General features: G+C 37.3%; 1 long non-coding RNA gene across 1 annotated transcript; it reads left to right on the top strand.

Moving 5' to 3' along the window:
- The first annotated feature begins 27,459 nt into the window (after positions 1-27,459).
- LOC127488298 (uncharacterized) lies at positions 27,460-57,010 on the top strand. Its single transcript, XR_007915906.2, has 3 exons — positions 27,460-28,030; positions 51,325-51,457; positions 56,852-57,010. It is a non-coding gene; the product is annotated as an uncharacterized lncRNA (long non-coding RNA).
- The last annotated feature ends 15,079 nt before the right edge of the window (positions 57,011-72,089 follow it).

Raw genomic sequence — 72,089 nt, 5'->3', positions numbered from 1 at the left:
GCATTTTTAGTCCTAGTATGTCCCAAATATTACATACAATGTACATGAACTCCCAGATAAGATTCTTTCCCTGAAATTCAAATTTAACTGGTGTATTGTATTTTATCTAATTATTTTACACATATGCTATCCCTAAGTAAAGATTTGAATTTAGATTCTGGTCATGAGAATTTTCCTGAAGATTTGTCAATAAGTGGGACCAGCCTCTCAATAAGAAGCAAAGCATAGTTGATTTTTCCATTTATTTGATGGAGGCAGGGAGTGGGAGTTACATGAAGAATGCAAAACTCATATCATGATCTGAAGTTTCAACTTCTACTAATGACACATTTCTTTTTGTGTTTTAAAAATTATTATCTTAAATTTTTAATATTCAATTTCATGATAGTTTTTATATTTGAAATCTTTTTAAAAAGGAAAAAAGAAATGTACTATTAGTGTAACTTGAGACTTGAAAAGTATAATACTCATATTAATATCTCATGTTACTCCCTTCCCTATCTCCATCAAATGTTAATCACATGTACATATCAGTGCAATTCACAATAAGTAACATATGGAATCAACCCAGATGTCCATTAACTAGTTCGAGATAACCATATAGAGGAACTAGATAGAGATAACCAGATAGAGAGAATGAGAGAGAAAAAATGCAGTCTATATACATGATGGAACACTACTCAGCCATCAAAAGAATTAGGTCCTGTCTTTCACAACAAAATGGATGCAATTGAAGTCCATTATGCTTAGTGAAGTAAGCCACACTAAAAAACAACTTTCAGATGTTTTCTCTGATTCGTGGCAGCTAATATAGTGTACAAAAACATGTAATGTGTATGAGTGAAATCAACATTTTGAAATTTGATTGTTTATGGCCCTTATCACACTCTTGAGGAACAGTGGTCTTTGTACTTTCTAATTTAATTATTTAGTGGAAGTTGAAGCTTGTGATTATAAAGCTAATCAAAGGTATAAAACCAAAAATCAGAAGCAAGAAAGAACAAGGGAAGGTGTGAATTATTATGTCCTGGAAACTGTACATATGATACACATGAACTCTGTTCCTTTATTAGATCACTACATTTATTTAGGGATAGATTTATATTGTGTAAATTTCAATCAAATTCTTCAAATGTGAAAAAAACACTTACACATTTGTAAGGTTATAATCTTCTATTTAGGTCTTGTAAAGTAGTTAGACTAAAATTACTGCAGCAACAATTAACCTAATTCCTATTTCAGTTGTACAAGATTATTAAGCTGAGCAAAGCCGTTAGGGGAGTGCTAGAGTAGGGTGAGTTCTTAATGTGCAGCGAGCCCCTGCTCCCACAGAGAAGATGAGATTTGCTTTCTCTCACATCAATCTTTATAAGCAGAGATTCCAGGAAACTTTTTTAGAGAGCATAATGGGTTTTCTTGAAGAGGGCTGTTATGTGACTTGAGCATTAACAAAGAAAAGAAAAAATGCTCTAGAGTTATAAGGGTGGCTGAAGTGTCTGTGAAAGTAGGTTGTAAGATTATTCAGGGGGAAACAACAGCTTTGCTACCAAGGCAGGTTTCGGTTTTGTTTTGTTTTGCTTTGCTTTGCTTTGCTTTGAAAGGACCAGGTGTGGTGGTGTTATGAGCCCAAGGTATAGTTAAAGCAAGAGAGGGCTGCAGAAGCCACTTCAAGGCTGAGAGGCGATAGTGTGTGGACAACCACGATAGAAGATTTTGGCTGTTTCTAAGCAGCTCCAATTCGGGACACTCAGGAACAGATCTCCAGAACATTAGCTGAAGCACCAGGAGAGAGATGCCCACTTTAGGCAGTAGTCCAAATGGGAAGAAAGCCAGTTCAAGAAATGTCAGACAGCACCGAGTATGCTCCTGCACCTGAATTTTCCCCTTAAACCAGCAGAACCCAGAATAGCATTTAGTGGAAGAGGGTGAACAATGAAAGCAGAATGTCGTGGAAAAGGAAAATACAGCAGATTATAATCAAAGACACTCATCAAATGCCAGGTATCACTTTTTTTTTTTTTTGACAGGCAGAGTGGACAGTGAGAGAGAGAGACAGAGAGAAAGGTCTTCCTTTGCCGTTGGTTCACCCTCCAATGGCCACCGCGGCCGGCGCTCTGCGGCCAGCGCACCGCACTGATCTGAAGGCAGGAGCCAGGTGCTTCTCCTGGTTTCCCATTGGGTGCAGGGCCCAAGCACTTGGGCCATCCTCCACAGCACTCCTGGGCCATAGCAGAGAGCTGACCTGGAAGAGGGGCAACTGGGACAGAATCCGGCACCCCGACCGGGACTAGAACCCGGTGTGCCGGCGCCGCAAGGTGGAAGATTAGCCTAGTGAGCCGCGACGCCGGCCCAGGTATCACTTTTAATGCTGCTCTGGCTGGAGACAGGTCCAAGACACTTAAATGTTAAATGAAATTAAGTTTTCTAAATACTTATAAGGATATTCTGAGATCAAAGCAACCAAAGGAAATTTTGTTATCTGAACCACTGGAAGAATTCTGCAACCTGCCAAAGGTATATTATACAACATGGTAAAGACTAAAGAGCTAATATAGTTCATCTGTAATGTAGGCAGATTTACACTGGACCACTAGGTCAAGAGTCTATCAACTTTTCCTGTATAGGGCCAGGTAGTAAATATTTTAGACATTAGAGGCTAAAGAAAACTTAAGGCTATTTTATTTAAAGAAAACGTAAGGCTATTTTGTTTATATTAATAATTAGATTTTTTAATATAAGTCTAGAAGTGAGGAGAATTAAATATTTGGGTGGATAACATTTCATTTAATGAGCTTAAAATTTAGTATACCTTATCAAAATGATTCCAAGTGCTCATTTATAAAATCTATCTTTTGCTTATAAGCTCTATATAAACAGACAGTGGGCTAGAGTTGATGCAGAGGCCATTACTAATTTACCCTTGCTTTGAAGCCCTAATTATTTTATCACCATATTGACAAATATATATGTGCAGTTGCATGAGATTTCCCTGGGATGACTGAAGTACCACGCACCTGAGAGAGAGTAAGGCAGGGGAGAGCAGGAGTATGAAGAAGGGGGCCTCATGCTTTCTGTGTGTCTCCTGCAGTGAATACCCTCCACGGCAAACTTTATGCATGAGCACCTGCTGAAACTATCAATTGACATAAAAATTAACCTGGGGAAGTGAATTGTACAAGAGGCAAGGAAAGAATTTTCACAAAGATGCTCCTCTCATATAAGCAAGCAGCTTAACTGCTTGTTTTGTAGATTTTTGTCTGTCTCCTTTCTCCTTAAAAGAATTAGCCAAGTTAAACTGATGCTATTGTAAGGACATTGACATAAGTAAATGGAAAAACTTTGCAACTGATTTGATCAATAGCTGAAATTATGTTAATTTTTCTCTGAAATGGAGATGAAAATCCTTCAGAAAATACACTACTGCAAATAATGTATTTAGATCTTTGGCAGTTTAGCATTTTCAATATGTTCCTTTGGAGTCAGATACTTCACATTAAAAACTCTACAATTTAGTGATAGAATGATTCAGCGCTCAACCCAGGGAGGCAGTAGCTACTCCTTTGCATAGAAGAAACATTTTATTTTCTGAGGTAGAAAATGAGCAAAAAATATAGCATTACCTTAATTGGAGCTTGAGGAAATAATGTCATGTGAGAAATAAATGTATGTGAGAAATAAATCAAGGCAGAGCCATAAAATCTTCCCTCGATTCCTTCCTCTTTGGTTGAGATGCTATTTCCCTTGCTTTGATATATTCCTAATGTAGTGTGAAAAGGGATTTACTAGATACATAGAGAAGCATCTGGGTCCCTTTATAATAGGAGAAGATTCATTGGGCATCACTTTAAAGCCTCTGGGAAATATCCTTACAGAACCCCATAGATCACTTGAAGATGGTTAGGAAACAAATCCTCCAATATTGACAGTACTCATGTTCATGGTTTCCCGATTTCCTTAATTCTTCCACATAGGAAATGTCTCTTTTTTCTTTTTATTTAATAAATGTAAATTTACAAAGTACAACTTTTGCATTATTGTAGCTTCCCCCCCCATAACCTCCCTCCCACCCGCAGCCATCCCATCTCCCACTCCCTCTCCCATCCCACTCTTCATCAAGATTCATTTTCAATTATCTTTATATACAGAAGATCAACTTAGTATATACTAAGCAAAGATTTCAACAGACTGCACCCACACAACCGCACAAGATATAGAGTACTATTTGACTAGTAGTTTTACCATTAATTCTCATAGTACAAAACATTAAGGACAGAGATCCTACATGGCGGGGCAGATGCACAGTGATTCCTGTTGTTGATGTAACAATTGAAACTCTTGCTTATGATGTCAGTAATCACCCGAGGGTCTTGTCATGAGCTGTCAAGGCTATGGAAGCTTCTCGAGTTCACCAACTCTGAACTTATTTAGTCAAGGCCATATCACAGTGGAGGTTCCTTCCTCCCTTCAGAGAAAGGTGCCTCCTTCTTTGATGGCCTGTTCTTTCTGCTGGGATCTCACTCACAGAGATCTTTCATTCAGGTTGTTTTTGCCACTGTGTCTTGACTTTCCATGCCTGTGAGACTCTCAAGGGCCTTTTAGTCAGATAAGAATGCCCCAAGGATTGATTCTGAGGCCAGAGTGCTGTTTGGGGCGTTTGCCATTTTATGAGTCTGCTGTGTGTCCTGCTTCCCTCGCAGGACCATTCTCTCCCTTTTAATTCTATCAGTTAGTATTTGCAGACACTGGTCTTATTTGTGAAATGTCTTTGACACTTAACCTATCTTTTTGATCAATTATGTACTTAAACTGATCACTTTGACTAGTGAGATGGCATTGGTACCTGCCTCCTTGATGAGATTGCATTGGAATCCCCTGGCACATTTCTAGCTCTACCAGTGGAGGAAAGTCCGATTGACCATGTGCCGACATGTATATCTCCTCCATCTCTTATTCCCACTCTTACATTTAACAAAGATCACTTTTCAGTTAATTTTAAATGCCTAAGAATAATTGTGTATTAATTACAGAGTTCAACCAATGGTATTAAGTAGAACAAAAAACAAAATACTAAAAGGAATAAAATAGTAAGTTGTTTCTCAACAGTCAAGACAAGGGCTAGTCTGGTCATTGTTTCTCATAGTGTCCGTTTCACTTCAACAGGTTTCCTTTTAGGTGCTTGGTTAGTTGTCATTGATCAGACAGAACATATGATATGTATCTTTTGGACTGGTTTATTTCCTCAGCATGATATTTTCCAGATTCCTCCATTTTGTTGCAAATGACCGGATTTCATTGTTTTTGATTGCTGTATAGTATTCCATAGAGTACATATCCCATAATTTATCTAGTCATCTGTTGATGGGCATTTAGGTTGATTCTATGTCTTAGCTATTGAGAATTGAGCTGCAATAAACATTGAGGTACAGAAAGCACTTTTTTTTTCCAGTTAAATTCCCTTTGGGTAAATTCCAAGGAGTGGGATGGCTGGGTCATGTGGTAGGGCTATATTCAGGTTTCTGAGGACTCTCCAAACTGTCTTCCATAGTGGCTTTACCAGTTTGCATTCCCACCAACAGTGGATTAGTGTCCCTTTTTCCCCACATCTTCGCCAGCATCTGTTGTTAGTTGATTTCTGGATGTGAGCCATTCTAACTGGGGTGAGGTGAAACCATATTGTGGTTTTGATTTGCATTTCCCTGATGGCTAGAGATCCTGAACATTTTTTCATGTGTCTGTTGGCCATTTGGATTTCCTCTTTTGAAAAATGTCTATTGAGGTCCTTGGCCCATTTTTTTACTGGGTGGTTTTGTTGCTGTGGAGTTTCTTGATCATTTTATGGATTCTAGTTGTTAATCTTTTATCAATTGTGTAGTTTGCAAATAATTTCTCCCATTCTGTTGGTGACCTCTTCACTTTCCTGTTTCTTTTGCTGTAAAGAAACTTCTCAATTTGAGGTAATCCCATTTGTTTATTTTAGCTTTGATTACCCGTGCCTCTGGGGTCTTCTCCAGGAATTCTTTGCCTGTTCCAATGTTTTGAAGGGTTTCCCCATGCTCTCAATTAATTTCATGGTGTCACGGCGTATATCTAGTTCTTTGATCCATGTGGAGTGGATTTTTATATACAGTGTAAGGTGGAGGTCTTGCTTCATACTTTGACATATGGACATCTAGTTTTCCCAGCACCATTTGTTGAAGAGGCTGTCCTTGTTCCAGTGGTTGGTTTTAGGTTCTTTGTCAAATATGAGTTGGTTATAGATGCTTGGATTGATTTCTGGTGTTTCTATTCTGTTCCATTGGTCTATCCATCTGTTTTTGTACCAGTACCAGCCTTCTTTGATTATATCTGCCCTGTAGTATGTCTTGAAGTCTGGAATTGTGATGCCTCCGGCTTTGTTTTTATTGTAAAGGATTTCTTTAGCTATTCATGGTCTCCTATTTCTCTATATGAATTTCAGCATTTTTTCTTGGTCTGTGAAGAATGATTTTGGTATTTTTATTGGTATTGCATTGAGCCTATAAATTGCTTTTGGGAGAATCGACATTTTGATGATATTGATTCTTCCAATCCATGAACATGGCAGATTTTTCCATTTTGTGTGCCTTCTATTTCTTTAATATTTTGTAATTTTCATCATAGAGGTCTTTGACCTCCTTGGTTAAATTTATTCCAAGGTACTTGATTTTTTTTTGTGGCTATTGTGAATGGGATTGATCTTAGAAGTTCTTCCTCAGTCATGGCATTGTCTATGTATAAAAAAGCTATTGATTTCTGAGCATTGACTTTGTATCCTGCTACTTTACCAAACTCTTCTATGAGTTCCAATAGTCTCTCTTTTTTTATTTTTATTTTTTTGACAGGCAGAGTGGACAGTGAGAGAGAGAGACAGAGAGAAAGGTCTTCCTTTTGCCATTGGTTCACCCTCCAATGGCTTCCATGGCCGGCGCGCTGCGGCCGGCGCACTGCGCTGATCCGATGGCAGGAGCCAGGTACTTATCCTGGTTTCCCATGGGGTGCAGGGCCCAAGTACTTGGGCCATCCTCCACTGCACTCCCGGGCCACAGCAGAGAGCTGGCCTGGAAGAGGGCCAACCGGGACAGAATCCAGCACCCCGACCGGGACTAGAACCCCGTGTGCCGGCGCCACAAGGCGGAGGATTAGCCTAGTGAGCCGCGGCGCCGGCCCTCCAATAGTCTCTTAGAGGAATTTATTGGATCCCCTACATATAGGATGATGTCACCTGCAAATTGGGATAGTTTGACTTCCCCCTTTCCCATTTGTATCCATTTAATTTCTTTTTCTTGCCTAATGGCTCTGACTAAAACTTCTAGGACTATATTGAATAGCAATGGTGAGAGTGGGTATCCCTGTCTGGTGCCAGTTTTCAATGGAAATGAATCCAACTTTTCCCCATTCAATATGATGCTGGCCATTAGTTTATCATAAATTGCCTTAATTGTGTTGAGGAGTGTTCCTTCTAACCCCAGTTTGCTTAGGGTTTTCATCATGAAAGGGTGTTGTATTTTGTCAAGTGCTTTCTCTGCATCTATTGATATAATCATGATTTTTGTTTCTCAATTTGTTAATGTGTTGTATCACAATGATTGATTTTCAAATATTGAACCATACCTGCATACTAGGGATAAATCCCACTTGGTCCAGGTGAATGATCTTTCTGATGTGTAGTTGGATTCGGTTTGCCAGAATTTTGTTGAGTATTTTTGCATCTATGTTCATCAGGGAGATAGGTCTATAGTTTTCTTTCTCTGTTGTGTCTTTAGGAATTAAGGTGATATTGGCTTCGTAGAAAGAATTTGGGAGGATTCCCTCCCTTTAAATTTTTTTGAATAATTTGAGAAGAACTGGGGTTAGTTGTTCTTTAAATGTCTGGTAGAATTCAGTGGTAAAGCCATCCAGTCCTGGGCTCTTCTTTTTCAGTAGTGTGTTTATTACTGACTCAATTTATTTCATGGTTATGGGTCTGTTCAGGTTTTCTATATCTTCATGGCTCAGTTTAGGAAAGTTGTATGTGTCCAGGAATCTATCCATTACTTCCAGGTTCCCCAATTTGTTAGCATACATCTCTTTGTAGTGGTTTCTGATGATTCTTTTTATTTCTGTTGTGTCTGTTGTTACATTTCCATTACCATCTTTAATTTTACAGATTTGGGTCTTCTCTCTGCTTTTTTTGGTTAGTTGGGCCAACAGTGTGTCTATTTTGTTTATTTTTCCAAAGAACCAGCCCTTGGTTTTGTTGATCTTTTGTATTGTTTTTTTTTTTTTTTTTTTTTTGGTTTCAATTCTGTTTATTTCTTCTCTAATCTTTAGTATTTATTTTCTTTTGCTGGGCTTGGGTTTGATTTGCTACTGTTTTTCTAAATCCTTGTGGTGAATGGAGAGGTCATTTGTTTGGTTCCTTTCCAGCTCCTTGATATAGGTACCAATTGCTATAAACTTTCTTCTTAGCATTGCTTTTGCTGTATCCCACAGGTTTTGATAGGTTGTGCTGTCATTTTTGTTTCTAGAAATCTTTTGAATTCTTCTATGACCCACTGTTCATTCAGAATCATGTTGTCCATTCTCCATGTGTTTACATATGGTGTAGAGATTCTTGGGTTGTTGACTTCGAGTTTCACTGTGCTATGATCTGAGAAGATGCATGGTATAGTTTCAATTTTTTTGAATCTGTTGAGGCTCCCTATATGGCCTAGCATATGGTCAATCCTAGAGTATGTTCCATGTACTGGCGAGAAATATGTGAACTCTGTGGCTGTGGGGCAAAAGGTTCTAAAGATATCTACTAGGTCTATTTGGTCTATAGTGTCAATTAGCTTTCTTGTTTTCTTGTTGATTTTCTGTCTGGTTGATCTGTCCATTGGTGAGAGTGGGGTGTTGAAATCCCCTGTTACTATTGTATTTGAGTCTATATCTCCATTTAAGTCCTTTAGTAATTATTTCAAGTAGCCAGGCACCCTGTAATTAGGTGCTTATACATTTATTATAGTAATATCTTCATGCTGCATTGACCCTTTAACCATTATATAATGCCCTTCTTTGTCTCTTTTAATAGCTTTTGTGTTAAAGTCTATTTTGTCTGATATTAGGATGGCCACACTAGCTCTTTTTTGATTTCTGTTAGCTTGGAATATCTTTTTCCATCCTTTCACTTTCAGTCTGCATGCATCTTTGCTGATTAGGTGTGTTTCCTGAAGGCAGCATATAGATGGATTCCCTTTTTAGATCCAATCAGCTAGTCTGTGTCTTTTGGTAGTAGAGTTGAGGCCATTTACATTCAGTGTGACTATTGTTAAGTACTGTCTTTTTCCAGTCATGTTTCCTTAAACGAGGTGTTTATGTATTTTAAGATTTGTTCGTAGCTTAGTTGTGTCATTTTCTACATTCACCTTTTTTTACAGTGAAGTTCTTGTTTTTGTGTTTCTGTGTGCAGCACCTCTTTGAGTCAGTGTTGTAGGGTTGGATGAGAGGATACAAATTCTTTCAGTTTGTTTGTCTTGGAAGATCTTTATTTGCCTTTCATTCATAAATGACAGCTTTGCAGGGTATAGTATTGTAGGTTGTCATTGTTTGTCTTCTAAAACTTGTAATATATCATGCCATTGTCTCCTTGTTTGTACTGTTTGCAATGAGTAGTCTGGGGTGAGTCTGATTAAATTATCCCTAAATATGATTTGTCATTTCTCTCTGGCACATTTTAGGATTTGTTCTTTGTGTTTCACTGAGCTGAGTGTTGCGGTGAATTTCTCTTCTGGTCTAACTTGTTGAGCTCCTGAGTACTTGTTGAATTTGGTTGTTATCAATCTGCCACTGTTGGAAGTTTTCTGATATTATTTCATTGAAAACGCCTTCCAATCCATTCTCTTTCCACACCCTCAGGGACTCCTATTATCCTGACATTACAACATTTGATTGAATTTTGTAGGTATCAAACCGTATTTTTTAATTTTATAATTTCTTCCTGTGTTTTGATGTATTATTTTTGGAAGTTTGTTTTTGAGTTCTGATATTTGCTCTTCTATTTCATCTGTTCGATTTTTGAGGGATTCCATGGTGTTTTTTATATGGTCAATTGAGTTTTGCATTTCCAGTATTTCATTCTGGCTTTTCTTTAGGATCTCTAATCCTTGGGTGTGCTTCTTGTTCAGATTTTGAATCTGCTTCTCATTACTTCTAAGTAATCTGATTATTAATTTTCTGAATTCTTTTTCTGGCATGACGTCAAATTCTTCTTCAGCCTCTATTACGGATGGTTTAGACTGCTCTATTGGTGAGTTTATAGGTTCTTCTATACTCTTATTCTGGATTTTTCCTTAGTTCTTCAGCATTTCTGTTTGGATTAATTTGCAGGTTGATTTTCCTCTACTTTGGGCTGCTATGGGTCTGTACCGATAGCCAGTGTAAGCAGGCAGTTCTACCTTCTAGCATTTGTTTATTTCTTGTAACTTAAGTAGGCTGGTACAAGGGCTTTTAGGTGCCAACCTCCACCCCTTGGGGCCAGTTTCCCTGTTCCTTTGTTTGCCCTAAAGTGCTTGGGCCTCATTTTTCAGTCCCCTGTCACTGTACCCCATGCACAACGAGTGGGGAGTCACTCCCTACCACTGAAGTTCCCTCATTCAGAGGGCGAATGCAGAGCCCACCCTCTTTCATGCCCAAATGTAAACAAATAAGATGGCTGTTCTGTCTGCTGCAGCTCTGATTGAACACACCAGGATCCCTCAGTGTCTCCACCTCCCCCCAATCTCTCAGTTCCTCTCCCTGGATTGTGCCACTTTGCTCGGGAGCTATTCACTTTTTGATTTTCTTCATCACTCAACCATGTGTGTGTCTCACCTGTCTGTCCCAAGGTGGGTCAGAGGCAGGGGTGCCGGTGGTGGTGGCTACTGTAGTTCCCCCACTGGTTCTTTTTTTTCATTCTCTTTCTGCAGTTCTGGGCCCCTCTACCTGCCCTAGGGTGGACCCCTACACTCTGGCGTGTTCCCATGTCACTCTAGCCAACCTTTTGTAGTTTCGTCGCCTGACTGTCCCCTCTATTCATCAATTTCTGTGCGTGACACTGCACACCTTGCTGCTATACCACCATCTTCCCCACAGAGATGTCTCTTACCTATTTAATTTTTAAATTTTAACTAATTTTTAACAGATTCAATGTGCTTTATAGATACAGTTTTTTTTTTCATTTTTTTGACAGGTAGAGTTATGGACAGTGAGAGACAGAAAGGTCTTCCTTCCATTGGTTCAATCCCCAAATGGCTGCCATGACTGGTGCTGCACTGATTCGAAGCCAGGAGCCAGGTGTTTCTCCTGGTCTCCCATGCAGGTGCAGGGCCCAAGGACTTGGGCCATCCTCCACTGCCCTGCTGGGCCACAGAAGAGAGCTGGACTGGAAGAGGAGCAACTGGGACTAGAACCCGGCACCCTTACGGGATGCCAATGCTGCAGGTAGAGGATTAACTAAATGAGCCATGGAGTCGGCACCTGTAAATACAATTCTAAGAACATAATGATATTCCCTTCCTCCCACCTTCCCCCCCCTTTGTTTCCTGCCCTTCCTCATTGTCTTTTTGTAGTTTTTTGAGATAAGTTTAAATTTGCATTACCAAAAAAAGCCTTAATATTTCACTAAATAAGTTTAAACAAAAAGCAAAAACATGCATTTAGTGGGAATATGGACAATGGGTATAAACAATAATTGAATGAGAAATTGTATTTCACCTTCCTAGTTGGTCTCACTAAAACTTAAAGTGATATATTGAGAAAGAGCAGTGAAAGTGGACATCCTTGTCTTGTCCAGATCTCAGGGTAAATGCTTTAGCTTTTCCTCTTTGAGAATAATATTGGCTGTTGGCTTGTTATAGATAACCTTTATAATTTTGAGGAATGGTCTTTCAATATCAACTGTAGTTTTTATCATGAAACAGTGTTAAGTTATCTCAATAGATGTGGGAAAAATTTGATAATTTTTTGTTCTTTTTTTTGTTCTTCTTTATACTGATATTTATTTATTTGCAAATATTGAACCACCCTTGCATTTCTGAGATAAATCACACTTGATTGTGCTGTATGGTCATTTTTAAGGGGTTTAGATTAGATTTTCGAGTATTTTGTAGAGGTTCTTTGCATCTATGTTCATTAAGGATATAGGTCTGTACTTTTCATGTCATATTTTTCATTTTGGTATCAAATTAGTGCTGGCATCCTAGAAAGTTTGGCAGAGGTCCATCTAATATTGTGGATCTTTGAGACATTAAATCTTTGAGACATTTCTCATTTTTAATGTAAGCACTTAATACTAATCCTGCCTTTGCTGCATCGCACAGGTTTTGATGTGGTGTGCTGTAATTTTCATTTATTTAAAAATTTTATTTCCATTTTAACTTCTTCCATGACCCATTGATCATTTAGTAACAAGGTTTTTTTATTTCCAAGAATTTACGAGTATTCTATTTTTGTTAATTTCAAGTTTTATTCCTTTATGGTCTAAGAAAACACATGACATGGTTTCAGTCTTTTTAAATTTGCAAAGAATTGATTTGAGTCCTAATGTGTGGTCTATCCTACAAAATTTTGCATGCGCCGATGAAGAATGTGTATTCTGTAGCTGTTGTGTGAAATATCCTATAAATGTCTATTAGCTCCATTTCCTATATGTTTTGCCTGCAATGTATCTTTATTATTTCCTGTCCTGGTGACCTGCCCATTGATGAGACTGGGGTGGTAAAGTCAGCCAGCATTACTGTATTGGCATTTTGGTCTCCCATTAGGAATAATAATATTTTTATATACATTAGGGTAATTTTGTGTTGGGGGCATACATAGTTATGAGTACTATGTCTATTTCCTGAATATTACCTTCTATTAAAATATAATTTCCTTCTTGATCTTTTTACTTTTTTAAAGTTTGTGGTTTATAATCTGTTTTATCAGATATCAGAATAGATATACCTACTTGCTTTTGCTAGCCATTTGTCTGGTATACCTTTTTCCAACTCCTCACTTTCAGTCTGTATCTTACTAAAGTGATTTTCTTGTAGCCAATATATAGTGGGGTTGTATTTTTTTTTTTTTAATATTTAGCCAGCCTCTCTTGATTGATTTTAACCCACTTAAAGTCAGGGTTAGTATTGATACATAGGAACAAAAACCTGTCATTGTGTTAATTGGATGATTCTAATTCTACCTGCTGTTAGTGAATTTGTTGGTGACCTGTTTTTCATCTTTACTTCTAATGCAGTATACCCCTCAGAATTTCCTGTAATGCTGGTCTAGTGGTGGTGAATTCTCTCACTTTTTACTTACTTGGAAAATATTTCTCCTTCACTTTTAAAGGTTTGCTGTGCTGCACATACTATTCTTAATTGGAATGGGTTTTTTTTTTTTCCTCTCTCTCCCCATTAAAGGCCTTGAGTATACCATCCCACTCTCCAATGTCCTGTGAGGTTAACACTGAGAAATCTGATGTTAATCTAATTGGTTTTCCTTTATATGTAACTTGACATTTTGCTCCTACCATTTTTAGGATTCTTTGCTTGTCTTTCACTTTTGAAAATTTGACAATAATATGCCTTGCAGAAGACCTTTTCTGGTTGAGTTAGCTTTGGGTTCTTTGAGCTTTTTATGTCTGGATGTCAATATCATTTTCAATACCTGGGGCATTTTCAACTATTTTTTTCATTTAGCAGGTTCTCAATGCCCTTTTCTCCTCCTTCAGGAATACCTATAATAAGAACATTTGTTTGTTTAACAGTATCCCATATTTCACATAGAATTTTCTCATTCTTTTAAATTCCTTTCTCTTTGCTTTGTGTGATTGGGTTATTTAGGAAGTCTCATTGAAGTCAGAAATTCTTCCTTAAACTTGGTCTATCCTGATATCAAAGTTCTCTATTGTATTTTTCACTTCACTAATTGAAGATTTCATAATAAGAATTTCTATTTGGTTCTTTTCAATGAGTTATGTCTCATTAGTAATATTTTCAATAATGTCACTCATCTATTCCTCATTTCTTTAATGTATCTGTATTCCCTTGCATCTTGTTGAGTTTCCTTAAAATCATTATTTTGAATATGATTTCTGTCATTTCATAGATTTCCTTCAGTTCAGGATCTAATTCTGGAGGAGTATTGTGTTCTTTTGGAGGCATCACACTATCTTGCTTGATGTCTCCTGTGTCCCCACACTGAAGTCTACCCATCTGATGTGCTCATCCCATTTTCTTTTTGGAGTAGGTTTTAATGGAAAAGAGTGAATGTGTTAACTGGAATTTATGGTATCACTTGGCCTATTTTGGCTTGTGTTCAACATGGGCCCAGGAATGTAGTCTTAGTGATTGCTTGTCTTAGTCAATGTCAGCTGTGTCTACAGGAGACACGTTATTCTAGTCTTCTGCAGGTTGTAGGGATAGATGTGTGGCTTTGAGATAAATAAGGGTTTTCTTGGGTGTGTATCTTTGGCCCACACAGAATTTGGTGTCAGTCTCCTTGGTGAATGTGATAGCCATGGACTTGTTGCTGGTGCTGAGGGAAACAAGGGTGGCTGCCCATTGTCCTACTGGCATGCTTGCGTGATGCCAGGGCTTGTGGTACCAGCTGCTGTGGCTCTGGGACTGTGTGATACAGATGGACCTTTCCTCATATCCTGCTAGGAGAGTCCAGCTGGTGTTGTGGGTTATAATACCAACATCTCTTATCCTAGGGCTAGAGTATGTGAAGTCAAACCTGTTCCAATACTATGGAGTGACTTCAAGGTATACAGGAGATTTTAACTACAGAGGGAATGAGTCCAGAGAGTGGAATGCAGGTGTGTTCCTCCCTACACCCACCGGGTAGATTGAGTGGCTCTGAGAAATTAACAATGAATTGTTAACAGTCCTAATGTTGCAGGATGTAGTGGGATCATTACCCACATCTCCAAGGTAATGGTGAAATCAGGAATGACCCCCTAAAATCTATACAAGAATGTGGCCCATTAAAGTTCCCTAGAAGTGCCATCTGGGATGCCACATGATATCACCACATGCTTATTAATCCCCAATATTAATAACACTGAGAGGGTTCTTGCCTCATGTTTAGAGAAGAATTCTAAATACCGGCACAGATAAATGAAGCATCATGGTATATTTTAGGCTTTTATTTAGTGAAAGAAATCATAAGAGAGTGAGAGCATTATCTAAGAGAGAGGTAAATCTGGGTTCATACTGAGCACCAGGAACCAGCCACATGGAGGAGCATTTAGGCCAGGAAGCCTAGGCAGGTGGCCTGAAGGCCATGCGCCCTGGGGGCGCAGGGCTACAGCCAGCCCGCTCCTAGCAAGAGGCCAGACACACAGTGTCCCAGGCTTTTAACCCACTTCCAAAGGGGAGTGATTAATTAAGCTGATTGGCTGGTGGGCACCCAGGTGTGGCCCGGTAGGGGCATGAGGTCACACAGGGGCATGGTGAAGGCGTGGTCTTCCAGTTCACAAACCTGATTTTAACCTGTATGCCTGCCTACAGGGAGTGGCTTTTTTTATGCACTGTTGCTGGTGTTAGCCCCCAGAGGCTTAAGCAAATCCGCCTGCCTCACCTACAGTGTGTAAGCATAGCTCTGGGGCTAACGTCTGACAACTCCCACAGCTGCAGGATGCAGGGGATCTGTCCTTTGCCCTGCATGTTGCCCTGACTCCAACTGTGATGCTTGTAGGAGCTGAATGGAGGCACATTGTGTGATGTTTCACTGTCTATTTTGGCACTACATGTGGGGTGGGGGAGGGGAGGAAGGAAAGCAATGCAGCTTCTCTGCTCCAAGCCTCCCAGTTACTCAGACCCCAATTGGCTCTCCAGCTCAAGTAAAAGTCAGTGAGTGACTGTGGAATCCCCTCTCGGGTAACAGTGCTGACAGCAGGGCACATGGCATCTTCTTCCTACCTTGAGTTGGTAAGATGGTAGCCCACAGTTGTGTTTTGAAGCTCCTATGATGAACATTTCCGTCAGACCTGTGGAAACATAATCCTTCATTTTTACCATATCCCGGAGCAACTGAAGGTAGCACAGCTACCCCCCTTCCAGCCCTCATCCCATTAGATGTTAACAGCACTTTGATCATGGAGAACTTACCACAGCTTCTACAGCTTTCACATCATCTGTCTAATCTGCTTATAGGCAGCTGTCATTTGTAAACCTTGTGTCAACTTCTAGAAGATTTGAGGAAGCTCCTAAAGTCTGGCTTTATAAGCCCCCTTTCTCAACTGTGACATATAGGTTAAAAGGAAAAATAAAGATAAAACAAAAATTTGACTAGGGCAAAAGATAAGAGTGGAGTCTCTCTGCTTACAGTTTCTAGAATTCTTATTTGTTATGCATTGAAAGATTCTAAAAATGAGTTTCTTTGAAAATAATGTTTGCATTTAAACCTTTTGTACTCCTGTCACATGCTTGATTACTATGGTTTTCCTGGAGGAAAAATGAATACAAGTCTCTCAAACTTCAATAGGGCTCCATTCCTTAGATTTTCCTCTTGATAGTTCCATTCTTGGCGTCTTCCATATTGTAGTATCCATTGTTATTCCTTGGCTTCTGTCTACAATGTAGTCACATATTCAAATCTCATTCTCACACTCTTTCCTTCCTTTTACATAGTAGTGACTATTGTATTGCACTGGGCCCACTGAAATATTCCAGGACAATCTCCTTATCTCCAAATCCTTAATAAAACCATGTCTACAAATTCCCTTTTGTCATAGGAATCAGCATATGTACAGGTTCCAGAGATTGAGTCCATTATGTCCATTATTCTGCTTAGCAAACTTTCTCTATCCTGTATCAGGAAATGTTTTGAGATGGTCTGTTATTTTCCAGTTATGGCCTAAATCCCTTCCCACCAAAATATCTTCGTTCATTTTGATATCTCCAATTTAGAACCACAGGCATCACATTCTAGATACTCAGGAGACAATAAGTAGAGAATTTCTTAGAAAAAGTAAATCAAAGCAAAAATGTTACCATTTTCAACTCTCAAATTAGCATGGATTTTAAGAGGCCAATAATAAATGCTAACAGCCTATACTGAGTCATTGACTTAATCTTAATTGAAAAAAACTTTTTGGGATTGGTTTGATAATATTTTTCAGAATCATTTAAAATGCCCATAAATCTTCTACTTCACAATGATACTTCATAAAGTCCCCATGCCAAAATCATAATTATTAATAATTAGAAAATGCCTAATAGTCCAAGAATACAGAATGAATTAAAATTATAGTGTAGATAAATGAAAGTGATATTATATACTCAAAATAATTGTGTAAGTATTGTATATGACAAGAATACTTAGGATGTTTTTTATTTCCTAATTTTTTATAAACATATTTTTGAAAGATTTTTTATTTGAAAGACAGACATCTTCCATCTTCTAATTCACTCACCAGATCTGGGCCATGCTAAAGCCAGGAGGCTGGAGCTTCTTCCTAGTCTCTCACATGGAAGCAGGGCCCCAAGAACTTAAGCAACCTTCCATTGTTTTTCCCAGGCTTTTAGCAAGGAGCTGGATAAACCAGTACTCGAACCCATGACCATGAGGGAAACTGGGGTCTTGGGTAGAGGCTTAGCCTATGTATTCTCTAGGTAAAGTTTCAAGAAGACAACCAAACTTCTCTCACTCCACTGATTCTATTAAATACCACACCTTCCCTCCCCTCTCTTAATCAGTTTTTGAAAGGATATAATTTTAATTTAGTCTATATTTACAGATTTTATTCACCACTAATATTCAACAAAAAACTAGGAAGACCACAGTTCCACAATAGTATAAACACGAGCTAAAAATGACAATCACATCCTAAAATGATCATTTAACTCCTATACATTATTCTGTATTCTATATTAGCTGCCACATATCAGAAAATGATATTTGTCTTTTTGACACTAGTTTTGCTAAGGATAGTGATTTCCAGTTGTCTCCATTTTGTTACAAAAGATAGGATTTAATTATTTTTTATGGCTGAGTAGTATTCCACAGTATGTACTATACCACATTTTCTTTAGCCAGTCCTCCTTTGTTAGACATGTGTTGATTCCACATCTAAGCTATGGTAAACTGAGGTGAGGGTACAAATAACTCTTCCATATGCTGATTTCATTTCCTTTGAGTAAATCCCCAAAAATAGAATGGTTGGATTACATGATAGATCTTTCTTTGGATCTCTGAGGAATTTTTATACTGTATGCCATAATGGCTGTACTAGTTTGCATTCCCACCAACAGTGGATAAGGGTAACTTTTTCCTCATATTCTTGCCAGCATTTATAGCTATTTGTATATTTTTGTTTGTACCACAGCCACTCTAACTGGGTTAAGTGAAAATACACTGTGGTTTTGATTTGCATTTCCATGATTGCTAGTGTCCTGAGCATTTTTTCATGGGTCTGTTGGCCACTTGAGTTTCATCCACTGAAAAATGCCAGTTCATATCCTTTGCTCATTTCTTCACTGGATTGTTTTGTTGTTGCTGAGCTTCTTGAGCTCTTTATAAATTCAGGATGTTACTCCTTTATTGGTTGCATAGTTCAAAAATATTTTCTCCAATTCTGTCAGTCACATCTTCACTTTAATGTTTCCTTTGCAGTGCAGAATCTTCTTAGCTTTATGCATTCCCATTTGTGTATTTTTTGCTGATTGCCTGTGCTTCTGGGATATCTTATAAGTAATCTTTGCATACACTAATGTCTTACAGAGTTTCCTTGAAGTTTTCCCCTTCTAATCTGCTATCAGATCATAGCTTCAGATCTTTTATCTATCAGGAGTTGATTTTTGTGTAAGGTGTAAAGTAGGAATTTTATTTCATATTCTATACACATAGATCCAATTTTCCCAGCATCATTTGTTGAAGACACTGTCCTTTCTCCAGCAATTGATTTTAGCTAGTTTCTCAAAGATCACTTGGTTATAGGTGTGTGTATTAATTACTGGGGTTCCTATTTTGTTACATTGGTCTACATGTATATTTTTGTTTGAGTACCAGGCTGTTTTTATTCTAACTTGTCATATAGTATGTCTTGAAATCTGGTATTTTGATGTCTCCTGCTTAGTTTTTGTTGCTTAAGACAGCTTTAGCTAGTCAGGGGCTCTTATATTTCTATATGAATTTTAGCATTTTTTTTTCCAGATTGGAGAAGAATGTTAGTATTTTGATTGGGAGTCAATTGAATCTATAAATTGCTCTGATAATGGACATTTTGATGTTATTAAATCTTCCAATCAATGAATATCAATATGAAAGATTTTATTCTCTATTTTTTGAGTCTTCTATTTAATGTTTTGTAATTTTCATTGTAGAGATATGTTTTACATCCTTGGTTAAATTTATGCCAAGGTATTTGTATTTTTGAAGCTACTGTGAGTGAACTGGTCTTACAAGTTCTTTCATAGCCATAGCACTGTCTGTGTATTTAAAGGCCATTGATTTTTGTGCATTGCTTTTATATTCTGCAACTTAGCCAAATTACTATGAATTTTAATAATTTCTTAGGGAGTCTTTTGATTACTCTACATAGCATCATGCCATCTGCAAACAGGGATAGTGTGATTGTTTCCTTTCCAATTTGTATCCCTTATTTTTTTCTTTCCTAATAGCTCTGGTTAAAATTTCCAAAACTATATTGAATAGCAATGGGAAAAATATTTTCTGAACTTCCTTTAGTTGTTGATTTCTAACTTTATTCCATTGTGGTTAGAGAAGATATATGGTTTGAGTTCAGTTATCTGTATTTTAAGATTTATTTATTTGAGAGGTAGAGTTACAGACATTGAGAGGGAGAGACAACGAAAAAGGTCTTCTGTCTGCTGGCTCACTTTCCAAATGGCTGCAACAGCCAGAGCTGCGCCAATCCAAAGCCAGGAGCTTCTTCTGGGTCTCCCACATGGGTGCAGGGGCCCAAGGGCTTGGGCTATCTTCCACTGCCCTCCCAGGCCACAGAAGAAAGCCGAATGGGAAGAGGAGCAGCAGGGACTATTACTGGTGCTGCAGGCTGAGGATTAACCTACAACACCACAGAGCTGGGCCCCCAGTTTTGTTTTTTTTTTTTTTTTTAATTTGCTGAAACTTGCTTTATGACCTAACATATGACCTATCTTAGAGAAAGTTCCATACACTGACAAAAAGAATGTGTATTGTACAACTGGGGATGCAAAGTTCTGTAGGTATCAGGTCCACTTGGTTCATAGCACACATTAGCTCTTTATTTTGTTGCTGTTGATTTTCTGTATTGTTGATTTTTCCATTGATGAAAATGGCATATTGAAGTCCCACATTGCTATTGTATTGAGGTCTAGGTCTTCTTGTGGATCCATTTAACATTTGATTTAAATAGTCAGGTGCCCTGATATTGGGTGTTTATATATTTATGTCACATCTTCCTGTTGTATTGGTCCCTTCATCATTACATAATGCCCTTTGTCTCTTTGTGTAGTTGTGTTAAAATCTATTTTGCCTGATATGAGGATTGCTACATCTGCTTATTTTTGCTTTCCACTACCATGGAATATCTTTCATCCTTGCAACTTCAGTCTGTGTACATCTTTGTGTATGAAGTATGTTTCTTGTAGCCAGCAAATAGATGGGTAGTGCTTTCTAATCCATTCCATCAGGCTGTATCTTAACTGGAGCTTTTAGGCCATTTGTGTTCAAGGTTAATATTGATAAGTAAAAATGTGGTCACACCATGTTTCCCATAAATATTCCTATTGTTTGGATGTATTTTATACTTTTACTGAAATTCTCTGACTTCACATACTTTCATAATGATGACTTTCTGTTAGTAGCACATCCTTAAGATTGATTTATAGGGATGGACAAATTCTTTCAATTTGTTTTGGAAGGTCTTTTTGTCACATTCATTTATTAATGAGATCTTTGCAGGGTACAGTATTCTAGGTTAACAGGTTTTTTTCTCTTAAGACTTGTAATATATCTCTCCATCCTCTTGTAGTCTGTAGGGTTTATCCTCTTGTAGTCTGTAGGGTTTCTGATGAGAAGTCAGCTGTGAGTCTAACTGGAGATCCTCTGAAAGTAATCTAGCATTTCTCTGGTGTACATTTTAGAATCTTTATTTTACTGTAGAGCATTTGACTATAATGTGTCATGGTGAAGATCTTTTTTGGTCATACCTATTAGGAGTTCTATGTGCTTCCTGCAGTTGGATGTCCCTTTCTTTATCCAAGTTAGTGGTGAGAAGTAGCATCTAATAATCAGAGGAAAGAAGTTGCAGACAGACACTAGAAGCATCTGAATAGGAGCCAGCACTGGACACAGCAGTAAGCTACCACTTGCTATGTCAGCATCTCAAATGGAAGTGCCCAAGTTCAAGTCTCAGCTCTGCTTCTGATTCCAGCTTCCTGTTAAGGTGCATCTTGGCGAACAAGTGATAGCTCAAGTCATTGGGTCTCTGCCACCAACATGGAAAACCCAGACTGAGTTCCTGACTTCTAGGCATTTAAGTAATGAACCAATGGACAAACAACTAAATATAAAAAGGATCTTTAGAGGCTACTAAGCAATGGCTGTTTTTAGTTTGTTACTACTAGATTATATACTTTGACAGGCAGAGTTAGACAGTGAGGGAGAGAGACAGAGAGAAAGGTCTTACTTCTGTTGGTTCACCCCCCAAAATGGCCGCTACGGCCAGAGCTATGCTGATCCAAAGCTAGGAGCCAGATGCTTCCTCCTGGTCTCCCACACGGGTGCAGGGCCCAAGCACTTGGGGCATCCTCCACTGCCCTCCAGGGCCACAGCAGAGAGCTGGACTGGAAGAGGAGCAGCCGGGACTAGAACCCGGCGTCCATATGGGATGCTGGTTCCGCAGGCAGAGGATTAGCCAAGTGAGCCACAGCACCAGCCCCTAGATGATATACTTTTGTCCTCTAAAGTTTTTTATTATATTTTAGAGTATTTGTTTGGGAGGGAAGCAGTAGATAGGAGATAGTTCTGCTTCTACCTTTCAGAGAGCTAGCTCTGGGCAAGATAAAGTCAGGAGTCCAGAACTCTATCCAGGTCTCCACGCAAGTAGCAGGGACTTGAGCATTTGAGCCATTGCCTGCTGCTCACAGGATACACTTGAGCAGGCATACAGAATCAGGAGTGAAGCCATGACTCAAACTCAGGCACTCTGATAGGAAATGCTGACATCCTAAGTAGTATCTTAATGGCTATGCTAAATGGCTGCTCTCTGCTCATCCAATGATGTTCCCAAACCTAAGCATAACAATATACATCCATTTATTTTTGGTTATTCATGTCTGTATTTGTATAAAAATTTGCATGCGTTTTCCTCTTGTTAATCAGTGTTTGGTATCCAGGAAGGACTCAGCCCTGAGCTTAGATGGCTAAGGGCAAAACATTTCCCTGACTCTGGGACAGCAAAGTTCCTGGTGCTAGGTGAAAATTGAACACATGATTATAAGTAACTTATTCAGAATTTAAAGTAGAAGAATATTATTTGTGGACTTGGCTTGTGTTACATAGCATAAAAGAGGTGACTAATTATATATTTTCTTAGACAACAGAAGAGAGGAGTTTCAAGGCTTCACTCATAATGACAAAAAAGGGGAAATGTTAATTCTCCTGATTTGATCAGTACATATGACATGTACCAAAATATCACAATAGCCCAGAAAGATGTATAATTACTATTGATCAAAAACTTGGGGCCGGTGCCGTGGCTCACTTGGTTAATCCTCCATCTGCAGTGCCGGCATCCCATATGGGCACCGGGTTCTAGTCCCGGTTGCTCCTCTTCCAGTCCAGCTCTCTGCTGTGGCCCAGAAGGGCATTGGAGGATGGCCCAAGTGCTTGGGCCCTGCACCTGCATGGGAGACCAGGAGAAACACCTGGCTTCAGATCAGTGCAGCACCAGCCGTAGCAGCCATTTGGGGAGTGAACCAATGGAAGGAAGACCTTTCTCTCTGTCTATAATGCTATCTGTCAAATAAAAAAAAAAATATTTTCAAATGTAAATGGAAACTACAGACATAAATAGGTTAAAGAGATGGCAAAAACATAGCATGCTAACACTAATCACAAGAAAGCTGGATTGGCTGTAACAAAACAAAGCAGACTTCCAGAGTAAGGAAAATAATGGAATATCAAAAGGGATATCAGGAAGTAATACAGAAGAAAATTCTTCCAAAAACAATCTTTAATATAATTGCACCTAAAAAGAGAATTTTAAACTATTTTAGAGAAAAAATGATGGAACTGCAGGGAAAGAATACAAATTGACTGATTGTTGCAAACTTCAACTATCAAGAGGTAAAACTTTAGTAAGAATGGAGTGTACTTGAACACTATCAAACTACTTGGCATTTGTAGAATGTAAAATTCAATAACCACAGAGCATATATTCTTCTGAAACTTATCTGAAACATCCACAATGACATACTACATTATAGACCATAAACCTACTTCAACAAATTTAAAATAGAAACCATACAAAATATGCTCTCAGACCACTATACGTGATAATATGAAGATGGACAGAGAAATTGAAAATGTTTAGACATTAAATAGCATATTTATGAATAATGAAAGAGTCAAGTAAGTCTCAAGATAAATTCAAAACAGAACTTAACCTGTATATGAAAATACAGTCTCTCAAACTCTTTGCAGTACAGCCTATTCAGTGCTTGGGGGGTATTTGTAGCATCAAATTTATGTATTAGAACACAGGATGAAAATTATTTTCATCTTCTAACTTATTAAGCTATATAAGGAAGAGCAATTTAAAAGGAATCAAGCAAAAAAATGAAAAATAAATTAAAAACAAGAGAAAATTACTTACAGATTTAACAGAAAATAACAAATGCACCTAACATTATAAATAAAGGAGTCATCTCTAGCAACTGCATGGATAATAAAGAATATCAAGAAGCATATGTCCATAAATTTAATAATTTATCTGAAATGAATATGAACTCCTAAACTTACAATGTGAATATGCCTATAGCTATTTAATGATTCCTATTTGAAAGATAATGGACAGGTTCCTACCTGCTAGTTCACTCTCTAAACACCTGCAACCATCAAGGCTGGCCAAGAGGGAGCTAAGAACCAGGATCTCAATCTTGGTCTCCCACATAGGCAGCAGGGACCCAATTACTTCAACTGTCACCTCACCTCTGCCTACCAAGGTCTGCATTACCAAGAAGCTGGAGCCAGGAATCAAACCTAGTCACTCAATTTGGAATCTGAGCATGTAAACCACTAACTAAATGCCTACTCCCTGTCTACATTCATTGAAGAAGCTGAATCAGTAGTTAATAACCTTCCAAATCATAAAGTAGCACATCCAGATGGGTTTGCTAATGAATGGAACTATGTAGTAAAGGAAGAAATTATACCAGTATTTCACAATTTTCTTAAAAAATTTAAATGAATACTTTTCAATTTATCATACAAAGCCAGAAGTACTAAAACACTGGAACCAGATAAATGCATTGAGGAAACGATACTGCAGAACAATATAGTTCATGCATTAAGGTCTAAATGCTTCTAACAAAATATTAAACAGAACTAAACATCACCATATAGTAGGGTTTATTCCACATACGTAAGCCTAGTTGAAGGTTTGGGAATCAGTTCATTAGTGTGATGTGCCAAATTAACTGGCTAAAGAAAAACTTTATTATATCATTGACAGAGAACCATTTTACAAAATGCAACACCCTTCTTAATAAAAGTTCAACAAAGTAGGAATAGGAGAGAACTTCTACAACTTGATAAATTTCCTCCAGTTGAGATTATAATAAATTGAAAGAAACTAGAGTGATTCCTTCTGAGACTGGAAAAGAGACAAGGATATCTTCTTACTATTCCTATTCTACTCTATATAGAAATTTCTTGTTAGTGCAATGTGACAAGAAATAGAAATAAAAGTTATCCACTCTAATTAGTAAAGACTGTGTTTGTTTACAGAATATATCTCTGTATGTAGAAAACAACAAAGAAGGGAAAGAAAAAATAACGCTTGGAATTTACAAAAGACTGTAGGAAATTATCAAGATTTAAAGTTAATGAAGCTGGCACCGCGGCTCACTAGACTAATCCTCTGCCTTGTGGTGCCGGCACACCGGGTTCTAGTCCCGGTCGGGGCACCGGATTCTGTCCCGGTTGCCCCTCTTCCAGGCCAGCTCTCTACTGTGGCCCGGGAGTGCAGTGGAGGATGGCCCAAGTGCTTGGGCCCTGCACCCCATGGGAGACCAGGAGAAGTACCTGGCTCCTGCCATCGGATCAGTGTGTTGCGCCAGCCGCAGCAGCCATTGGAGGGTGAACCAACGGAAAAGGAAGACCTTTCTCTCTGTCTCTCTCTCACTGTCCACTCTGCCTGTCTAAATAAATAAATAAATAAATATAAAGTTAATGAAGAGGGGTCAGTGATATGGCATAGCGGGTAAAGCTGCCACCTGCAGTGCTAGCATCCCATATGGGTGCCAGTTTGAGTCCTGACTGCCCCACTTCTGATCCAGCTCTCTACTATGGCCTTGGAAAGCAGTAGAAGGCCTAAGTCCTTGGGCCCCTGCACCCACATGGGAGATCCAGAACAATCTCCTGGTTCCCAGCTTTGGATGAGCTCAGCTCCAGCCATTGTGGCCATTTAAGGAGTGAACCAGAGGATGGAAAACCTTTCTGCCTCTGCCTCTGCCTCTCTGTAAATGTGCCTTTCAAATAAATGAATCTATTAAAAAAAGTTAAGAAAAATAAATTGGTTTTCAATATCCAAGCACTAAACAATTACAATTTAAAACAAAATGCCATTTGAATAAGACGACATTTAGATATATAACTAAAAATGTACATGCTGATTTTTATAAGCAAATAAATGAAAACTCAATAAATTGATGAGTCTATTAAATGGAGGGAGTTTCCATGTTCATGGATAGAATGATTTGCAACACATCCTCAATAAAAATATCAGCCATTTTGTAACTCTTGATAAAGGGATTTTTAAATTCGTATGGAAAGGCGGAAGAATAAACCAGACACCAAAGAATGAAATCACTGACAACTTACACCATATGATTTCAAAACTTACTACAATGCGCCAGTGATTAAGACAGGAAAACTGATCAAAGAATAGATCAGTGGAACAAAATAAAGAGTACCTTTCACAAAATGTAGCTCAAAATACATAATCAACCTAAATATTAAACACATATATGAAAATCCCCTAGGAAAAAATTATAAAGTCTGTCATCTTTGTTTCAAGATGAGCTTTAAAATGCAAAAGGAAAAATCATGAAAGAAAATGTTGAATGTGACTAAAACTACGAGTTTCCTCTCTGCAAGAGACACTGATAAGAGAATAAAAATACAAGCCACAGACTGAGAGCAGATATTGCAGATATTGACAAAACACTTCTCTGATAAAGGTTTTGTATGCATAGTATACAAAGTATTAAATCATAAATAACCAAATTTTTTTTAACTTTTATTTAATGAATATAAATTTCCAAAGTACGATTTATGGATTACAATGGCTTCCCCCCCATACCGTCCCTCCCACCCACTACCCTCCCCTTTCCTACTCCCTCTCCCCTTCCATTCACATCAAGATTCATTTTCGATTATCTTAATATACAGAAGATCAGCTTAGTATACATTAAGTAAGGATTTCAACAGTTTGCTCCCACACAGAAACATAAAGTGAAAAATAATAGATGATTTTTTTTAAATGATGATGAAATCAGATCAGACCTATTGTCATGTTTAATCCCAGTGAGAGTCAAGTTGGGAGTTGATAATTTCTTTTTTTTTTTTTTTTTTTTTTTTACAGAGGATCAGTTTAGTATGCATTAAGTAAAGATTTCAACAGTTTGCACCCCCATAGAAACACAAAGTGAAATATACTGTTTGAGTACTCGTTATAGCATTAAATCTCAATGCACACACACTAAGGACAGAGATCCTACATGAGGAGTAAGTGCACAGTGACTCCTGTTGTTGACTTTACCAATTGACACTCCTGTCTATGGCATCAGTAATCTCCCTATGCTCCAGTCATGAGTTTCCAAGGCTATGGAAGCCCTCTGAGTTCTCCGATTCTTATCTTGTTTAGACAAGGTCATAGTCAAAGTGGAGGTTCTCTCCTCCCTTCAGAGAAAGGTACCTCCTTCTTTGAAGACCTGTTCTTTCCACTGAGATCTCACTCACAGAGATCTTTTGCCAGAGTGTCTTTAAATAACCAAAATTTTTTAAAAAAATCTGAAATCTGAATAGGTGTTTAACTAAAGATGTGCTGCATATGTCAAATCAGCTTATAGTTATTGACCATCATTCATCATTAGAGAAATGCTAATCAAAACAATAATGACACACCATTACAGATACATTATACTATTCAAATCTGAAAGCTGGCAAGGATAGGGTATAACATTTACTTCTCAGTCCTGCTGGTAGAATTGCTGTATGAAACAACCATTGATGGCAAGAATTTTTAAACAAAATTATCCTTTATATTATTACAAGATCTAGCAATTAGACTACTAAGCATTTTAACCCACTGATTTCAAAATTTTTCTGTACAAAGCAAAAGAAAACTTTTCCTGTGAATGCTTATTCAGCTTGATTTTAATTGGATATTTACATTATATTTATTTAGATATTACGTAAAAAACAAGCCATTCATAAAAACTTTGGACATATCTTATGCATATTGAAAAGTGAAATAAACCAGTGTTAAAATCATGTACGATATGATTTCAAGTTTATGACATTCAGGAATAGACAAAACTATGCAAGGGGGAGAGTTAGAGGGTTAAATAGTAAACACTGTGTGTTTTGAATTGTGATGTAACTGTAGTGTATGGTTCTATAAGTGATACAGACATTAAGCATTTGTCAAAACCTATAGAACTTTAAAGAAAAGAGTATAAGTAAACCTTAATCTGTACTTTTCTTTTTTAATTTGAGTTGGGGAGAGAAGAAAGCTCTTCTACCTGTTGGCCCAGTATCTAAATGCCCACAAAGCTGTAGTTGGACCAAACCAAAGGTAAGAGCTAGAAATGCAATCCAGGTCTCTCATGTGGGTTCCAGGAATCTGATTATTTGATCTATCACCACTGCCTCCAAGGGTCTGCATTAGAAAAAATTTCATTTTTACTCTGATCCTAGAATGGCTACAAAATTCAACTATATTAACTAGAAAAGAAATCCTGGAAATGGGTGGTGGTGATGGTTACATGTGAATGTGAATATAGTTATTACCACCAAACTGTATATTAAGAATAGTTAAAATGGGGGCCCACACTGTGGCACCGCAGGTTAAGGCCCTGGCCTGAGATGCTGGCATCCCATATGGGCGGCGGTTCTGGTCCCGGCTGCTCCTCTTCCAGTCCAGCTCTCTGCTGTGGCCTGGGAAGGCAGTAGGAGGACTGACCCAGTCCTTGGGCCCCTACACCCATGTGGGAGACCCAGAAGAGGCTACTAGCTCCTAATAGGTCCAGCTCCGACCGTTGTGGCCAACTGGGGAGTGAACCACCAGATGGAAAACCTCTCTCCCTGTCTCTCTGTGTAACTGACTTTCAAATAAATAAATAAATAAATCTTTAATAGTTAAAATGGAAAATTTTATATTTCGTCTTTTAATTACATGAACATTTTCAGTATGTAATACTTATTTATTGATAAATGCTCCAACAAGTTCAATACACCTCTTAAGCAATGATACTAGCTACTTGGTCTATCCTTAAATAATCTCCTGCCTCTGTGTAATCGGTCCTGAATGTATTGGGAATCCTGAGTTTACCTGGCACGTGGCAAAGAGATTACTGCACAGAATTCTAAGAGTCAAATCCTCACTGATGTTCATACTAAATATAAAGTGATCACATGTCTAAGTAGACTAGTTAAATTCATCAAATGGGTAATCACTCATCTGATTCATCATTATAAGTCATCCATTCTCTTGTGTATTGAAAATCTAGGATTAACAAATCTAGTTTAATAATGGAGCAATTATTAGTATTAATTTTGTAATTATTATCGAACAACTAGTTTGATAACTAACTAGTAGCTGAATCTGTGCCTGAGTGAAGACACCTCTTCTAGATCAAAGATTTTAATTGTTCTTACCACACACACTCACACACAGTTAATACTGACGGGTTTGCTAATCAACTTGATTGCAGTTTTAATTTGATAATGTCTACATATATCAAATCATCACCTTGTATACCTCAGATATATATAATTTTTGTCAATCATACCTACATAAAGCTTGAATAAAAGTTATTCTATTGGTAGAGTATGAATGTATTTTTGGAACCAGAGGAAACAATGTTTATACTTACTAAAACGTACTACCACATAGGCCACAGTTTGAGACTTTCTATTCCTAATGGAAACAGACTTCTTTGGAGATTTAGTATATAAGTATTTTGAATATTTATACCTTGGAAACCTTTAGAATTTTGCCTGTTTGATCTCAATCCATGAATACAAACAAACACAAAACATAGAATGCTCTTTTGCCATTTGTTATCTTATAAAAAGGGAAACGAAGGTGCAGAGACCTTGACAAATTTTCACAGTTCAGTGCAAGCACAACAGGAAAAGAGATACTTACTTCTAAAACCTCTCCAGTTATTTCACAGGACAGCAATAGTAGACATATGGTTCTTACCATTCTATACTATTTGTTATATATTTTAATAACATTTTTCCATAACACTATTATGAATTCCAAACCTATCTATATCTTCTGACATTATTATCTAACATAGAAAGCCTTTAAAAAATTAGCTTTTAAATAACAAATGAAAAAAAGATGTGGGGAGGGATGAATATGAGAAATGATTACTTTCAGTTTATATGGAAGATTTATATAGATATGAACTTTAGTCCAGAAAAAAATGATGCAATTGCTGGCTTGCCAGTGGAATCTCTGGCCATTTATCCTACATTTAGTGATGTATATTCCAATCGCTTGATATTTGGATGAGATATCATGAAATCTTTGATTTTTTTTAGCTGAATTAATGACACCTCTCACACTTGAGATTACTAGGTGGGTGATTATCATATTTAGAAGTTTTGACAAAGTTATACCTGAAAATGAATAAACTAGATATGTTTGAGATGTCTGCCAATTTGAACTGCATTAATCATATAATGTATAGATAATATATATACATCCTTTACAGTTATAAAAAATAGTAATTCTCTTTCCTACATCCAAATAAGAGAGCAAAGGCCAATACGTTTTTTAAACTAGTAAATTACAGTAATCATTTGGTATAACCAAGGCAAATTTTTTTTCTTTAGTAATTAGTTTTATAATGTAATAATTTATCTGCACACTTGTTCACTGAAGAGTTTAAGCATGGAACAGAAGCATCGAGGTGACATTGTCAGATCTACTTCTTGAAATAATGAGAGAAGTGAATAGGGTAGATATCTGGCATTTAGACTTTATTCAACAGAGATCGAGTCATCATTTAAATGTTATTAAGCAGAAGAGTTGTACATTGAAATCTACATTTTGCTTCTCTGCTTCCTAGGAGAAACTTTTCAGAAAAAGAATGTGAAAAGGAGAAGGTTAGTGATGCAAAATACCATATATATAACATTTTTAAAAGGCTTCCTTTTTCCCTGAAATGAAGTGCTTAAATTTCTAAAAATTGTAAATAATATTAAGCTCAGCAGTGCCCTTCAGGTAAATATGCAGTAGCCAGCACCACAGCATTGTGGAGGCCAAAGGAGAATAACGCATCACTTTCTGATCCAAGAGGTAAATAAAGGATGTATTCAATCCATACCTATCGGACGTTCCAATCCATCCCCTTAGGGAACACTCTCTATAAACAACTGTGGAGTACATTTTTATATAGAAAAAAAAGCAAACAAAAGGAGGTTGATTTTAAGGATAAATTGATTTAAATTCTTGTAGCCTGGATATATGTAAAGATCTGAATATGTGTGTTATAGAATATTACACAAAACAAATTTAGTTGCCTCAAAGTAAGATAACTTCATAATCAGTGACAAAGTCCAAAATAGACCTTCAAATTTTGGTAGTATCTTCCATTTTAGGTAGATATAAAATCATAAATATATATTGAAAATACTGACAAATATATTCTTCATGTAACTTTCCCCATATTCCTTCCCCCATCACATCTCTTGTATTAAACATTCATATCTTTCAAAAATCATCTTTTGATCTTGCCTCATATTATTTGGCCTTTTGGGGGTGTTTCTTTTTTTCCCCTTTCATTTGCCTTCTCCTACTCCTGTTATTTTAAATCTTCTGGAATTTCAAATGATCAAATGACGAAAAAGATTATTAGGTAACAGGGAGGTTAAGCAATGACAGAGGCTCAGAAATAGAAGTATGGAGAGAGTACCTATGCAGAACTAGCTGTAATCAATTTTTAAGAATAACCATATCAGATAGTGGATCCACAGCTTTGAAATTCAGACAGGGATCCATGCTAAATGGGACTGGACAGTATGAGCCCAGAAGCACAGTTGTTCTTGGTGGATGTGGTGAAGAAGTGTCAGCAAAATAAATCAACTCAGAAGCTTTGATCTCAACAATTCTGATTTTGAGTGGTATCAAATCTGATTTCTTTGGAGTTGCCTCCAGGAAGGAAAGAGAGGCACTGCTATAAGACTCTCAAGAAAACACATTTCAAATTTTAATGTGAATGTGGAATATCCTGCGGATCTGGTAAATGTACATTCCAACTCAATTAAATGTGGATAGTAGGGCATGAGATTCTAAATATCTAACAATTTCCCCAACTCAAATCTCTGGATTACTCATAAGTGAACAAAGCTCTCAAAAGATGAATTTTCTGTTTAGCAGTAAAATAAATAAGTGGGTAAAAAAAGCTAAATGAAGGTCTTCAAACCATTTCTTAAAATTATAAAAACATAACTGCAAATATTTAAACAATTGCTTTCAATTTACTCAAATAGAGAATTAGTATATAGATTGAATAGTTTACTAAGGACTATAAATACATTATCTTCCTTGTATAATACAATAACCCTTTGAGGGTTTATTTATTTTACTAATGAAGTAACTAGAGGTTCAACAGGTAAGATTCTGAGAAGAGACATGGCAACTAAGGAATATGTACCAGAAAACACTTTGTGGTCTCTTTAATTCATACCACTTTGAAGATATCCTTAAGCATTCACTAATAATCATCTTCTCTTGAAATGGCAAATGAGGGGCTGTTTAAGAGTTTGGAGGAAAACTATCTTTTATTTGAAATGCAACCTATTTCTAAATAAAATCAAGACTGCTAGGTAGTACTGTAACATTCCATATTCCTATTCTAGGATGTGTGCTAAGAACATAAGTTCAATTTTGTGATTTTGTACCATTATCACAAACCATGTTCAGGTCATCAAGGTCTTTATTTAATTACTCTGATTCCTAACACCTCCTTGGACTCACACCTTTGTTCACTGTCCTCTCTCCTTCCAAGTTTTCTACATCTCTTGATATACTATCACTTTGTCAGAACTTAATCATTATTTTACTTTCTCAATGAAGCCTTCCCTGGATCACTATTCCAAATAAGTTCATAAAAACATTGGATAGATTAGCCTTATAGCATTTGAGGATTATATTAAGATCTAGAAACTCAAGCAATTTACTAAGTTATCTAAAATATTAATAAAATTATTAGTGAGTTTCCTTTGAGTACATCTACTTTAATTTAGCTATACCTCCAGGAACAGTGGCAATGAATGAGAAATTCATGATCCAGATGCCCTGTGCAGATATCTGTGTTAGGTGGCTCACACAGTGTTAAAAAGTGATGATTATCAGCTTAAGTAAATGATTGAAGACTCCACATAAAAACATACTTATTTCCTCTCCCAAAATTCAGAAGATCTGTCACGTTTAGTGTCCACTTTCCTGAATGACAAGAGTCAACTAGAAATATGTTGTTTTTGTATTATTTTACACAGAATTCTTATAAATATATTCCTCACTCACCGCTACCCCGGCTGGTTTTCCGTCTGACTTTGGTCTCACATTTATTCTGACTCCCTAGCCCTTACAGACACCTGAATAGCCAACAACCTGTTTCAGAAGTTTACACCTGAAATAATGATCTACCAGTGACACCCAGACCAGCACTTCTCCAACTTTAATGTGGCTATGAATCCCAAGGTATCTTGTTAAAGCACAGATTTGGACTCTGTAGTTGAGGGTGGCAGATTCCAAGTCCGTATTTATAACAAGCTGTCGATACTTGGATCACATATTGAATAAAAAGGCGAAACTGGTGTACCTAGGTGAAAAGGAGGTCACATGGGATCACTCCCAGAACTGGTCCTGGGCAAAACTGGATTGTGAGCCCATATCCTAACTCAGAGGCATTTAACAAAGCCCTGGAGCGGAGTTTCTGGAGCTATGTGAATAGAACCTGTAAGTGAATTTCATGGGAAGAAGGAGTGTACTAAGTATTGATAGTAGACACAGCCTCATCAATAGGAGTATATTGTGTGGACAATGGATTGATGACATTATGAGATCTAAATCTGTAAAAATGCTCCAGAGGCAAGAATTTGGGGCAGCAGTTAAGATGCCACTGGGTTGGGTCTCTGCACCCGCATGGGAGACCAGGAGGAAGTACGCGGCTCCTAGCTTTGGATGGGCACAGCGACGGATGTGGCGGCCATTAGGGGAGTGAACCAACGCAAGGAAGACCTTTCTCTCTGTCTCTCTCTCACTGTCTATAACTCTGTCTCTATCTCTGCCTGGCAAAAAAAAAAAAAAAAAAGCCACTGGGGCACCCACACCCTATAGTGGAGTGCCTGGGTTCGAGTGCATGCTTTACTTCCAATGTCCTGCTGATGGAAACCCTGGAAGGCAGTAGATGATGTCTCAAGTCCTGTGTTCCTGCTACCCACCTGAGTTACTCAAATTGAATTCTGGGTTCCTGGCTTTAGCCTGGCCCAGCCGCAGCCATCATTAGTATTTGGGCAGTGAACAAGCAAATGAAAGATCTTTCTTTTAAATAAATACAAAATTTAGAAAGCTTCAGGAATCCAAGTTGCAGTCCTCAGATATGGTAAACTGTGCCCTAAATTGAATAGCTGGTTCTCACTGATAGAGAAATAATGAAGTAGATAGAATATCTTCTCTGTTTAACAGACTATTTATTTTATAGTTCATAATTACTAGTTTTTAGGCAGTTTTTCTTAAAATCTTCAATCCAATTAGCATACTATCACCAAGCACTCATATTTTACTGATCTATTTTATAGGATTATATATGTAGTGGGCACTCTATGTGTCCTGACTTGGAATTGAGTGGATGTCTGTTAATGAGGGGTGGAGGTGGAGCACTGTTAGCAGCTTATGTGCAGTCTAGGTGGGAAAGGCTCAGGTGAGGACTCTGTTGTGAGAAAACCATGACTCAGAGTGATTCCTTTCCCCTGTCTCCTCACCTTTTTGTTGCCTAAAGGGATTTACATAACAGACTATTGGAAAACATCACAGAAAAGAGTTAGGTGACGGATGATGGTGATAAATGGAAAAAGGAGAAGAGAAAATTAGGAAAAACAAAGCTTTTCAGGCAGGTTGGGACACATCAAAGAAGGGAGATTATAGAGGGGTTCATCTGTCCTGATTAGTAGGGTGTTGGGATAGAGATGTCAAAAGGCAGTTACTAATTTGGTTTGAGAGAATAATTGTTTCCCTGGCTGTGCAGTTTAGAAGACTTCAATACCTTGTTCTCCAGAGCTTTAGAGTTAGCTTATCTTCATATGATAACTAGGTCATTGTGGCTCTTGAGGAATAATACAGTATAATTTTACACTGCAAACATGGTATTACATAGTTTAAATGTGAAATGTGCATAGTGTTTTTTAACTGATTTTTCACTAATTCAGGTTAATTCACAGCTCTCGCATACTTATGTGTTAACTATTTTTTTCCTCATACAGCCCAGGGCATTTTTGTTAAAGTTTGAAATATGTAGATTATTCTAAAAATTGGAAATTCTTTATCCTAGGAAATGGGGGGGGGCACTTCTCAGCATCCATGGGAAATAAAATCATCATGATATAAAAAATCCTTGAAATTCACATTCAAAAAGTTCATGGACATTTTCCACTATGAAAGTATATATTTCAAAAAATGTTTGCATCAAAACAAACATGTTTTAATTCCATTCTCATGAATATTTGGAAATACCTTTAAATGTCATATCATTACCATTACAAAAGATTTCTTTTCCCTATCTATACAATGCCTCCAAAGCTGATCCTTCCAGCCTTATTAACAGATCTAACATGGAGGGAGAGTGATAAAGGCAAATTACATCAGTTCATCCACAGATTTATCTACATTTCAGACAAGACATCTGAACATTATCGGTGTTCCCTTTACCTCAACTGAATGACTGAATTTAGTTCAAATAATACATTGTGAGGAACAGCTGGAAGCGTGTGAAGTAAACGGTAGAAACTTGAAAAAGTGATAGAGGTAATTAATTGCCAAGTATCTAAAAACCTCAGGCAGGACAGAAATTATAGTCCTATATTTCTTACTAAAGTGTCAAATGTTCCATCAGAAAAATATCTGCATGGAAATTATTAATGTTTCCATGCCCATTTCTAGTTTTGAAAATATTTCTTGGCTACAGGTGTGTACAGAATTGAAGTTTTTTGTTTATGAATGAAACAGACCAATGAAAGTTGTAACTAAAATAAAACAAAAAGTCTGTAGAAAAATTTACATTGTAATTGCAAGTATTAATTATTTTGATAATCTTAGTAAATACATTTATCTGCAGGGAACAGTAATGAAACATTAAGATCTTTAAGAAATGCAGCGTTCTTTGTCATTTGTATTAAGAAGTTGCACAGTATCTTTCTGGAATGGTGAAGTTATTTCAGATGGCTCTTACTGAATATCTCCTGTAAAAGACAGGCCCAGTTCCCATCATTGCCATTTATTCAATAACCGTTTATTTTCCAGCTTGTCTACCCTCTCTATTTCAATGTTATCACTGTTGAGTCAATTGTCCTAAGGCAGCAGTCTGTCATTCACCAAAGACAACTCCACCCTCGCAGATCTCTGTAGAAAAGAGCTGTAGCTCTCAGGAATGTAATTTGCAAAATGACATCCTGGGATCCTGAAACCTTTCATTCAATTCAAACGATAAGTCATTTCTCTGAGAGTGGTTATGTCATCATTGCTTTTTGGCAGAAGACCAAGGGCAGTTCATTTTAGCTAGTTGAGGTCACTTGACAAACCAGCTCACAATTCCTGGCCATTGTGAGATTCAACCCAGTAAGTAACCAAGGGAGTCTTCATTTGAGAAAATAAATATGTCAAGCCACCCTACTGGCTAGATGTGTTTTATAAGTAGCCAAATTTTATCTGCAGAGTTATATAAAATAAAATTTAGAAGTTTTCAACATCCAAATAAACTACTATATAATGACATAAATATTAATACATAAATGATTCATTATTTATATTTTAAATCAAACTTACAACACTAAAACATTGCATTAGTTATAAAGAGGTTAATGAATTAGTAACAAGATTTATGTATCCAGATTTGAGAAATTTGAAAGAACAGAAATAAAAACAGTTTATGTAAGGGAAGCTATATGGTCCAGAATTTTTAAATGTATAGTAAGTCATTTAGAAGAATCAAATTATAAGCTGGGAGTTGGTGCGGAAGATGAACTGGGAGGGAGTGTGATTGTAAATTCAGTAGTGCAGTTAGAAAGAGAGAAACAGAGTGTGTGTGGGGGGGAGAGAGAATATGAAGTCACTGGCGTGGTTCTACATTCAATTTCACCTACTAGAGGACATCGGTCGTCTAAATAAATCAATCTGATTTAGGTAGAGCAAATGTCACCTGGTTCACAGACAGATCTTGACAAAGCTGTGTCAACTACCCTTGGAGAATGCTGCTTTACCTCCTGGACCTGGTTTCTGATGGCTAAAGCAGTACTAAGTTGTTGTGAGGATTCAAGGAGAATATCCACGTGGGCTCTGTGTTCACAACCGATCCCAGCTAGGCCTCAGAATCCTTCCCAGTTTCCCTTTAAGGTAGAGAGGTTGTTATTATTAATTCTGAGACAACAGTCACCACAAAGCCTTCCTAGATATCCCTATTGTTTTTGCTCCTGGAAACTGAATATATAGAATTCTAAGCTGGATTCATCATAGGACTACTTTGATTTCTTGTAACTAATATGATAAATTTGAACTGTATCTTCATGATCTAGACCCTCTTATATTTTCTGTGTGTGTGGATATGTAACTACAGAAGAAGGGAGGATGGATATGAGATAGTGGAGCTTAGAGCAGGAGAAAAGCTGAACAATGCTGATTGTGTCTATTTTAAAATATATCTTACATTTGGATTTTGGGCAATAAACTTCTAATTGCTAACAAATACGTGTCTAATATTATTTATATTGAGTACTGATTCTTCTGGAACATCCTTAGAGGCAAGTATCTCATCTCTTTTATGCTAGTATTGGCCTTTTGAAACATTTTTTTAGGTATAGATTAAGAAATTATGTTTGTGTGTCACTGGATACTAATCTTCTAGTGAGATTCATCATCGTATATTCTGTCAAACTGGAAACAACACTTGTGGTGAAAAGCAGCAGCACCAGAGAGTGTTGCTTGAGCCGAACCAAGCAGGTGAGAGGATCTGAGTGCTCTCCTTCCATTGTCATTACCTTCAACTTGGCTCCTCTCTGACCCGTACCCAGTGCTTGAACGCTACTATAAAGTAAGTGGCATAAAGTTAGTGTCATTGGAAAACTAGGCATTTCTTGAAAGATCTCTGTGAGTGAGATCCTAGTGGAAAGAACGGGCCATCAAAGAAGGAAGTACCTTTTTCTGAAGGGAGGAGAGAACTTCTACTTTGACTATGGCCTTGTCTAAATAAGATCAAAGTTGGCAAACTCAAGAGGCTTCCTTAGCCTTGTCAACTCATGACAAGAGCCTCGGGAAATTACTGACGTCATAAATGAAAGTGTCAATTGTTAACAACAGGAGTCACTGTGCACTTACTCCCCATGTAAGATCTCTGTCCTAATGTGTTACACTATGTGAATCAATGGTATAACTAGTACTCAAACAGTACTTTACACTTTGTGTTTCTGTGTGGGTGCAAACTGTTGAAGTCTTTACTTAAAATATGCTAAATTGATCTTCTGTATATAAAAATTGAAAATGAATCTTGATGTGAATGGGATGGGAAAGGGAGTGGGAGATGGGAGGGTTGTGGGTGGGAGGGTGGTTATGGGGGGAAAAAGCCGCTATAATCCAAACGATGTACTTTGGAAATTTGTATTTATTAAATAAAAGTTAAAAAAAGAAAAAATAAAGTAAGGATAAGAGATTTGGCATTGTAAAAAAAAAAAAAAAAAACAACTAGGCACTCCTATGAGAACTTTGGTGCTTTATGTTTTTCTAATGATACTTTATGATTCACTGAGCACTCAAGCACACCAGGCATTGGAATATATATTTGTATTTTTTCACCTTAATTGTCTGAAAGGGGTTATTAGGAAGTTATTAATAACATTTTACACATGGGGAACTTCAAACTCACAAACATAGATGAACGTGTAGGAAGCCTGTTCTTTACAATTCAAGAGAAAAGAAATTGTAAGGAATAAGACCCATTGCAGTTCGGAGTCTGAATGCTGGTCATAAGTAAGAAATGGAATAGAGATTCCCCTTTTCATACTTGAAAGTTCTTTGTTATCTGTATATTACCAGAAAGAGCTTGCTTACTGATGTCATACAGCCTTAGAAAATGAGCACAAGAACACTCTGAGAAAAGCCAAAGCCCAGTCCCTGGAAATAGAGAAAAAGATAATAAACCCAGAAGAGGAAATAATGGTTGGGCTCCGGGGAAATCCTAGAGCTTAAATGGGCAGTTTTCAGGACAGAATACTATGATTACTCTAGAAAATGCAAAGGTGATGGCTCAGATAGGAGTGGTAACCACTCTGCTAATTAAAAGCGAAATCAGGAGAAGAATATTATTATTAGAAAGTAAATAGGTGAAAAGCCATCCAGTTTACTTGGGATTAAGAAGTTTTCCATATACAGTATCATGCAGGACTAAAGCCTAGACAACCACACAATATTTGTAGCAGCCCCAGAAAAGGCCAGATGGTTGGCTTCAGTAGAACAGATTGGCAGTACATAGGAATCAATACTCAGAATGGCACATAGACATAAACATGTTTTACTTATTAATAAAGTATCATTTATTTTTTAATGCTTGAGTTTGTGGTTTTTTTTTTAAGATATTTATTTGAAAGGCAAAATTAGAGATGTCTTTCATCCCGTTTCACTCCCTAAATGGCTGCAATGGTTGGGGTTGGGCCAAGCTGAAGCCAAGAGCCAGGAGCTTCTTCCAGGTCTCCCATGTGGGTCTAGGGGCCCAAGCACTTGGGCCACCCTCCTCTGCTTTCCCAAGCACATTAGCAGAGAGCTAAAGCATTCAAGACTAGTACTGGTGCCCATATGGGATGCAGGCACTGCAGGCCATGACTAACCCAGTGTGACAACAGCAAGGGCCCCACATTAAATTTCATTAGGACTGGATTTTAGGGAGGGGCATGCATAAAAACAAAAGAATTATTCTCCAAACAAAGTGATTAAGTGCTCTCCAACATGAAATAGATATATGTAGCATCTGAGTGGTTGGTATTGAGTATAAATACTATGTAAGGAGGTACTCATACAAGAAAGATTGTACTGCAGGATGGATACTTCCATGAGGGAAGCCATGCTGAATAGTGAGATTTGTTTGACGAGATTATCAAAAAGGAATTTGGAACAATTTTGGGATTTCTCCAAACTGTTTCTTTATCTAAGGTACAACCCTCTGTAGTCTCTTCCTTTGCTGGATCCAGGAGCTGAATTTTGTTAACTTCCTGGAAATGCTAATCATGGGGATTCGAATGTTAAGGCGGAAAGTGGAACTACCAATTTTCCATGAACAGCCACCCAGCACCAAGTTATAAAAATGTCTTGAATGATGGCAACTTAAAAGATGTACTGATCCAGACTAAATGCAAAGTAAACCTAAATGTAAGGCAGAACCATCCCTAAGAAATGTTGGCATAAAAATGTGTTCATGTTGCTGGTGCTGTGTCATAGCAGGTAAAGCATCCCATAAGGGCACTGGTTCAAGTCCTGGCTGCTCCACTTGAGATCCAGCTCTCTGCTGTGCCTGAGAAAGCAGTAGGAGATGGCCTAAGTCCTTGGGATCCTGCACCTATGTGGGAGACCCAGAAGAATCTCCTGGCCCCTGTCTTCAGATTGGCCCAGTTCTTTTTTTTTTTTTTTTTTTTTTTTTTTGACAGGCAGAGTGGACAGTGAGAGAGAGACAGAGAGAGAAAGGTCTTCCTTTGCCGCTGGTTCACCCTCCAATGGCCGCCGCTGCAGCCGGCGCACCGCGCTGATCCTGGCAGGAGCCAGGAGCCAGGTGCTTTTCCTGGTCTCCCATGGGGTGCAGGGCCCAAGCACCTGGGCCATCCTCCACTGCACTCCCTGGCCATAGCAGAGAGCTGGCCTGGAAGAGGGGCAACCGGGACAGAATCCGGCGCCCCAACCGGGACTAGAACCCGGTGTGCCGGCGCCGCAAGGTGGAGGATTAGCCTATTGAGCCACGGCGCCGGCTTGATTGGCCCAGTTCTTGCCCTTGCAGCCAATTACGGAGTGAACAGCAGAAGAAGACCTCTCTCTATCTCTCTCTCCCTCTGCCTCTCTGTAACTCTGCCTTTCAAATGAAGATTTATTTTTATTTTTTATTTTATTTTTTATTTATTCGACAGGTAGAGTTATAGACATTGAGAGAAAGAGAGAAAGGTCTTCCTTTCCTTGGTACACTCCCAAAATGGCCGCCACGGCTGGCACTGAGCTGATCCGAAGCCAGGAGCCAGGTGCTTCTTCTGGGTCTCCCATGCCGGTACAGGGGCCCAAGCACTTGGACCATCCTCCAGTGCTCTCTCCGGGCCACAGCAGAGAGCTGCACTGGAAGAGGAGCAACTGGGACTAGAACCCGGCACCCATATGGGATGCTGGTGCTGCAGGTGGATGATTAACCAAGTGAGCCATGGCGCCAGCCCCAAGATTTTTTTTTTTTTTTTAAGAATTAAGAGGCATTGTTAACAATAATATTCTCTTAATCTTACAGCAATGTACTTCAGTTTATGGAACTTACACCGACATTTACATACCTTTGGGGAAAGTCCTGAATGTGGATTTAATCATTGTGGTTAGATAGGTATCCAGGCTGGCAAAACGATTTCTGGAAATCTGTTCTTTCAGTCATTCTCAACAGGTGTTGGAAAAATAGATGTCTGGAATATTCATGGCCTTGTATACATATGTGCAGCTAGTGAAGAAAATGAAAGCTGTGGATGTAGGAATTCATTATCAATATGAGAATATTAAGAAAACCAAATTGCTGGTTGCTAGCATAAAATCAATTGTGCTTTGTTAGATAAAGCTGAATCCACAAAATAATTGTGAAGATATTCACAGGGCTATAGGTACTTACAGGCTTGAACAGCTCAAACGAATACATTTCTGATTCAATCATTTGTTGGTAAGTAACATTCCCTTCCCTCCTTCTGTGGATGAAGCAGTTGCCTTAGCAACACAGGTGCCTGGATATCTCATCATGCATATTGTTTTGTCTTTCCCTCGGCTTTGATCTGCTTTTCAATATGTGAGGTTTAAAAATGCTTTGGGAACATTGATCAAGAAAAAAATCATAAGAAAAAGTGCATTTGGCATGTTTTACTTACTCAAACCCAGACATTCTGCTGGGGATGCTGGCATCCCAACCAGCATCTTATCCCCCAAGCCAAAGGCCTACCATAGAGACTGCACTTTGATATTTAATAAATATTTAATAGCACAACTATCAAATAGTATGTAAGTTTTGTGGACAAAGAACATTTTGATGTACAGCAAATTATACAGAGTATACACTGTTCTCAATGACTAAGCTTTTCTCTGCAGCTAACCTCATATTAATAGCTAACAAAGATCAATTCTTTAATGACAATTCTCTTTTTAGGGAAATAGAAATTGTCATTTTCTGTCTTCTCCCAAAACAGTGCTGCATCTCTCATATGAACCATGTAAAACATGCTTTTCTTCTCTGGAGACTATTCTATCTCTTGGGATTATGATTTGGCATGTAGGTTGATTCCCTTTATTACAGCAGAGGGAACAGGTCTTTTAAATGCTTTCTTCTTTCTTATTAGCAAATCTAGCTGTATGGCATTGTGCAGACATGATAATACTGATACAGATCTCACATCTTCCCAATTCACAAACCTTACATGAGTCTGTTGTAAAGATACTCACAGAGGAACACAAACAATTTGTATAAATAAGCATTTGTTTCAAATGCAGAAATCATGTTTTCAGTGGAAAAAAAAAGTTGGTGAGAGCATGCTACTGAGTAATTCCAGATTGAACCCCCGTTGAATGTGTCAGACTATTTGCTAACACTCGTTTTTGGTGTAAGAGCAATCCACATCTTCCTTACTGAAATTCTCTGATGTTATATAAGTGCCTTTATACTTTATTTCCTTCTGCTTCCTTAAACATGTGACTCTTAGATCAGTACAAGTAAAGTAGTTCACTGCTCTTTGTCCCTCCTTCCCTCCACCTACTCAGAGGAATGTGTTCACACAATCTAATACAATATCACTACTTGGCTCACAAAACAGTAATGATGTCATACTCTTCTTTTGTATAACCACTCTATTGCTGCCCGCATGCATGGAAGTACAGTTTTTTCTAAGCTGTTATTAGGGATTATCCGGATACAACAAGGAAGCACATTCCTGTAAAGTCAGCTATTTTCCCATCTTCTGTCAACTCTTTTGTATTAATGGACTAAAAGGATTTAGTCTGTAGCAAGGCTGGCATTTGGTGAAGTGGTTAAGGTACTCTGTCTTTGCCTTTATGATAAAAGTATCTATCACTTACTAAATCTTTTACGATTTCCTTTTACTTAAGAAGGAATAATGAATGTCCTACCTCAAGTGGTTGTTAGGACCAAAAGTGGTTTTGCACACAAGTAAATTACTTGGAATCTGAGCATTTATCATGTAAGAGGCCCTCTTTCCTTGGTTATCTGTTATCAACATCATCGTTATTTTATGTGAAAATATGATAAAAAGTAGAATCCAGACTGAGTATTGTATCCTGGCAGGAATTAATATGTAGCTGGCATTTAAATTTTTTTTTGCATTTATGGTTTCTTACTATTATAGCATATTTCTGATTGTGGACACACATTAGTAGTTTTAATAAATAATAATAAATACTAAGTAATACTAAAATAATTACATGAATTTAAGTGAAGTGCTAAATAATTTTTCAATTCATATCCAATCTAAAATATCTGAACAAGTTACAGGAATGACTAACTTTGGACTCCTTAATGAGCAGTATGCCTATTACCTTGTAGCTTATTGACACATGCCTCACACCCTGGTGGCACACCCATGCTTCTATTAACCATGCTGCTCTTCTACCCAAAACATTTTCTTTACACACTCAATTCCACTCCTTTTCTCCAGGAATCTATCACTAACTACCCTGACATACAATTATCCATGCTTCTTTTATTTTTTAAAAATAATCATTTTGTAAAAGGGCTTTAAGGGACTGGCAAAGTGGTACAATGGGTTAAGCTGCCACCTGGGATACTGATATTCCATATGGGTGCCGGTTTGAGGCCTGACTGGTTCATTTTCAATCCGGTCCTCCTCAAATGCACCTGGGAAAGCAGCAGAAGATGGTCCAACTGCTTGAGTCCTTGAACTCATATGGGAGACTCAGATGAAATTCTAGGCTCATGGCATCTACCTGACCCAGCCCTGGCCACTGCAGCTATTTGGCAAGTAACTAGTGGATAGAAAATCTCTATTGCTCTCTTTTATGCTGTTAGGATCAAGCAGCGCTCTGGTCACTCCTGACTCTGCCTCTGGCTGGTTGCATGACCATGGGACAGATACTTTACCTAACAATTACCTCAACACACTGTGAAGAAAATGCATCTTTTTGAATGAAGATTCTAAGTACTGTGTTCTGTCAAAGTATCTCTTTGCACTCTTCCAAGTTCCATCAGCAGAACCCTATTTGATTGCTTAATCTTTGTTTACTGAAGGTTTAATTTATACCTCCTTTATAACTTTTTTTACATGTCTTCAAAAAAGGACATTTAATACGAGTCTACTTAAATTTAATTGTTAAATTCAAATATTATATAGATGAAAGGGGATATAAATATGTCAAATTCTTCAGCTAATATAGTTACTGTAATTGAACATAAATTCAGCTGTGCCCTGTTGGCAGGCGATGTATAAGAGGTATTGTGACAGATTATAAGAAGGCTGATAAAGATTTTCAGCGTTTTGACTGCATCTGACTCTAGGCTTTCAACCACTAGAATCTGGGATGGTTGGCCTAGAAATCTACTTCCCTCAATCTTGTCCAATGGAACAATCTGTTACATAAGCAAGCTCTAATTTCATTAAGTATTACTAAGACAGGCTACACGGTTTGAAACAATTTCATCCAGGGTCTTGTGTTATGATACAGTGGGTTAAGCCACTGCCTGTAATGTCAGCATCCTATATGAGTACCAGTTTGAGTCCCAGTTGTTCCACTTCTGATTCAGCTCCCTGCTTATGTGCCTGGGAAAGCAGTGGAAGATGGCCAAAGTGCTTGGGCCCCTGCCACCTATGAGAAAGACCTGTATGGAGTTTTAGGCTGCTGCCTTTGGGCTGGCTCAGCCTTGACAATTGCAGGCGTTTTGGAAGTTAACCCGTGGATACAGTTCCCTCCCTCTCTTGTTCTGTAACTCTGCCTTTCAAATAAATAATATTTAAAAACAAGTTACTTACACGGAAGATTAAAGTTTAAAAAATTGTCCAGTTTGCCATTGTTTTTGTGTATTCTTATATTCAATTCCAATGTATCATTGATTTATTTTTTTATTGCAAACCAAATGACAAACTTGAATGTATAATGCAGTTTTTAGAACATTGAAAATTTTGGAAAGCTGGTATAGCAACAAACTTAATCTGTTTATTTAGTATTTTACAGTTTACAACATGCTATTGAATATATTTTCACTTTTAGAAATACAGTTGAGAAAGAGAAAAAAATTAGAAAGAGCTTTGGGCTTGAAGTTAAGTGACTTGCATTCAACTCTGCCTTATAACAGCTCAACCTGTTTCCAGTAACTTCTTCCTGAATCATCCCCCAACAATGATTCTTTAAATGGGCATCTCCAACACGGATTTTTATTTTTATTTGATATTTGTTTATACCTAGAAGGGAATGCTGGTACAAACCATTACAAAACAGGAAACAATTAAGTTTTATACTCAACCAGTAGCCACAATCAGTTATTCCTTTGAACTTTCTCATCAGAAGTTTTGTTTTTCCAACTACACAAACTCCAAAATCTTTTAAAAACTGGATTGATCCCTTCCTGTGGTGATACTGTGGCATGCAAGGCTGCACTCACAGTTTAAATCATTCTCAGACTGTGATACTACCTTCTAGACAGGAATTCTGAAGAAGAAAACATACTCATCTCAGGAATCCTGCAGTTACATCCACATGATACCAAAATAACTGACTTGACCAATATTGGTCAAGAGTCTGCCAACCTGCATTGTAGTGTCAGGAAAATATTAATTACACATATTTAGATGTAAGACTTAGTGGAAAAATGAGTTCCATAATTTATTTGGAAAAAACTCTAGCACAAGGATTCAAGTTGTTCTATCTCAGAAAGGACCAATTTTAGGATAAGAAATCATATACCAGTGTTTGAATAGTCAATTCAACACTTAAGTGAACTGAGTAGATATGGAATCCACTGTAAAAGTCAACCTGACAAATCAGCATGAGGTCATGAACAGAGAAGAAAAATAGTGAATAGGAAAGGACTGAAGGGAAATAGGTATTTTTATTTCCAAAGAGTAGCTCATCTTTTGTTGTTTTAAGATTTATTTGTGCATTTTGAAAGTTAGAATTGCAGAGAGAGAAGAAAACAGATCATCCATCTGCAGGTTCACTCTCCAGATAGAATAGCCAGCACAGTGCCAGGTGAAAGCCAGAAGCTTCATCCTGGTCACCCATACGTGTTACAGAGGCCCAAAAGATGTAGGAGGCATTGGGTGTTATTTAAAATTACACACAATACTATGAACTTCACTGCCTGCACCTTTCTTTCTCCTGACATTTCTTCAAATATTATTGCACCAATTGCCTGCAGACTTATTCTCACTACTGCCTTCAGTACAGTCCATGCTCATAAAATAATCTTGAGCTAAATGTGCTAATAAAATTCTTTAAAAATATTTCTATTTGAACTGAGATGAACCTATCACATTAAAATAATGTTGAATTTTCTGGCATTGTTCATTGAGACTGAAAACATCTTAGGAGACCAAGTACACAGAAGTAAAGCATATTCCAAACAGAAATGAAAACTCTGTTGCCATTATCAGATTTACCCATAATGCAGTTACATCCATACTTGTGGAGGCATGCTCCTGCACTCAGTCCTTAAAGCACACACACATCCATCCTCACAGAGTCTGTTCACCTTCAATACATTGTTACAAATAATTTAAAGTATTCAGAGTTAGAACTGCCTATTTAAAACTCATTACATGAGATTTTGTCAGGAGAGGGCGATCAGGTTATCTCATTAGTCCAGATTTCTTATGTAAAAAAAGATTCGTTACTCATTTTCACACACTGTTCTTTCTGGAAATCTTTATATCTAATCATGTGTTTCCTTTGCTCCATCATGATTTGCCATTTATTGTTAATTTAGTCTCAGGGCAGTGGTTTAGAAAATAATTTGTGTGCAGCAGTTTTGAGTATGTCTTATCAGTGAGTACTGTGACACAGCAAGTTGCCACATCCCACACTGGAGTGCCTGGGATCGAGTCCTCCCGCTGTTTTTGATATGGCGTCCTGCTAATGCACACCTGTGGAGGCAGCAGAGGACGCTCAAGTACTAGGGGCCTTGCCACCCATATAGGAAACCTGAACAGAAATCTAGGCACCTGGCTTTGGCCTGGCCTAACCCTGGATGTTATGGGCATTTCGGAGTGAATCAGAAAAGATGCCCCCCTCCTCTTTTTCCATTTTTCAAACTTAAAGTTACCCAATTGTTTAGAAGAAAAAAATAATCCAAAAGAAACAGGGATCAGATTTAACAGAAGGGTCAATTAATGTGGATAGGAGAGCCTGTACAGAATGAAAGGGGTTGAATCAAGCATCTCTTCATACAGTGGACACCCTGTATCTATGGACTCCACACGCATGAATTCAACATACTGCAAGTAAAAAGTATTCAGAAAAAATGATGCATCTGTACTGAACATGTGGAATCATTGTCATTATTCCCTAAACACTACCGTGTAGCAATTACTCACATAGTATTTACATTGTATTGGGTATTACTAGTAATCCACACACGATTTAAGGTATACAGGAAGATGTGATTAGGTTGTATGGAAATTCTCTGCCATATAACGGATTTGAATATCTTGATATGTTGGTATCCGCAGGGATCATGGAACCAATCCTTTGTGAATACTGAGGCATTGCTGCATTTTCAAATGTTGCCATGGGGCCAATATTGTGGCATAGTGGGTAAAGTTGCAGCCTGGGATGCCAGCACCCCAGGTGAGTTCTGGTTTATGTCCTGGCTGCTCCAGCTCCCTGCTAAAAGCCTGGGGAAAGTAGCGGAAGATAACCAAAGTGATTGGGTACTTGCCACCCACAAGGGAGATACAGATGAAGCTTCTGGCTTTGGGCTAGTTCAGCCCTGGCCAATGTGGCCACTTGGGGAATAAACCAGAGGAGTAAAGATTATCTCTGCCTTTCAAATAAACAAGTAAATGTTTCAAAAACATAAAATGTTGCCATGTCAATTACTTGATTCTTGTTTAGCATCTAAATACCAGGGTGTGCTGTCTAATGGCATAAAGAAAAACCAGCTTTTAGAGTGTCAAAATTTGATGGGAAGTGTCAAATTCCAACTCAAGAGAAACAAAGAACAATATAATTCATATAAAGTCCGATGTATAGCAAGGAACCCAAAGAGGTGAAGAATAAAAGCACATTGCCTGTTCGATGAGTATAGACGAGAGCATCTCCATACAGTGCTGACAACACTGTTTCCCTTACTTGGGCCACTACTCAGTAGCTAAGCACCATTTGACTGTTATTAGGCATGGAATCATTGGAACATACATTTCATAATTTTTCCTCAAGAAAAGAGTGTAAAGTAGTGTAAAAGAGTATAAAGAGTGTTGCAGTGGTAGTCCTATTTATTTCTTAAAATGTTATCTACATAGTCAGGACTCTAATCTTTCAACATACAGTAACCAACGTGGTTCTTTTGCAGAGGAAAGTTTTGAGATTTCAGTTGCAAAGTCTGGGAATATAACAAGTGTGAAATGGGCAAAATTAAAAACAAATGAAAACACCATGGATAATAAAAGTAAAAATGACTTTTCTTGGCATCCCTAGTGGCCATGCCTAGGAATCCACTTCCTGACTCCTCTGCTGACACTCTGTTCCTGAGTCAGTATGTTCTGACTTCCCTACTGGGGAGAGGTGGAACTGAAGAGATTGTAAAATCTGAATCCCCCCAAAAATCTATTCTTACATTTTACTATAGTTATTCTTAGTTCTATTATCAGAAGATGGAATATGGAGCAGGAGTTATTGTGATTCTTGTATCAATAATGGCATCTTTTCCTCTTCACCCAGAATCAATATTTTCATCACCTTCATACTTTCTCCTTGCTCCTCCTCCTACATCTCAGCAACTTGTTCATCTTTTTTCTTTATTATTTGTCATATGCATGTTTTTCTGTTCTCCATAGTAACACGTATATAAGACTGTAATCATAAAGCTAAAGTATTAAAGATTTGTTAAGTGCCAGACACCTTGATAAGTAATTTTCATGCATTATCTCAATGAATCATCACAGCAATACATAGTATGAGGAGATAATGGTATCCTCTGCATTTCACCAGTAAGGAGTATAAGGCTCAAAACAGCTATTCGATTGACTTCATAGCACACAGCTAGAAAGTAGAGAGGGTTATGAAATAAAGTCTGATATTTTGAGTGCTGTGCCAAACCACCTCTTCCCAGCTCATTCCTCCTACAGAAACCTCCCAATCTATATTTTCTTCCTCCTATGCATCTCTAGAAACAACAGGCCCCTTCTCAAGGACTGGTCTCACTTGCTGAAGGAGGTATGGTAATGATTTGGACTGTGAACTCTAGCAGTTGACTATCTACATTTGAAATTTTGTTCAACACATAAAATTCTCTGTCATCTTTGTTAGATTTTAAGTTTAAGAGTAACACTGTGTCTTATTAATCGTACCTGCTCCATGGTCTTAAATATAGTACCATTTATTTATTTATTTACAGATATGAGATTAACTAAACCTGAAATTTTTGGGACAAGCTAATTCTGCTTGCATAATGGGCCAATGTTGCCACTTTTTTGAATACTGGTAGAATTAGTGAGATGAGAGGACCAAAGCTTGTGTTAATATGTGAGAAGAGTATTAGTAACAAATATACAGCAATAAAACCAGATGATCACAAGGCATAAAAGGTCTACTTCTAATATTGTTACAATTTGTTGGATAAATTACAACTAACTCTCCCTTTGTATAAATCAATATCATCATCTCCATTTCAATGCTGCATATTCTAGCACCTTCTACCTCAATGCTATGTCTCACTGCACCCACCCCTTCTAGTTTATGGCATCTAGTATCCTTTATACCATAAGATTTTTTTTGATGTTCCTGAGCCTCCACTACCTGTTTTGGGGTTCTAGACAGAGAAAGAGTTGCCTTATCCCAGTGTTCCAACTGAACTAGAAATCCTACTGAAGAATAGGAGTTGTTGTCACAGTCTCGCCTTACAGATTGGTCACACTGAATAATCAATATTTTGGAAGGAACCTAAGAAGTTTCACATTGTACAATTAAGATAGCTTATCAGTCTGACGAAAAGTGAAAGGAAAAGTGTTTCTTAAGAGAAGTCTCTTTTTAGTTCAAGGACACATGATAGTCATGGAAAAATCACAGATATTAAAGTAATGTTATTCTCTGACAGTTGTAAATATTTGTCCATAGAGATAGTGGGACTTAAATTCAGAACGATGGAATTAGACTGCCTCACCTAAAGTCATTCATTGCCATGTACACTCTGTGTGATATTTAAAATATAATTTTTCTGTTCTCCTACCTGTACCATGGAACTAATAATATTCATATGATAAAGTTGTTCTGAAGGTTCATGAAATATAAATTATAACCAATATATTAAAACATTTAAATTCCCACAATAAATATTAGATGTTAAGTATGTTATTGTGTTATAAAGAATTCCCACAGTATTCTAAGCATGACTCTAAACAGGGTGTAAATAATATGCTGCTTGCAACAGGGCTTTGAAGGATTTGATAGAATTGTCTGCCCCTATAACCAGTGCTAGAATAATACATTGTTTAAATTTTCTAAAGGGAGTCTTCAGAAGAGTGGAAATATCTGATTTACAAGGCAGACCTGGAATAAAGTGTCAGAGTGAAAGGATAAAAAACCATGCATGGGCCTCAAAATTATTTTATGCACAAAAGGCTTTAAATTCCATTTCTCCATGAATTTTTACACATAAAATCTCACCTCAATGTGTCAGGTACAAAGCTATGTGGATGTATTAACAATCCAACTATGTTAGCAGACTGAAGGAAAATACATTCTCTCCCTTGAGAAAGACAAGCAAAAAAGCAATTGTAGCACAATACAATAAATGTCCTAACATATGTAAATGTAAGAACTGTAGAGAATGAAGCACTTAAGACAGTCAGGGAAAGTGAGAATGTTTTATAAGAAAGATGGTATTGTCTGTGTAAAGCAATGCTTAAGAGCCTGTTTGTCAGGCAGACAAAAGGAATCAGTGGGCAAAGACAACAAGGAGAAAAGGCAAGGAGTCTCTAGATAGTTTAAAGTGGTTTAGTACAACTAATTTATAATACACGGCAGACAGAGTCCAAGGGCATTAGCCTTAGCAGAAGCTAGAAGTGAATTCTGGGGTTTATTATTAGAGATTTTATATAAGAAGTAGTCTGTTCTTAATTCTGCCAGAGGAGTGCAATCAAGGGGTTGATGTGCTCCTAATCAAGAAGTTATTTCTTACATCTTACATATTGCAGGAAACAGAAGTATTCAGAATAACTGAAGAAAACTGACCCAGATGAAGAGTAGAGAAGAACACAGCTTCCAAAGGCAGGATATGGAAAGCGGAAGAATTTTTATATTGTCAGCTTCAGGGATTATAATGGAAAGGTAATCTCTTCTTTTCAGTGATTTTGCTTAAGTTTTAAGAACACGTTTATCTTCATCACTTCATCCTACATACCCACTGCAAACCCTTTGTACAAACCAGGCGTGCCTTTGTTTGCAATGAGGGTAAGAATTTGGTACAGCACATAAGTTTCTGCTTTGGTTGCCAGGCTCCTCTGCTTCCAATCCTGCCTCATGCTAATTTATGCTATAGGGAGGCAAAAGTGATGTCTCAAGTACTTGGGTCCCTGTCATCTATGTGGGAGACTTGGACAAGCCCTCGCTATTCCAGATATTGGGAAGTGATCCAGAAGGAGGAAGATTGCTTTTCAGTCTAAATGAAAACATTTTTAAAAAGAAAACATGAGATACATTACTTGCAATAAATTTTGTTGCAATATACAAATGAACCCACCTCACTGTTCTCCAGCACCATCTCCCCCTAGTCTTAGTAGTTTATCAGATATTCCAGCATCATTATGATATCTATGTCATTTGCTCGTATTTCTAATAAGTCACTTCCACCCCACCTGGGTCTGAAAATCCTATTCCATTTGAAAGCTAGAATAAACAGATTGTTCATTCTAACTGTAGTGATTTGGCTATCTTCACATGATTCAAAGGATAGCAATAAAGTTCATGGAATACTAAGTGTAATGAAGTAAGTATTTCAGCTTGTGATCCTGTCTTTATTACAACTATTCACTTCTTTTATAGTACAAAATAAATACTAGATAATATTTAAACAAACAGATGTGTTCCAACAAAACTTTACTCACAAAAACAGATGGTGATGGTGGGCCAAATGGTAAAATTTGCCTACTTTCCAGGATTAAAAAAAAAGTATTCTTTACCTATAAACTTGGGCAGTTCTGGAGTTGTAGCAAGAAATATGAGAAGCCTTCAAAAAGTCCATGAACAATGTGTGCCATGGAAAACTATGTATAGATATAAAAATTCTAGGTGTAGATCAAAATTATTGGTAACACAATAGATTTTTAATTCCTTGTCTGTTAACATTTTGAAGAATCCCTATATTGTCAAAATATTGACCCCATGGCCCATTTGAATATTGGGACAAGCAGAAGACTTTAATGTAATGGTTGTGAGAACATGAATTCTGAAGTCAGACAACCTGGACTTAGACTTGACTTATATAACTACTGTACATCCTTGGCTAATAGACAAGCATTCTCTGGCCTCAACCTTCTAGCCCATGAAATGGAGGAATACCACATACCTACAATTTAAGATCATTGCTAGGATAGTCCATTTAAAACATGGCAGTCTGACACAACTCAAGAGATGGAGTTATGGTAAAGAAACTGAAGCTCAGGATGGCATGATTTCCTCCAAACTATCAATAGCTTTTGCCAGCTGGAGTTCTATAGCCACAACAGTGCTCTTCCACTATGAAACAGTATAGACCATACTAGGCAACTGTGCCCTGTAGTTTCTGAAGTCAGATAAATTTGTTTGTCATTCTTACATGTCCCAATGCAACTCCCTTTATTCCAGCAATCTGGTATGCTGATCAATGGAGATATAATTTTAATCACTTCAACTAATGTACTGCAATACCGTGCCGTGTTTTTTTTTGGTAATGCTCAATGGCAGGCAGAATGTTATGTTGCATTTTTAATACCTACTTTCATACTTGTTAAAGATATACCCTTGTACTTCAACTATTTTATGAATAAAGTTAAACATGAATGGGGACATATAAAATTGCTGACTCACAATGCAGCATTTAAAGTGTATGTATTGGAGTCGGCAGTGTAGCACAGCAGGTTAAAGCCAGGGCCTGCAGTGCTGGCCTCCCATCTGGGAGCTGGTTCAAGTCCTAGCTGCTCCACTTCTGATACAGCTCCCGGCTAATATGCCTGAAACCAGCAGAGGATGGCTGAAGAGCTTGGGCCCCTGTACCCACATGGGAGACCAGGAAGAAGCTCCTGGCTTTTGACTTTGGCCTGTCCAGGCAGGTCAGAGCAGCCATTTGCAGGCTGAACCAACAGATGGGAAATTTTTTCTCTTTCTCTCTCTTCCCCTCCTCTAACTCTACCTTCTAAATAAATAAATCAATCTTTAAAAAGTAAATAAAATTCATGTATTACTCTGCTCCCTAAATCAAAGTTAGTTAGAAATCATCATCTACTTCCCTTCCAGAAATCTTCTGAATGGAGCTACAGTTTATTGCCACATGAAGTTAATGTCACATGAAATACAAGTGATTCAAGACTGCTTTAGTACCAAAAATTTTCTAATAAATGGAAGAGAAACAATTTCATTCTCCTAAGTCCAAATGAACTATTAATGTTAGTAGAGATTTACCCCTAAACATAACTATGAAGCACAAACACGCCCAGAAATTAGATCACATATATCCTATTTTGTATTTTATCATAATAAAACATGCTATCATCTCAATCATGAATGACTAATACATGTAGTACTTCAGTTTCAAACATTCTCCGCTCTCAACTGAACTCCATCCATGAAAAACTAAGTAACTGAATTACTTCAGATCATTTTTCCATGCAAATTGTTCGGTATCTTGAAAATAACACTGTGACTCTACATAGTGTTTACGCTCTTTGCTTTTCAATTAAATCATTTTCCCTCATAGTCTTATGTTCCAAGGCTGAGCTATGATATTATCACCTGCCCCAAAGGAGTAGGTGGTTCCCCTAGAACAAAGAAATAAAAACTGAGCTGGCAAGTTGACCTCAATTAGGGAGATGAGAGTTTTTTTTTTTTTTTTTTTTTTTTAAGTCTGCATATCACAGTAAGAGAATGAATTAATATCGAATGCCACAAAATCCAAGCCATATTAGGTAATGGAGTTTATATCTGACAGAAAAGAAAAGCCTCAGAAGAAAACTTGTAATGCGTGCATAATTTGGCTAAATCAGAGATTTAAAGGAAGTGGAGAGTCAGAATAAGATTGGTATGTATTTGAGGAGATGCTAATCGCCCAGGATGGTGAGCAAGGGCAAAGAGATCCAGATGGCTGTGGGATATCTAAGACCTTTGTGATCCAATGTATTGAAGCCTTAAGCGAAACTCTGCAAACGACTGTTCAAAAGGAAGTCAGGAGCCACGACATAGTGCTCCAGCCGTGACACGTGTGCAGGGCTGATGCTTATTCCTGACTCTTCCTCAGCTGCTGCTGGAATGCTAGGGACCAAGGGAGTCGAATCTTTAGTGAGTGTACTGAAAAGGCTTACCTTCTGGTCCTGGAGGTCAGAGTGCCTGCAGTTTAGGTAATACAAGAATGCTGGGGCTGGTACTGTGGTTTAGTGGGTAAAGCTGCCGCCTGCAGTGCCAGCATCCCATATAGGCACCAGTTCGAGTGCCAGCTGCTCCACTTCCGATCCAGCTCTCTGCTATGGCCTGGGAAAACAGTAGAAAATGGCCCAAGTGCTTGGGCCCCCTACACCCATATGGGAGACTGGAAGAAGCTCCTGGCCCCTGGCTTCAGAAAGGCCCAGCTCTGGCCGTTGTAGCCATTTGGGGAGTGAACCAGCAGATAGAAGATCCATCTGCCTCTACCTCTATGTAACTCTGCCTTTCAAATAAATAAGTAAATCTTAAAAAAAAAAGTGCTCTATTTTGGGAGAGGGCTCCAAATTAGTCAAAATTCAGTAGAGGACTCAATGACACCTAGAAAGCACTTCATGGACAATCCCTTCTTCCCACAACTATAAACTACATTTAGTGCCTGCATAAAGCCAATTCCAGGGAGAATCTAAATGGAAATGAAGACACAATTCAGAAAAAAATTATGTTTTTTAGAAACACAATGAATCATCTGTAAGAATCTATTAGTGCTATTTATGTAAGAGAGAAAACTTTCAATAGCCTAAACATTCCAACTAGGAATTCATTAAAATGGAAGGAAGTGAGGTATTTCTGATTGGGAAATAGAGGTTTTCTTCAAATTGATAGAATAATGATTCACTAGGAAGGTAAGATCAGCTACAAATACGAATAAGGAAACGTGATAGGCTTAAATAATTCAAAGGTAGTAGTAACACTGGATATGGTCATCATAAAAAGCTTTGGAAGATTCCCTAAGTCTAAACTGGTTCCACAAACTAAGGTCATTTAGCTTAGGAAAAGACAAAATGGATAAAAATCACAATGTTATTTGCATAAAAGATTTTCTAGTTGTAGTCTAAATAAGATTGTTATTCTTGTTTTACATGAGGAGACTGACTCTTGAAGAGATTAAACAGTGTTATTGGCACCACCTGTAAGAGTCTGTTGGAAGTCAGATGATTCCAGAACATGTGACAGTGCACATATCAAGGATCTCTGTAATGTACAATTTTAGGGTGGCAGTTAAAAATACAACAACAAAATAATAGATGTATATTATGCTACAAAACAAACTAGTATGTATGCTTTTTAGATTTCTCAGTATATCTAAAGCAATGTTCATGAAGATATTTGCCAAAGATTATCAATCTCAATACATATTTTTATGCTGAAATATTTTATTGTCAATTCTGAATTGAAGAAATGGTAAAAGTCAACAATAAGCCTTCAAATATAGCTCACAAACTCTTGGCTAACATATAATTCACAAACCTTAAGATGTGTTGGGAAGACATTTCATCTAGAAATTATGGTGCTTGATGAAGGATCCATTGGTTTGAGTCCTAGTGCTGTTGCCAATTCCAGTGTCCTGCTAATGGGTACCTTGGAAGGTAGAAGATGACGGCTTAACTAGTTGGGACCCTATAATCCACATGGGAAACCTAGATTGAATTCTGGCTCCTGGCTTCAATCTCGCCCAGCCACAGATCTTATAGACATTTAGGGAGTGGACAGATGTATGTGAGTGTCTCCTCTCTCTCTCTCTCTCTCTCTCTCTCTCTCTCTCTCTCTCTCTCTCTTTCTCCCCCCCCCCGCCCCGCCCAAATAAATAAACAAATAGAATTAAAGAGGTCAGTTTGTTATGGTCTTTGATATGGGTTTCTTTTTTTTTTTTTTTCCCAAATTCTTCTTTATTTACCTAAACTTCTATTCCAAATGCTCTCTCCTGTACTTTATTAGAAATTTCTAGGGATAATTAATGTTAACCCCAAGACCACCAATTTCTTTATAAACTTCCTGAAAGATTTTGCAAGTAGACAATATTATTAGGTGATGATGACCATAGCTTAGTTTCATTCATCACAAAGTAAATTTGGAGTAGAAAATAACATTATTCCCTAATAGAAAAAAAAATCCAATTCAAAAGGTGATATTACAGTTTAAATTCACAACTGATTTTAAGAATTAAAACATTGGGGCCAGGGCTGTGGTGCAGCGGGTTTACGCACTGGCCTGAAGCATCAGCATCCCACATGGGCGCCAGTTCTAATTCCGGCTGCTCTACTTCCGATCCAGCTCTGCTATGGCCTGGGAAAGCAGTAGAAGATGGCCCAAGGCCTTGAGCCCCTCCACCTACATGAGAGACCTTGAAGAAGCTCCTGTCCTCAGATCGGTGCAGCTCCAGCCGTTGCAGACAATTGGGGAGTGAACCAGCGGATGGAAGACCTCTCTCTGTCTCTACCTCTCCTCTCTCTGTGTACATCTTTCAAATAAAAATAATTTTTTTAAAAAAAGAATCAAACCATTTAGGTCTTTATTAGGTTTTCTACTCTATCTCTTCAAATTTAGTTTTAATTTTTCAATCCTAGAGAATACCAATGTGTATTGGTATTCTTTCTTGGGATAAGTTGCCTTTATCAAGTTCTATTTTTTAATTTCTATAATAGTTATTATGATTTTTATTTCATTTTCTTTTTAAAAATTTATTTGAAAGGCCGGCGCCGCTGCTCACTTGGCTAATCCTCCTCCTGCAGTGCTGGCACCCCGGGTTCTAGTCCTGGTTGGGGTGCCAGTCCTGTCCCAGTTGCTCCTCTTCCAGTCCAGCTCTCTGTGGTCCAGGAAGGCAGTGTAGGATGGCCCAGGTGCTGGGGCCCTGCACCTGCATGGGAGACCAGGAGGAAGCACCTGACTCCTGGCTTCAGATCGGTGCAGAATGCCGGCCAAAGCGGGCCATTTCGGGGGTGAACCAACGGAAGGAAGACTTTTGTCTCTGTCTCTCTCTCTCTCACTGTCTAACTCTGCCTGTCAAAAAAAAAAAAAAAATTTGAAAGACAGAGACAGAGAAAGAGAGCTTGCATCCACTGGCTCACTCCTCAAACACCCACATAATCAGGGCTATACCAGGCTGAAGCTAGGAGCCCACAGTTCAAAGTTAAACCTCTCACGTAAGTGGCAGGAACCAAAGTACCTGACCCATCAGACTCCTGTCCGCTGGGATGTGCATTAGCTGGAAGCTAGATATGAAGCAGAGGCAGGACTCAAACTGGGGCACTCTGACGAAAGATGCAGGTTTCCCAAGAAGCATCTTAACCATGATGCCAAATGTCTGTCCCCTACTTTTTCTCTTTTTTCATGGAATATTTTTGACTACATTTTTTATTGTGCTGATATTTTGAATAAATATTTGACCCTATCATTGTACTATCAGCTGATATGAATTATATGTGAAGTGTTGTTCACAAGTTAGAGCAAAGTCTTGTTTGGAAAATATGTAGTTGTATACAACAGAGGCAAATTGTTAACCTCATAGAGTATCCACACATACTAATAGAATTAGAACCAATCCCATAATTACATCTTCTGATACAAAGATGGAAAGCAATCAGTTACAAATAGTTAAAGGCCAATACCTAGCTAAATTTTAATATTCACAAAGAAATCAATTTTAATTATTATAAAATACTGAATTATGTTAATGTCTGATGTCTTCAGAATTTAAAAGATGCATTTTTCTCACCTGAGGTATGTTTTCACTTTAAAAAGTTAATCTCTCTGTATTAGAAAAACACACATATTAGATGCATTAAATTGTCCAGTTCACACCTAAGAAATGCATATTTAAGGGATAAGAAATAAAAGATTTAGTTGAATGCTTATCAAGCAGGGAGCAGGGATAATTTTGTACCTCATGATCAGAATAATTGACTTACTATAAGATTGTAAGTGATGAATCAAAAAATCCTATAATCAAATTGAAATTTGAATAAAAAATTAAATACAGCAAGAAGGCAAGTGGTAAAAGTATGGCCTGTGACCCTCAGCATCACCATAGATAAAGCTTTGATCGCATGACACATACAAAAATATATAAATATCCCCTTAACCTGTTTTAGAGTTTTCAATTACCTTTATAAATTATTTTTATACATTTTATATCTTATATTATTCCAAACTATGTGGGCTCATGGATCAGTTTCTCTAAAAGCTCATAATTCCAGATTAGTTCATAAAATCAGTTAGCCTATCGTCCTCTTACTGTGAGTTCAATTTCCATTTAGCACTGGCCACTGAATTTGTAAAAGTGTTGGCCTTAAGTGGTATAAATCACTACCTCTGAATATTTACATAGACTAAAATTTTGAGTCTAATAAAGTAGGGACACTTTGCTTTTGGTCACTGTTGTTTCTTTGCACAAGCTGACCTACAAAATGTAGTTATTGAGTAAAATACAACATTTGGAAGTAATGAAATCATGGTACAGTAACTGAAAACACTCAGATTTTATTCAGTAGACATACAATGTATTTAAAGTTCTGTTTATATTGCATATCCATGGTGAGTCAGTGAAGAGGAAAAACTAATGGCAGTTTATGAGTTTAATTTTGTTCCCAAAGTTCATATGTGGAAGTATTAATTTCCAGTGCCTGAGTCTGACTGTATTTAGAAGTAGGACCTTTAAATGAGCTATTAAGGTAAATTAAAGTCATATAAATTGGCACTAATCCCTTGAATGTCTGATGTTCTCAAACTAAGAAGAGAAGATTAAGACACAGATAGAGGTGTATGTGGAAGACACAGGGACAGGAGCAGTTTCCAAACCAAGGGTACTGGCATTAGCAGACACAACTCTTCAATCTTGGTCTCAGACTCCCAGCTTCCAGAACTGTGTGATGGCAAGTCTTTGTTGTTGAAGCCATCCAATCTTTGAAAATTGCTATAATGGACATCAGCAATAATACAGATAGTCATTGAGACATGGCTCAGAGGAGGAGCCATCTGTAGACTTCCAGAATGAAAATATAGAGGAACACATCTGGATTGTTAAATCTTCATATCAAAAGTGATATAATTTTGAGTCTATAACAAACCGTGTCCAAAATGTCTTAAGGGCATAGTCACCTTCAAAAAGGGTATTAATACTATGTTCCCAGAAGTCACAAGATATTTGTGCAAAACTATATGTTAATAGACTCAAATAGAAATGACTTATAATTTGAGTATGTCCAATGGTATCTGGCTTAAGCTCTTCCATTTTTCTTTTTTTAAAAAAAAAAAAAATTGTTGATAGAGAATGAGAAAAAGATTGAGAGTGAACTCCTATCCACTGGTTCACTCTCTACTTGCCACAATCAGGGAACGTAAACCAAGCTTGGAACTCAATACATATCACCATATGTATGACAGGTACCCAACTACTTAAGCCATTACCTGGTAATTCCCAGGTGTTCATTAACAGGAAGTGAGTATCCAGTCTGGAGAATGCAGTCAGAACTCAAACCCAGGTACTTCAGAGTGGGACACCGGGATCTCAAATGGCAGGTTGATTGCTAGGCCGAAGCCCGTCTTTGCTTTTAAGTCAATTTACTGTTTTGAAAAATAGGATTGCTTTACATATCTGTCCCTAGTAGTTAGTTTTGTTGTATGTTTGTCCTTTGGTTTATAATTTTCTCCCTACCTACATAGTTCCTGTTTTGTTCTGTAAAACTGTATTCCACATTATCAACCAAATTGATCTTTTCAACCATAAATCTCTATAAATAAAACACAAAATCAAACCAGCATGCCTGTTAACTGTTGTGATTCCTCACAGGCCTTGGTTCTGTCATTAATTTGGCACTTGAAAAACTCCATATGTGCCTGTTTGCATTTCCCAGAAATAGCTTGACCTGGAAGTAAAATGGAGTCAAGGACATTATGACCAACACCTGGGTGGTACATTGCTCTCCAAAACACAAACTACAGACATAGCACGATTGCAATATCTATATTACAAGCAGTTAACCAAAAGTAGCTGCTGTGCACTTATCTAGCTCTCACAGCATTAATTATATAGCATGCACCAAAGAAATATTTGTTGACTATTGACTTTATGACTTAAGCTATTATTGCAAACTGAACTGAGACACTGATATAGCAATGTATATTAGTGCAGGTATTTCAAAAATATTTTAGCAGAATTTATCAAAGGTTTTTTATAGGATTGTCTTCTTTGTGTAATACCAGATCAATAAATATATCCTTAGAAAATCATAAATTCTACAAAAATCTAAATATGTAAAATACTCTTAATAGATTCTAATAGTAACAAGTTGCAAACAACACAAAAGTGGTAGAGAATAGTTAAATATGTTATACTTGAAAACCACCAAAAATAACTTAGAAGTACCATTTAATACAGTGAAACACACATAAATAAAAGGTCATGCTTTGAAAGAAGCAAATAGAATCAGTGTGTGACTACCATTATATAAATATAACATGAAAGATCATGAAAGAAATCAAATATGACATTATCACTTGTTATAGTCAGGTAATGGAAACATGAGTTTTATTTCTATTATTTTAAGGCAGTTATAATTTTAAAATGAATCTATATCTCTTTTATAAAGGGAAATGGGGAATAGCACTGTAGGAGGTTAAGCCACTGCCCATGATATTCTTACCCAATGTGGGCACCAGTTCATGCCCTGGTGGCTCTGATTTTGATCCTGCTCCCTGTTGGTAGCCTGGGAAAAGCAACAAAAGATATCCCCACTGTTTGGGCCTCTACCCCTGATGTGGGAGACCTGGATTAAGCTCCAGGCTCCTGGCTGTGGGTTGGCCCAGGGCTGGTCATTGCAGCCATCTGGCAGTGAACCAGCAGATATATGCTCACGCTCTCTCTCTCTCTTTCCCTCTGCCCATCTCTGACTTTCAAAATAAATGTTTATATATAATATATGGAAATTATGTTCTACAATGCATAAATCTTGAAATAAGAATTTTTATTATTCATCCTTAAAATTGATATGTATCATAATTACTGATTGTAAGACATCTCAATTACTAGTATATTTACTTTTTTATATATTCTACAATGATGTACCACAATAGATAAATAAAACATATCTCTACCTTTCAAGAAACATGCTGTAAAGGAATATTAAGTGAGTCATAACTTAGATAGCTATGTTTTACAGTATTTCCCATCTACTCCAACCAATCAACTATAACAGGACTAGAAATGGCCAAGATTATTAACTCCGAATTTTACAAAGTCAAGGGTGTTTTGCAGATAACTGCAAATTAACAGCACACTATCAAATAATCTAAAAATCAAGTAAGAAATCAGAAAGGAAATGAGAGAATACTTGAAAATGAAAATGAAGATATAATAGATCAAAACTCAGCATATACAAGTACAAGAAAATGTATAGTTGTAATCATCTATATTTAAAAGATCTCAAATGAATAACCTTCCATCTGATAAACTCAGTAAAATAGTAAACTAAATATAAGCAGAAATAATAAATATCAGTGAAAAATAACCATATCTAATCACTTTTGAAAAAGACCAACAAAATAGATAAAATTTCTCTAGATTACAAGAAAATATTGAAAAGATATAGCAAAAGGAATTAATGAAATATATTATTACCAGATTTATTGGAATAAGTGGGATTATAAGGGTATACCATAAACGATTGTGTGCCAACAACTTAGACAACTTGGGTTGAATGGACAAATTCCTAGGAAGATATAAATTATTGAAACCAACCTAGGAAAAAATAGAAACCATGAATAAAAATCATCAAAATTTCCTCAAAGAAAAATCCAGGACCAGATAGCTTCTCTGATAAATTCTGTCAACCATCCACCACCAAAGAATTAGCAGAAATCTTTCACAAGCTTTTCTAAAAGACAGAAGTTTTCATTTTCCCAACTCATTTTGTAATTATTTTATAACTTTAACCAAAGATACCACTACCAAAGAAAACTATATTGACACAGAAATGTTTAACAGAAGGTAGCTAGCTGAATTCAGCAATGCATAAGAATGGTTATACATGATAACCAACTGGAATTTATTTTATGAATACAAGATGGGTTTAGCATATAAAAATATTTATAAAATATTATACCAATATAATAAAGGAGAGGCCAGTGCTGTAGCATAGCTGGTGAAGCCGCCACCTGCAGTGCGGCATCCCACATGGGTGTCGGTTCGATTCCCAGCTGCTCTACTTCCTATCCAGCTCTTGGCTATGCCCTGGGAAAGCAGTAGAGAATGGCACAAGTCCTTGGGCCCCTGCACCCACATGGGAGACCTGGAAGAAGCTCCTGGCTCTGGCTTCAGATAGTCCCAGCTCAGGCCATTACAGCCAACTGGGGAGTGAACCAGCAGATCAAAGACCTTTCTCTCTCTCTCTGCCTCTCTCTGCCTCCCCTTCTCTGTGTAACTGTGACTTTCAAATAAATAAACAAATCTTTAAAAACAATAGAATAAAGGAGAAAACCACATAATTATCTCAATAGATATTGACTTATACTTGGAAAACATTTAATTCTTTACATCAAACTTGCCATGCTAGAAATAGATGGGAACTTTCTTAATCTGATGAAGGACATTTCTGATAAAGATGGCTGCTTCCCCTATGACCAGGAAAAATATAAGATGTCTATTCTTGCCATTTTCTAACAGAAGTTACAGCCAGGGGAACTAAACAATAAGATGAAATATAAGACATTTAGTTTGGAAAGTAGTAAAACTCTATTTGCAAACAGTGTGAGTCAGAAATATCTACATGATGTTAGATGAAATCAGTTTAGTTTATTCAGGTTTCAAGATGTAAGCTCAATATTTTTAGATAGAACAAAAATAAAATAAAACAATTTGATATACAATAGCATCAGAAAGAATGAAGAATTTAGGCATACATCTAACCAAATAAATGCAAAAACAAATATATAAATAAATGGAAAACCATATTATATTCCTGGATTCAGAGTCTTAGCGTCTAAGATGGCACATTATCTAAATTTTTCTATATACATCAAGCAAAAACCTTTGCATATCTTTGTGCCTTTTTTGTCAAGATTTATAGGCTGATTCTAAAATATGGATATTCCAGGGGCCTAGAAAAGCCCAATCAATCTTGGAAAGAACAAAACTTGAAGATCCACAGTCCTCAGTTTGAAAGAATGCAGTAATGAGAAAGCAGCAGTGATAACAATATTGCAATACTACATAAGCAAAGAAGTGTAGACTGAAGAATAGAATTGAAAAGTACAGAAAGAAACTTCATGATATTTGGTCAATCAATTGTCCACAAGATTTCCAAGATAAGTTCTTAAAAGAAAAAAGTCTTTTAACATGGTTTGTGAAAAACTGGATAACTAAACATGAATTATGTTGGACCATTTCTTCATAATATACACAAAGTTGAAAAGACAGCCTCTTAAGTGATAAAACTACAAAATTCTAGATAGCATGTGCTAAGTTCATGAAAATGCATAACTTTTTCTTGAATATTGCACAAAGGAAAAAAAAGCCAATGGAAAACATAAATAAACTGGACTTTTGTTCTCCAAAGGACAATACTAAAAGAATAGCTCCAAGATTGAGGAAAATTATTAACATAAAAATATGATAAGGATCTAATACTCACAATATATTGAAGTGTTACAACTTGATAATAAAAAGATAATTAAAATGGATTTGAATATATATATTTCCTCAAAGAAATTATATAGATGAGCAGCAACATCAAAAGTGCTCAATATCATTGATCAGTAAGGAAATATAGATCAAAGCCACAATATGATATTCATTCACAAGGATGATTACAACCAAAAGGCAGATAATCATAAATTTTGGCAGGAATGGAAAGAAACTATAACCTTCATGCTAGTGAGTTTGAAAGTGATACAGCCATTTCGGAAAATGACCTGACAATCACTCAAAAGATGAAACTCATCATATGACCCAGCAATTCTATCATTAGGTACACATTCAAGAATTGAAAACATGCCCACACCAAAAACTAAATGAATGTTTTCTGGACCAAATATAACCAAAACATGAAAATAAGTAAATGTTTATTCAACTCTTAAATAAACAGAATGCTGAATAATGAGAAAATGGAACATTATTTCACCATAAAGATGAGAACAAAATATTGACTCATGCTGCAGTTATGATGTACTTTTGAATAAAAAATTCACAGTTAAATAGGTCAGACAAAAAGGGTATTTAAAAATTATTTGTTGGGGCCGGTGCCGTAGCTCACTTGGCTAATCCTCCACCTGCAGCGCCGGCATCCCATATGGGTGCCGGGTTCCAGTCCCGGTTTTTCCTCTTCCAGTCCAGTTCTCTGCTGTGGCTGGGGAAGGTGGTGGAGGATGGCCCAAGTGCTTGGGCCCTACACCCACATGGGAGACCAGGAGGAAGCACCTGGCTCCTGGGTTCGGATCGGCGCAGTGCCGGCCACAGCGGCCATTTGGGGGGTGAACCAACGGAGGGAAGACCTTTCTCACTGTCTTTCTCTCACTGTCTTTCTCTGTCAAAAAAAAAAAACTATTATTTCAAAGAGTTACAAAGAGAGTGAGGGAGAGACAAAGACAAGGAGAGGTTGAGTTTTTAAGTCATGTGGGCTATAAAATATTAGGGTAAAAGAAACACTTCAGATGCAGATAATTGTGCATTTAAAGCCTAAATATGAATTAAATTAGTGAAATTTTGCTATTTTTATTTAGCCAGTCCAGTACTTCAGATATGGGAAGGTTTTTTAAATGCAGGTGCTTAGACCCAACTAAGGAATTAATACATTAGATAGGTTCTAAAGAGAAGGTCTTGGTAACCTCCATTTTTCTAAAAATTTTTTTGCCATGTATAAAGCAATATATGGAAATCACTGCTATAACTTCTCTTATGAAGGATAGAGGTCATGCTTTACTTATAACTTTATCTCTCAGACTACATACAGAGTGGTTTTCCAATGGGAAATGAACTGAAACTCTTACCATAATTTTGTATACACATGTACTGGTGCCTCATTCATTTTTTAATCACCAGGGTTACATTATATCAAGGGGGTTAACTATAAGTTGGTAAATGTTCACATTATTGAGCAGGTGGCCAATTGCAAAATTCCCAGTCTGCTTGTAAGATGACTCAAAATTTTCAGAAAAGAATCCAAAGAAATTAAGTTTTAGTTTTTTGTTTGAGCATCTGTATACTTTATTCATGCCATTAGTTCCTATATTTCAATGCAAGGCATTTTATAGCAACCTGTCATTAACAGTGTAAAAACTAATTGCAAGTTGCATGCTACATTAATTTTTCCCATAAACAAACATCCGAGAGGTAAAACATATGCTAATAAAGAACTGATAATTTTATTCACATACTTGCCAAGACAGATGGAAGGCACCTCAGACACGGAATTTTGATAAGCTGGGAACCTCAGTCCAGAACATTGTTTAGTAATGTCTTGACAAGTTCCGTGAATTCTATGGGCCCATTTAGACCTGCAAGTGCCATTTCCCTACACTGGCTTGATTTTATTTTTGAATTTGTGTTTTCTGATAAAATTTTGATTTTCAAGGTAAGGAGTGTACCTGCATGAAGACTGTAATCCAAATCAAAAACATGTCTGAGTCTTGCACACCTGGGCTAACATTTGTCACCTGGATCTTTCTCCTAGTTGAACAATGGTGGACAAATTCACCAGCTAAGACAGATGGTTTTCGCTTCTCTCCAATTAATTAAATCTACTTCTTTTGACCAATTTTTTTCAGGGGATTCTCCAGGGATAATGTCTCATATACAATGAGTACAATACATAACATCAAAGGGGTTCACTACACCTATTTTGCTGGTCATTTTAGAGCAAACAGAATAATAAATATATTCTTAGTGTTCAGAAAAGGAGAATGAACTATGGTTAGGCATGCTATTATTTTCCTTTTTATTAGTGTATACCTAGAGAAGGTAATACAAGGCTAAGTCTATTCTGATTTTTAGACTGACAAATCTTTCAAATAATTACTGACAGTTCTAATTTCCCCCTCATGTAGCATCAAACAATTTATGAAAATGGTTGTACTTGCTGTTGGTCGACACATGAGTTATTGAACTATAATGGAAAAAAATCAGGTAATTTCCAGATTTTATAATATAATAGAAAATTAGGTAATGTTCAGTCTATTCGTAACTGCACTTGAAAAGGTAGTAATACCCAAACTATAACTTTTTGAGAGCATATTTAGTTTAATTTAATGTTATGGGAGGCATCTACTCAAAAATGCTCTACAGCTATACATGAGTATTTCAAAAATGTCATGGAAAATGTAATTAACGGACTTCATGCAAGATTTTTTGAGGTCCATTCATAGAAGGGATCTTCAAAAAAACTCATTAAAATGTATTAAAATGCAGATTAATTTTTGGTACAAAAATAAATATATTGTATTTTTCCACAAATTTTTTCAAGTACCTTATACATAAGTTTTTCCTCATTTCCTAGATCTTACAGTGGTGGGTCCATGTGACCAGTACTGCCAACTATCACTGAAGGAAAGTTGGAAGTTCACTACTGGGACCTAAGATAGGGAAGAATCAAGGTTGTAATGACACTCTCCTCTCTTCCTCTTCCATCCTAGGAAATCCACGCTGAGACAGCAGAGTCATAAAATGTAGGAGGACATAACCTGCATGTGTAAAACTCCAGAATTTATGAGTGCATTTGTTTTTTAGCATAATATTATCTAGCCTATTGATATAAATATAAATTGAATCTGAGATCAAAAGATCTGAGTTTTAGTCCCAAATCACAGATTCATTTTACAATTTTGATTATGACTAACTTAAATTACTGATTCCTTCATAAAATTATTGCTTGCCAAATAACCACGCTCTCTTATGTTTCTCACCAACAGCTTTCCTTAGTTTGCTATTATATGACTAGTTCTTTTTCCTGGACTAAGATCAGTGAAGATATGCATTCGTTATAGCCAGATGCAATACAGAGCTACTATTCTTTTTTAATCGGTCATCTTTCCCCTGTCATGGGGATGCAGAATTCAGGGTTTTAAATGTTGTGAGCTCTAAGACAAGGAATCATGGCCACACAACAATGGATTCTAAATGCTTTATTAATTTATTTTATGGTTTATTTTTAAAATAACTATTTTGTTCTACATTGAGGTCTGTATGTGTGTTTGTTATGTGTTAATGTCATCTGGTTCCTTAGCGAGTACCTTATTTTCTAGGTAGTGGTACTCTAAGTGTGGTCTACAGATCTGTGAATTAAAAACTATATTACCGATAAACAATTAAACAAATACAGAATTTGAAAATATGATCAAAGAAGGTTTTTTTTCTTCCATGATGTCCAACTGTATGTTTGTTTCCAATAATGCATTCTATTTCATCTATGTGTTCTATAACTGGTCTCTGTGCCATATCAGGCCTTTGAAATTGTTAAATAAATGAATTATAATGTCTGTACTCCTCATATAGAGATATGTACATTAACATTAGAATTATATTTATTACTTATGGTAAATATGACATACTTATTTTCAGAAATGTATATATATATTGGAAAACACAGACAGGATAGCAATACACTAAAAATTCATTGTAATTGATATTTTGGTGAATTGTAGATGTCTACTTAGAGATACACACATATATGTATAGACTTTAATTGAATTAAGCTAGATAAGCCATTTAGTATTCATTTTTGTTCAAATTTTTTTGCAGTCTACAAAGATATTTCAGAAATTCATAGAAAAAAATAAATTAACAATGTAAAGCATTGGGCATTTGGCCTTTCAATTAAGTCACTTGTTGGGATGTGTTTTCTAACATCGGAGTATTAGGGTTTAATTCCAAGATCTGATTTGATCTCAGCTTCCTACACCAATGTGTACCATGAGAGGCAGTGGTAATGGCTAAAGTAGACGGGTTTCAGCCACTCAGATGGGAGGCCTAGATTGGGTTTCCAATTCCTGCCTTCCATCCTATGGCCACTGCAGGCATTTGGGGAGTGATCTAGCAATGGGAGCTCTCTCTATGTATCTGGCTCACTCTCACTTTCTCTCTTAATGTCTCAAATGATTTTTTTTAAATAAGTTTATTTTGGTGCTAAAAATTTTGAAATCCAACAGATTTTAATAACATTAATTTTCCATAAACTATTCAAAGACTTCTTATACATCCCATAACATCACTTCTACTCACTGATAAATACTTAGTATTCCATTATAAACTCATACCATACTTTATCCCATCTGTCATATATTCAGATTTGGCTATTTCAATCACTTATTAAAATAAGCTTCCATAATCAATTGTGAATACACATTTTCACATACATATGATGATAATCTTAGGGTAAATTGCAAATCATACGATCTCTGGATCACTGAGCATGCCTGCATTACAGGCCCTTTGAACTAGGTCCAAGAGTGACCATTCTATCAAACTAAGACTTTTTAAAAATATTCATATAAAAATCAGCCCTCTTTATATAACCATGTAAGTTATACACATCTTTGTTCTTGCACACTTGTAATATCTGATGGTCAATTTCTATAGTTTTATATTATAGGGATCAAGCTGAGGACAAAGCCAGCTGGCCAGCAGTGCCTACAAAACCATTCTATTGGATGGTTTTAAGCATACGAATTAAATAGTATCTATTTTGTATCTCCCCCTTGGCCGGCAGATGTAATGGGATGAGACTAAATTTTCCTTGGTGAGCCCATACTTTTATGATCCATATGTTCAAGTAGGAGAAAATGAAGCACTCTTCATGCTACAAAAGGGCTCAGACAGAAGTGAACAGAAACGGTGATTTTAATAACCTCTGCAGAGCTTTAAGTCCTATTTTGCCATTTATATTAAGACTCTACTGTCACACTTCTATGGATTTTATGACGAATAAAGGTGAATTTTAAAACACAATGCTTTTATCTTAAAATTTAACATATTAATTTTTCATGAAACTTAACAGCAAGTTTTTACAATGTAGTGTTGTTATTTTATTCTAAGTGGAAATGGTAACTTAGAGTAATCAGATATGATTGTTATTCTCTTTAAATACAAGAGGACATTGGATATATTTCATTAGGCTGCATAGTATGTAAGAAGGTACACCAGGTTGTTTCCTTCAAATTTCAGGGAACTCTCCATTACCTCTTTCACTCTCTCAGTCTTGTTGTTTCATTGTTATACGGAATGAAGACAAAAAAGACAGGGTCAATAGGAAACACCAGGAATATTTGGCATTGCCTAAAACCTCCATTACAATATGGCGCCTGGAGGATGTTTGAGGGGTGTGTCTGCAGCTGCTACTGTTAAGCCACGTAAGATTGGACCACTGGCAGGGATAGGTCCGCTTTAGTTCCGGACATGTGGACAGTGCATGATCCCTATACTTTGCTTAAGATGCCCCTGTGCGTGGTCCACCCACGCCTGCATGACCTTTTCGCTCATTGGCTCCCCTGCTGTGCATGCCTTTTTGTAAGCCTTATAAGCCTGTACACTTCCTCAATAAAGTAGGTCCTGCTTCAACAGAGCTCACGGGTGCTTGTTGTGTTCTTGACCCATCAACCGTACCTTTCCCGTCTGCCTTGTCAGGGAGTGCTTGTACTGTTCCCTGGTCAGAGGCCAGCCTCAGGCTTAAGACCGCCAACACAGGAATAGGAATTTTATTATACGGGAGGGATATCAATGGATCAGCAAGCCACTTTTTTTTTTAATTAATTTTTTTTTTTGACAGGCAGAGTGGACAGTGAGAGAGAGAGAAAGGTCTTCCTTCGCCGTTGGTTCACCCTCCAATGGCCGCCACGGCCGGCGCACTGTGGCCAGCGCACCACGCTAATCCGATGGCAGGAGCCAGGTACTTATCTCCTGGTCTCCCATGGGGTGCAGGGCCCAAGCACTTGGGCCATCCTCCACTGCACTCCCTGGCCACAGCAGAGAGCTGGCCTGGAAGAGGGGCAACCGGGACAGAATCCGGCGCCCCAACCGGGACTAGAACTCAGTGTGCCGGTGCTGCAAGGCGGAGGATTAGCCTAGTGAGCCACAGCGCCGGCCTCAGCAAGTCACTTTATTTAAGTTTTAGAACGTATATGTGTTTGTAAGTAACAGGGTTGTACCTTTGACAGAATTAGAAACTTAGATATGAACATGACATTGGACTCAACAGATAAGACCAAATCTGCAGAACTGACCTATCTGGTAGACTGTTTTCAAAGCATCAGAGACAAAAAGAGACCCACTCTGCATATGAAGATAATTATATTTTTCAAGAAAGAAAGAAAATTCCAAATATTTAAAAGTGGATGGATGAAGAACTCTTTCCTGGAACCTAGAATCTATTATGATATTGCCAAGGAAGCAAACACTAATAAGAGATGAATTTGGTCCATCTTAATTAATGCATAGGCAGTAGGAATTTAAAAAAAAAAATGAGGCAAGCATTGTGGAACTGAAGGTTAAGCCACTGCTTGGAATACCCACATGCCATATTGGAGTACCGGTTTGAGTCTGATCCAGCTTCCTAAAAATGCACATGGGAGGCAGAAGTTGATGGTCTAAGTATTTGGATTCCTACCACTCACAAGGGATAACTGGATGGAGTCTCTCTCTCTCTCTCTTGGCTTTGGCCAGGCCCAGCCCTGGTTATTGTCAGCTATTGGGGAGTGAACCAGCAGATGGAAGATCTGTCTCTATCCCGGCTCGCCCTTTCTCCTTTTCTGACCTTCAAATAAATAGGTAAATAAATATTTTTAAAATGGCTTGAAAATGTCATTATGTTCTTAAAACTGCATTAATGAAATTTGTTACCTTTGTATAAATAAAAAAAATTTAGAATGACAAATGTAATCCAAATGCCATATTCCAAAGTGTATATTTTGAACATGAATCAGACAAGGAGACAGCTGTTTTTAATAATTTCATTCCAGTCCATGCCTTGTCCTGTGGCATATGTATAGATGTCTCCATGTATATGATATATAGTCTTGGCACAGGGGCCTAGACTGGAGTAGATTTCAAAAACTGGACACACTTTTAGCAAAGATGAAAGATAGCTTGCCTATGTGATGTCTGTATTTAAGAGAAACACAGTATTAATTATAATCATTGTTTGTTAGGGAAATTCTAAGGAATGATGCTCAATTATAATAGGAATTCAATCATCACCACCTGACATTACTTTATAGATGCAAGTAGGGGTGCAGGGTAAGAGGCAATGGGAAATAAGAACTAAAGTATGCAACTGTGACTTGATGAAAATACATTCAATATAAATTCCATAATAGCTGCAAACCAATGGAAAGTGCTTTTTAAAATCTATGCTGCCAGCCTCAATTACATTTGCAAAACATTTTAACTTTTTAACTGCTGGTTGATAAGGCGTATTGTTTTTTAAAACCTGTATCATTTAAGCAGAATCATGCATCTGTTTTTCTTACTGCATAACATATCTTTCAGTTTTTGATGATGCCGTTTTCATAATTTTCATGTCCATTCATAATT

The sequence above is a fragment of the Oryctolagus cuniculus genome, chromosome 2 (genome assembly GCF_964237555.1).
Source record: "Oryctolagus cuniculus chromosome 2, mOryCun1.1, whole genome shotgun sequence".
NCBI lineage: Eukaryota > Metazoa > Chordata > Mammalia > Lagomorpha > Leporidae > Oryctolagus > Oryctolagus cuniculus.
Note: the sequence above shows the minus strand (reverse complement) of the source record. Positions and strands in the feature narration are given on the sequence as shown.